The sequence below is a fragment of the Medicago sativa genome, chromosome 5 (genome assembly GCF_051527215.1).
Source record: "Medicago sativa cultivar Bolivia chromosome 5, Bolivia_mono, whole genome shotgun sequence".
Taxonomy (NCBI): Eukaryota; Viridiplantae; Streptophyta; class Magnoliopsida; order Fabales; family Fabaceae; genus Medicago; species Medicago sativa.
Window position 1 is genome coordinate 52,413,051 of NC_140753.1, and position 53,651 is coordinate 52,466,701.

Below are 53,651 nucleotides of genomic sequence, written 5' to 3' on the forward strand. Positions count from 1 at the left end.
TGATGTTAGGAATGAATGGCGGTCTATTTTTGGGTTAGTCACTATGTTTTTAAAATTCCTCCTACTTGTATTGAACAATTTTTTATTAACGACATAAGTTAAATTTGTTTCGTTCAAAAAAAAAACTAATAACATAAGCTATATTTTTTTCAATATGTCGTATACTAATTCTGATCTTTTTGTTTTTTGATTTTGAGGGAGTAATATTTAAAAGTGAATAATTATCTCTTTACAAGTTAAAAGAATAGAGTTGGGCTCCATAAATTTTTTTTCCGTCCATCTTTATAAGAGATTCAAACAATGAAAAGTGTCTTTTTCAATTAAGTTTATTTTCCCTTTTTTCTTACTTTCTTTCCATCACCATGATGGTCAAAAATAGTTACTTGATCATGCTAGATGGACCCTTTCAACATAGTGTGGAAGTGGATTGGTCCTTTTAGAATCCATACTTACTTTGTACCAAAAAAAAAAAAAAAAAAGAATCCATACTTACCTTTGGAACTTCTCTCATAAAAAGTTTTCAACTAATGCCAAAAGGTAAGGAAATATCATTTTTTTACCCAATACAAATGTTTGCCTGAGATTCTCTTAAGTCCCGGAAACCATTCATGCATCTGCTTAGAGATTGTGATGTGGTGAAGAATTTGTGATAAGAAGTGGAGCTCTTTCTTTAGCATCGATTTATCTGTGGATCAGTTTTAACCATAGTTACGATTGATATTGGCTTGGTCCAAGGACATTGGCCACTAGTGTTTTATATCATGATTAATTTGTTATGGCTTGATAATAACCAATTAATATTTTTTTTAGAATCATCACTTGATCCTGAGCAATTCATGCACTATTTTGTTATAGAATTTACAGAAGTGTAAGAATGTCTTTGATATATAAGAAGACTAAAATCATTGATACGACGACCAGCATCAAGCAAATGTATTTTAATCTTTTTTTTGGTATAATAAATGTATTTTAATCTGAATTCCGCATTAGTATTCAATCTATTTAAAAAAGTTTTTTTTTAAAGGAGTCTATTTATAAAGTTTTTTTGAAAAACTATTTAAAAAATTATCAGACCAAAATTCTATGATTATAAATAAGGAGACTAAAATCGTTGATAAGACAAAATCCAAACACCAAAATTGTTTTTAAAGCAACTAGAGACCATTTGTTTTTAGTTCAAGAAAAACAAAGGATTTGATTATTATACAAAGTGTAAATTTTTTTGCACTCTCAATCATAACCTTTAAATTACTATTAAAAAAAATTAACTTAAACAATTATTGTTTTTTAATTCATACATATGATTTGTTGTAATTTCTTTACTATATAATTATAGGTCAGAGCGGACATCAATACTCAATGAACACTAACAAATGTACTTACAAATCATATTTGAATCAAAGTTGATCCGACAATTTAAAATGAACAAACAATATTGTAACAAGATGATAAACCAAAACAACACCACACAAAGACGATAAAGAAAACATCGTCGCACTAAAACGTGCAAAAAAAATCACAAAAGAGATTATAAATCACTCATTTTTATTAGACAAGGAGAAGAAATAGACTTGTCAAAAGAGGTGGCTGCTTACAAGAAGAAGAAGAAAATTCTTTTAGTAAATTAAATGTAATTAATAATAATATTATTACAAGCACACAAAAAGAAAAAACATACCCGTGATAAACAAAGGCAAAAATATAAAAGGGGGGCATATAAGACAATAAACAAGGCGCGAGTGCATATTCGCGGCGCAGTCCTCGCGACAATTTAAAAGAAGCGCCATTTTTATTTTCCAAAAAAAGGAAAATGTACGATCTACGGCTTGCGTAATTGCATTACCACGCGTCAGCAATGCAACGGTGATTGACACGAACGTCAAGAAACGAATATCCTTTCCGAAATGTCAATCCCTCATTGGTCCACGCGGCATTGCTTCAAAAACCACTAGTGGTTTTCTACTCTGGGTTTCACTCCACCAACCAAAAGCAGTTTCATCACTTTCCTTATATAGCTACACACTGATGCGTTTTCAGTCGCTTTGTCTGTTATAACAACCAACGCGTTCCTCACCCGTCGTAAGCTCTCTCTCTCTCTCTCTCTCTACTTTTTTTCTTCTCTCTCTTTCTTTTTCTAGATTTTCTCAGTCTTTCTCGGAAAGTTGATCCGATTTTCCTTCATTTTCTTTTGTGTATTGAACAACAATATTCATATTATCGCTGGATCTACTCTTTCAAACTTTCTCTCTTTTGATTTTTTTGTTTTAGGCAGCTTTGATTTTTCTTCTCTGATTTTCTCGGAAAATTGATCCGATTTTCCTCCATTTTCTATTGCACTCTTTTTGCATTGACCTGCAACAAAAAAACTGCAATATTTCAAGTCTCGAAGGATCTACTCATCTACTCTTTCTGCTCTTTTGAATATATTTAGTTGACGAACTCTTTGGAATAATTTTGTTTTTTTTTGTGATTTTATAAAAAATTGTTGATGTTTTTGCTAATGATTTGTACTATTTTGTTATAGTTGACGAATTAATTGAAGTGTTTGATTTGTTTGATCTGTTTGCAGATAGTGTTTTTCTGGTTAGTTAGGGTTTGTTTTGAAGATAAAAATGGGGAGAGGAAAGATCCAGATAAGGAGGATTGACAATTCGACGAGCAGGCAAGTTACCTTTTCGAAGAGAAGAAATGGATTGTTGAAGAAGGCGAGGGAGCTTGCGATTTTGTGCGATGCTGAGGTTGGAGTTATGATCTTCTCAAGCACTGCAAAACTCTATGATTTCGCCAGCACCAGGTAACTAGTTTATAGTTTATATCGTTAATTAAACTCTTAGATCTTATTTACTTATTATTTTCTATTTATTTTCTATATATTGATTTGCACTTTCAATCTCTATGTTGATTTGAGTATATATGTGTGTGGCTTTAAGGCTATGAAAGTGGTTTCGTTTTTATTTCTGTTTTTGCAATAGATTGGTTAGTTAGTTAGTTACCGTTAATATTGAAATATTTGGGCTTTGGAATTATGGCAGTAAGATAAACTGCATTCATTTTAGAGAAATTAAGTAGAATGAAGTAATGAACGTATGTTTGGTATTACGGTGGTCATGTTTACCAAATTTATCGCGATACTAAACAAGTATACAATAGTGTCATAGGTTTGAGTCCGCTTGGATTCTCCGTATAAGTTTATGTTTGGTATCACAAGGCTCAATGTTACTTCAACTATCGTCATACTAAACATACACTAAGTTTAAATGTAATAGGTATGTACGTACTGCTCAGGCCTTGTTGGTTTGATATGATAACTTGAGTATGGATCATCTGAACGTTGTTTATATAAAATCTCACATTTCTACAAGTTGTGACATAATTAACTTTATACATATCTGAAACTTTAATAAAGAAAATAATATTAATGATGCTTCTGTCAAATCAGAGGCATGCATGTTATTTAGGACTGAGATATTGCACAGTCCCAAGCAAATATGTGTACGGAATGTCAGTATTAAAAACCTGGTTTAATTTTTAATAGTAAATGGAACAAACATATCAACATATTAATGTGAAGAGAACTGATAAGAGTATCAAACAATTATATAGAATTTTATTCATTCAATGTGTTTAATTTAGATTGTCTTCGTGTTTGAAATATATATGTAATTCAAATCGCTTACTAAAAACATATCCTAATTGCTAAATGTTAAGAAAATCCTTACACATTTGGTCTTATGTTAGAATTTTGAACTGAAAAGATAAGATTAACTTATAAGCGTTAATATTCATTAAAATAATTTATGTGAGGGATCAGGTTATTCAAATTTTTTAAGTTCAACTATAGGACATGTAGGGATAGATTTTCAATCATCTCAAATCCATTAAATCCACAATTTATATCTTTATAGGTAAATGCACCCACATGCAGGTTAAGAAAATGTTTGAATATTTCAAACTGAAGTTATAAAACTGTTCGTTTTTTTAAAGAAAACTAAAGTTATAAAACTTTCTTTTTGATAAAGTTAGTTATAAAATTGTTAATAACAATCTTTAAAATTCATCAATAATATGTCCAAAAAAATTCCATCAATAATACAAACACTCCTGCAATGTTATGATTATATTAGATGTTAGGGCAATCCAATGGTATAATGTTATCACACTTTGAATGGTGTGTTGCCCTTTGATTATTATATGAAACAGTCTTTTATCGGTAGGGATTTGAAGCTACTTGAAACCAGCCTAGGTTGAAATAGGAAAATGTTTTGTCTACAGATTAGACTAAGCTATATCTTGTACTCTTTTTTTCTATATTCGAAATATAATAGTAGTTGTTTAGAAGACAGAAGGTGCTATCCCTATAATAACACCTATCTTCTTTTTTGTCATTGTATTGACCCTTTCATCTTAACTTTTAAAGCAAAAAATATATTCAGCTCATAAACTAACTTCTTAAAGTAATTTTTTTAACCAACAAAAGAGTCATTTATATGAAAAGGGAGTAACGAAATAAAGTCATTTGATATACTGACTTCGGTTATCGTTGGCAAGACTAACTGTAATACGCTATTAACATCATAATTCCTTTATTTTTAACTAAAATGAGAGAACTACTTTATATATTCCAAAGTATTTTTTATGTTTACATTTTCATTTTTTATAAGAAATGAAAATGTGTACAAGAACAATTGCAAAGAGAAAACTATAAGTTAGAATGTGATGTTCTATGTCTCTTTTAGAATGTTTGTTCTGCCTCCAAAGTATCTATATATTTTAGAGAAATTATGCTCTTTAGTATAGAGGTGCAACTCTTTGGAAGAGATTATGTGATGGCAATGGTTACATTGCTTCAATAGTAAAGCAATACATTATTTCATTGAAAAGTACATATTCAACCATTACAACCATCCAAATTTATATTTTGGAAATTTCTCTCACACTATCACCTTTGATAAGGCATAGCTATCGCATAAAAAGCCAAAATTTCTCCCTTATCCGGCTCGAGAAAAGTAAAAGGAAAGATACAAGTACTTAGATGACTATAGATTTTCCCACTAGAGCCAACCTGTTCAAAAGAGGAGTTGTTGGTGGTGTTGAGGTCACGAGTTGTGTGTGGTGTGCGGAGGTTTCAGAAACGAAAGATCGCTTGTTTGTTAAATGTGGTTTCGTAAGTGCTATTTAGTACGAAATTTTTAATTTATTTGGGGTAATTCTTAGCTATATGTCTCATACTCGATAGGGAAGGGAATGAAAGGGTTGATGTTAGTATGACATCCGGTATTATGGTTGATATGGAAGGTTAGGAAAATGATGTTAAAAAATATTTTTGCTAAGCTCACGAGGACGCGTTGAATGGATTTTTTTTTTTTTTTTTGTGGTAGTGACATTGAATGGACTTAATAATAATACCACTTGTGTGTATCTCTACCTTTTACAATAAAACATTTTTTATGTTAAAAAAGTGATGTTTATTATTATAATTTAAAATGTATAAACAATATAAAAATACATATTTCTAAAAAATTCGACATTAATTAAATATTTATTTATTTATTTATTTTGGTAGATAGACGGAAGGGCAAAACCATTATAAACTCACACACACACGTGGAGGTACCGGGGTGCGAACCCCGGTCATGACGTCCGGCCTAACAATTTCGGCATTTTTCCAGTTGAGCTATGACTTGCGGTTGCGGACTTAAATATTTATTTATTATACACCAAAATTATGATAATGAAAGTGGCTATTTCTTTTGAGATATCTCTCTTTCTCCGTGTTATTTTGCCATTTCAGAAGCTCAAAATGTAACTAAGAAAACACACTAAATTGTTTTCCATTTTGGCGCTTCATATTATTTATTAGAAAATTTATCTAAAATGCATTTTTCCAGTTGAGCTATGACTTGCGGTTGCGGACTTAAATATTTATTTATTATACACCAAAATTATGATAATGAAAGTGGCTATTTCTTTTGACATATCTCTCTTTCTCCGTGTTATTTTGCCATTTCAGAAGCTCAAAATGTAACTAAGAAAACACACTAAATTGTTTTCCATTTTGGCGCTTCATATTATTTATTAGAAAATTTATCTAAAATATTTAAGAAATTAAGAAAGTAATAAGAAATTTTGTAAAAAAAGAAAGTAAGAAAGTAATAAGAAACAACAAACCCAACACCCCTAAAAAAAAAACAGTATCTTGATCAGTATCTTACTCGCATCATTCTACTAAGCAGGAGATAGATCTACTCTTATAACGAGGAATTACTTCAATATTTGAACGCATGTGAAGATCGAGGGACTAATGTTGGTATGACATACAACTTTGTGGTCCACTTGGAGGGCGTGTTATGACTTCATTTTTTTCTGGGGTGGTACCAAAAAAGTGGATGAGGTCGTTGATACTATTAAAATATTTCTTGGCGATGGTTTTTGGCTCGGAAGAAAAGAGCTCCTTATCTCTATATTATGAGTGGTTTATAAACGATTTTGATTGTGTGTGTAATTTAAAGTTTTTGGCATCGTAAGGTGTCTTTGTTTTGGACAGTTGATTTAGTACCACTTGTTCTCTTCCCCGACTTGGGGCGTAATACTACTCGCACTTATATTCATTTATCAACATATTCTTCTTTGAGGTTAAAAGAAAATTAACACATCATTGGCTTATCAACCTTGTTCTTTTCATAAATCAAAAATATATTAATATTTAGAGTACACATCGCTTCAAACGATCATCAAGATATTCGTATTACCTACCTTACATATGCCAACTTAAATTTAAAAGTTTCAATAAGAGTATAAACAAGAATGTGAACTAGACTTTCCACCCGTGCGGCATCGTAAATGTAGTAGACAAAGAGAAAATATTAATAGTATAATTCGAACTTATAATTTTAATGTTATAATTTCGACTACAAATTTAACAGAAGTTTCTCATGTCTACAAATTTTGAAATACTTCTTTAAACACTACATTCGAAGTACTATCAATGTAAATACCATCTTCATCTAGACATTTGATATGTGTGACACATGGGTCTTATCAACCGTAATAAAGACAATAAGTGATCTTTGACTTGTGTGAAGTAGGGATCTATCATTAAACACAAATGAGATTATTAGTGATACAATTTTGTAATAAAATGCATCTTAATATGTCAATGATATTTGATTCTTACCAAAATTTTCATTTTAACGAATATGAAAACAAAATTTATTAAACTTATTTGCTTGCATTTGATAACAAAGACAAAAAAAAAATTGAAATATGACATAATTTAGAGGGAACACATTTTTTAACCATGTAAATAATGTAAATAGTAAATGAGGATAAATTACATCATAATTAATCAAGTTTGAACTAAATAAACATGGAAAATTGCAGCCTAAAAAACTAATTACACGGTAATAAAATTTGTAACGTATATCAAAAGTTACCCATTACACAATAATGATGCATATGAGAAATTGACACATGTGGGACAGCATACATATTTTCAGTCTAAAGTCTTGGTGCAACATTAATTAAAAGATTAGAAAAAGGTTTTGTTCTTTGAGTACATGTTGTCACTGATGCTGATTTGATCATGGAAGGAGTCCATCTTCCATGTACTGATTTGATGAATGCTGCAACTCCAGTCACATGTGGCCATGTGGGCAAGCCATAGATGTACCAGATTTTATGCCAAATAAGGATGCCTTTTTCCCTATTGGAACACTTCCTAACTCATCACTATTGGGAATCATGGCAGCCAAAATGGCAACTCCTGGAGCCATGACATCAGGCTTGACAATAAATTAGCAAAAATAGTTAGTTCACTGTTCTCAAGATGCTTATGTAGTTCTTGATATATGGATAAATAAATGAAATGCATGTTGGAACAGATAGTAGGAAATTACCTTGAGAATGTTTTTGTTAGGCTTGAAGGGCCTCTAGATGAGAATGATGCAACAATTGGTGCAGGCCTATATCTAGGAACTTCTATTGTTGGAAGAATTATTGCAGTGGGTTTCCTGTAACAAAAAAATGACAGACTGAGCATATAGCTAGTATAGAATTTTTCTCCTTTTTCCAACCAATTCAAACATAAAGTTTTTATAAATTAATTTATTTTATTATTATTTTTCGTCAAATATAACTGCTTAGATAGCCACCGTGAAATAAAATGACATTTTTCATTCAAATAGTTTAAATTTTGGTCCAAGAAAGTGTAGGTTTGGAAGTGTTTGGCTCTTTGCAACTACAGATCTGGATTCCCCGTATTTGAAAAAAGACGCAGTTACACGCATTAACAAATGTGTCAGTCATTTAATGGGGAATCCAGGTCCACACAACTACATCCTGACTGCATTTGTCCATAATTTTATGTCATTTCAATAACCACAGCGTAATTGTTTCTGCAATTGTGACTGCAACGTAAAAACTGTCATTGTTAGACTAACTTCATACTTGGTAGAGTTTATGTAAATATTGATAATGCAACCTAAAAACTGTCATTGTTAGACTAACTTCAAAATCATCATCCAAAATTGAATGCAAGCCTTCAAATTTATCCATTTATGTATATATAAATTTCCAAAGACTATAGTAATCAACAACTGATCAAGTATTAATCAAGTATACATATCTCATTGAAATAATCACGTCAAAATACATATCGAAATTGAAAGCAATAGATTCAAATGATTTTGAATATGGAGAAAAAATAGAGTGAAATCAATAACTATTTTCAGCCATACAAAAAAGATGACACCATTTTAAAATGATAATTTCTACAAATCTAGAACAGAAAAAGATCAAAATGAACATGGAATTTTAAGAAGTTAAAAGAAACGGCATAACTTCAACATTGTAATCAAGAGGCGGAGAGCTATACTATATGTGATTATGTTGTGTTAGTTAGATTAGCAGCTGTGATGCAAAAGTAAAAAAGGCATGGAAAACGCAAACAGAAAACACATGTTATTTATTACAAAATTCGACCAATTTGTGCCTACCACTTCGATTAAAGAGCAGCTACAATACCTATCTACTATTCAAGGTTGTTTACAAAGTATAACATCTATTTAAATACTACGGTCCAGTTTGAGCAACCTGCCCACTTATCAGTAAACTGCGAGTAATACCTACATGTCCATGTTCATTCTACAAAACATGCCCAGAAGTAACAATCTAAAATCTAAATGCTTTATTTTGAAATAAGCCAAAGAAGAAAAACATAATTTGAAATATATTTAAATCCATAATGGTAATTGCAAAAATAGGATTATAAGTTTAGTATTAAATCCATTTATGGAAATGCCAGATAACTGTTGAACCGGAAAGGCAAGGGATATCTAAGGTTATCAAATAAAAAAAAACAGTATTTCACTTATAGAAATTAACTTGTACATAAAATAGTCCATACACCAAGCATGTTAGGAAGCACATTAGGTGAATAAAAAATCAATGATATCTAAGACAGTTAATTACCTGAACTCTGTGTGAGGGAAAGAACTGCCTTTTCTGCAGGAGCATACGACTGGAGAGACAATTTTGACAAAAATGAGCATATCAGGACTTTATAAGATTGAAAACAAAACAAAAAAAGGACTCAATTGTCTCAATCTAATAATATTTCACAGTGATTACAGAATTTAAAAGGTATTCTTTTAAAAAAAACATATATCTGATGATGCAACACAATAGTAAGAAAATTCAATCACAACATGATAATTTATAGATTTCGTGATTCGATTTTTAAAATGATAATTTCTACATGAAGAAAAATTAAAAGACATTAGAGTAGTGTAACTGAGTAAGTACCTGAAGACGACGATTACGATGGATAATCTGAAACTCATGCCGGCACATGTAAAGGCTCTGTGAAAGTCGAAATGGTTTCCGAAATTCATTACGATGCAGGTACCCAGAGACAATAACAATGGAAAAGTTGAATCTCATCACTAAAGATCAAATAAAACAGAAGACGATATGATCTGGGTTTGAGAATGAAGAAGAGCAGCGACTGAATGAGGAGAAGATAAGCAATTGAGAGATCAGGAGAAAGAAAATCATCGATGAAGAGAAAATGAGAGAGAAGAGCAGCAATTTTGATTTGAGCAAGAAGAAAGTGTTGGGTCGAAATTAGAAACGGTTGCGGCGGAGGTGAAAGGCTTGAGTGCGAGGAGCTAGTGCTGCCACGGGTGACGGTGGTCATACGGCGGAGAATCTGAAATCGCCAATGGTGAAGGATGGTTGAGAATCGTTAATCCATCTGAAGGATTGGAAATGTTGTTCGTTGATGGCACCGCGGTGGTTTGGAAGCGATATGAGTTCCGTTTGAGCGTCGATAGGTGGTGTGAAGAAACCGAAGTAGTTTTGGATGAAGAGGAGGCGGTGAAGGAGTCGCCATTGTTGAGAGGAATGAGAGGAAAGATGGTGATAAGGGAGTTTGTTTGGGTGGAGTGTGAAGAGGAGATGGTGAGATTGTTGTGGCCAATTTCTGATTTGTGAGAAATAGAGAAAAGAGATATGGGTGAAGTGAGAAAAGGGAGAGAGGGGTTAGGTCAGAGTGATGGATTTCAGGGAAGAGAAAGAGGCTCCTTGAAGGTTTTCCAATGTGGGAAGAGAAAGTTCTCGTACAAATTATCGATCAAATGTGTATAATAATTCCTGTATAGAGCAGTGTGTATAATAATTGTCAAGGTTTTCCAATGTGGGATTCAAATTCAAATTTCAAATTTGAACTGATTGTTGTGATGTGCAAGCTAGCATTCAGATAAGATCAAAGGTTGATATGATAGTTGTGCCCAAAGATAGAGACCCAACGGTCAGCACTATTTTGGAGCCAAATTTTTAGGTTTAAGGTTATGCAATTAGGGTTTGCATGTTTGCTAGGATTAGATATAAAGGATTTGGCCACCACTAATAAAAGCTTTGAGATATCTTCATTCTAGCCTTTACTCCTTAACCACCTTCTAACCTTGAACTTTCAATCCATTAGGATTGGTCTGGTGGTATTGTTTTGAGACCTTGAAGTGTGCTCCTTCCAAGGTCAAAGGTTCACTTCCCACTAGTGCCAATTTCGACGGGCCAAGTCTATACAAAACTTTTCTAAGCTCTTGCATTAAATGGGACCCCCGCAAGTGGACGGTGGGACTAAACCTCTTGGATGAGTCAGTCCTTCGACCAGATACTGAGTTTTCAAAGAAAAAAAACATTGACCATTTTCTCCCACTAGATTTAGTTGAGAAGATTCGAAAGAAAGCCTCTTCCTAAGTAATCACATTGACTATATGGGTATCTAAAGTACGCGTGGTATTAATCTTGTTTTAGTGGATTTAGTACCTCTTATACTTTGTTTCTTAATTGTTGAATAAATTTATCCTAATTCTTCTCTTTAGATGACCTAGATCCCTAGAGGTTACACCAGCCAATTCAAGAGGCAACTTTACCACCTTTTCCCCTCCTTCACCGACTTCTTAAGAAAAAAGTTCAAGTGAAATATCAAGGAATATAAAAGAGATGCATGTCATTTAAGAAAAAGGGGTAATGATGTTACTCTTGACTCCGAATAGTTATAACGTCTTTGGGTATTTTGTGAATCATCCTATTATAAGGGAATTTGTGAATTTAGTTGCTGTTTTGTTTCATGTGTAAGACATATGACATCAATCTATAGCATGTTTCCTACATCCCTGTGTGCAGGGCGCGCGAACTATCTTATAAAAGGCATTGTCAACATAGTTTTCTGCAATGTAGCCAAGATTGAGTCTCAGCTCGTAGGATCTCACAATCTTACATGCCACAACACCTCGATCGTGCTTCGACTTTACTCTACTTCGGTTTTCTCTGTTTCCTTTGTTTTTTGCCATTTTTCCTCTGTTTCCTCTGTTTTTTGTCGTTTTTCCTCTGTTTTTCTTTATTTTGTTGCTTGGTTCCTCTGTTTTTATGTTTGGTTCCTCTGTTTTCCCTCTATTTTCTCTATCTATTTCTCTAAACTCTATGAGCAACCTACTGATCCTACTTACGAACCGTGTTACGTTCCTCGTGTTTACGTTCTTTCACCAACCGATCGATCTTACGTAGGATCTCGATCCTGACTACATTGGTTCTCAATGTGGAAAAAGTGGAAAAACTAGGGTTATAACAAAGGAAACTTTTTTTGTCAAAAAAAAAAAACAAAGGAAACTTTTAGGATTAATAGTTAAGAGTTTTTTTTGAGGAATTCTAGGTTTGAGAAACACTTTTGACTATCTTAGGGATAAAGCATTGAGTCTGTTCAATGGAAGAGATATGGGAAAAAGGTAGAAATTAAGGTTGTTATTGTTAAGGTTAATTTCTTGTAACATTATGGTTTCTCTTTCCAAAGAACTCTTTGATAGAAAATTGGAGTGATTTCTCTCCTCCAAACGTAGGTCAAATTTGGTCCAAAGTGGGTGAACAAATATCGTTGTTTTTTTTTTATTATTATTCTCCTTTATCTTGTTTTATTTTATGTACTTGTTTAATCATTTTAATTTTGGTTGCTGTTAATTTTTCTCCACACGTAAACCCATTTGGGTTGACCTAGTGGTATTGGCTTGGGACCTGGGAGTGTGCTCTTCCTCGAGGTTTTAGGTTCGATTCTCACCAACGTCAATTTGGGTGGGCTAATTTAGCTTCTTCAAAAAAAAAAATCTCCACACGTAAAAAATATTGGTGAGTTTGCTTGAATTCACAACAAAACCATTGGAAAAATAAGTTTCTCTATAGGTAGATATATTTAAGATTGTCATTAATTTAGTACACCTCTTTTAGATATATTTACCATATCAATGCTTGTCCAAAAAGTGTATTTTCTCTCAAAAGAAAAAGGAAGATGTACACCCTCCGGTCACTAATATAAGCAAAAGTTAACATTTTAGATTCATTCATTAAATGATGTATGTGGTATATAATAAAGACTATATATTAATTGAATGAATGCAAAATGTAATTTTTTGCTTATATTAGTGACCGGATGGTGTATTTGTTATATCAAAGGTTGTCCAAAAATTTAGTACATTGTGAATTTGAGTAAGTTAATTACTACTCCCTCCGTCCCAATTTATTTGACCCCTTGGCTCATTTCACACAGATTAAGAAAAATGTATAAATAAAGGGGAAAGTGAAATATATTGTATTGGGAATGATAAAAGTAGTATTATTTAGTGTTATATTGTATTGGGAATGATGAAAGTTGTATTGAAAATTGAAATGGGTCAGTTATTTTGGGACACTTTTTTTTAGAAAATGGGTCAGTTATTCCGGGACGGAGGGAGTAGTTGTTAGAAATTATTAAACGGCATAAACTCCAGCTCACAAGAGCTTACTGTACACTACTATCAATACCTCTTTATGTTACTACCTCCTATGATCTTGCTAACTAACTCGCTGAAAGTTAGTTAGAGTGTGAATGCACAAGGGATCTATAAACATATTGTTCCTCTTGTAATCAATACAAAAAATCAATACTAAAGAATCAAATAGAGTTGCTTAGATCCATCTCTCTCGAACTCTTTAGATCAATTTATCATTTTCTAATATGGTGTGAGAAGAACGTGTTCATCCTCATACTTCCACACAGACATCGTATATTGGCGTCGTTTCTCTATAATCGTTGGCTCTTTCATCTTCGTCATGAACATATCTGTTCCTAATAATTTATGAGAAATTAAGCTTTAACAACTATCTCTTATGGTGTCAAAAGGTAGAACCTATAATCAAAGCTCATATGTTTCACCGTTTTCTTGTCAATCTCTTAATTCCAGTCAAATTCATCACACTTAAAATAATCTTGCAAATCATATCAATTTAGAGTTTGATAACTGGGAGAACACAAGATCAATTGCTCCTCACGTTGCTTTAACCGACCATTTCTCACAGCAAGCTTTGTCGTGTCATAGGATGCGAGAATTCATGGCAGTTATACGACAATATCCATGACTACTTTCAAACTCGTGTAAATGTGAAGCTATACTAGCTTTGATTTGAGCTTCGCAACACGCAAATAGAATATCACTCTTTTTCTGAATTCTATTAAATTCAATCAACAATTGGATCCATTCTAGAAATTGTTGTATATATTTTAGATCATAAGCACTATGATGTAATTCTTGAAGGCTTACTTAAGAATATGAGTCCATAATTTCACTTATGAGTAGGAAATTTTGCTCAATTTCAATTTAAGAGGATGAAACTTTGTTACTAGGTCACTAAAGAAGACACATACCCAACACTTCAATTTTAGGCACATACTCACATAAAACCTATGAAGCCCATATACTTTGATGACGTACCGTATCCTCTGTGTATCTTGCACCGATATCTGTCTGATACTTCCCGATACGTATCAGGAGAGTAATCGAAGATTAAATTTTATTTTTTAAAACAATAATTATCCGATACGTTTCCAATACTTCCCTGCGTATCAACGGCTTGATGGTGTTTAAATTGAGTTAGCAGAGTTGTCTTTGGATGAACCAGATTTGGAAGTTGATTTGTATCTTGATGATGAGAATGAGGAGAGGAGATTGAGACAATTAATGTTAACTAAAATAACTTAACTCTTGAGTACTGATGTGTCCTTCTTTGGATATAGTGTTTCTTTTTTGGATCGATATAGTATAGCACTAACAATGTTCCTTTTGGATATAGTATAGCACTGATGATGCTCTTTTTTGGATATATTGTGTATGTAATTGACTAATCATCACTCTCTTAATCATCAATATTATTTATATTTATGTTGATGTGTTACGAGCCTATGACTGGTTTCTTGTGTTTGTTAATATATTTGCATATTAAAAAAATGGTTATAATTATATTGTACATTTAATTATATAATTTTTTTATTAGCGTATCTCAGCCGTATCGTATCTTGATTTTTGAAATTTTTTCCGTATCGGTGCAGTATCGTATCGGTATCGTATCTCATATCTGGGCTTCACAGCATAAAACTAACAAAATTAAATAAAAAATATTTAGTCACATCAATTGATATATTATAATTTTATTTTTCTTTAATTTTTTCTTGGTTTTGTGTGTGCGCCCAAAATAAAAGTGTTGGGTATGTGCCCAACCAAGAGTTTCTCACGAAGAAAGGCTGGAACATTTTTTCACAAAAGGAAAGCCTTTTCCATTAAGTCTACCTCCTATGTTTCCTCTAACACCTCTGGTGCTGATTCAAAAGTATCGGCTCAAGATTCTCTAACTCGGGAAATTAAATTTGGAAAGTCTCATAATGCTCTCGTGGTCGTTGTGGTTGCATCATAATCAAATGTTAACTATGCTTAAGGATCATCATGCATCAATTGTTTCTATTGTTTCAAAAGTGACTTTGTACCTACTCTTTCATTAGACTTTCCTCCTCAAAACAACTATGTCAGGTAGACATGACAATGGGGACGGGCTTTACATTTCCCGTATCCATACCCTACTCCAATATACTTACCTATTTCTCTAATCATATTTAGCGAGGATGAGAAATCAAGTCTCATCTCTGTCTCTGACGGGTTCAGGTATTCTCGCCACATCCCTATCCACGCCATCTCTGTCTCTGACGGGTTCAGGTATTCTCGCCACATCCCTATCCACGCAGTGGATAATTTTTTCTTTAATAAAAATAAAACTATTTTTCATCCCCAAACGCAATGTTGTAATGCATTATCCAACAAAGAGATGATGATGATCGATGAATGATGGAGAAGAGAGAGGTCAAGAGTGTGAGATATGGAAGGAGAAGAGAGAGAACGATGATAAGTGAGTGTCATCTAAAAGACTGAGACTCTGACTGTGTGAGTGAAACGATTTAGAGTTTGGGTTTCTATTTATATAAAAAGGGGTAATAAATTGATATTCTACATTTGAGACGAGTTTGGGTATGACTTCAGGGTGAGTACCTACATCCTCGTTACTCGTCCCGTACCCGTGTTTTGAAATCAAGAAAAACACAAACTCATACCCAAACTCAACCAAAGCCGTCAATTAGATTTGATTTGGGATGTGGTACCCACGAGTATTGGTTTTGTTGTCATACCTAATATCATATTACAGTGGACCTATCCATGTCCTACAATCCTAACATGTCTCCAACTAACTTAAGTCAACTTTGTTATGTCAATCCTCATTTACTCCTATTCTTCATCCTTACTCAACTTGAAAATATTTTGGTCCTTCCAAAGATTATCCTTAGAAAGGCATATTATCTTCCTTAATTCAGGTGTTTCTCATCATGCGAACTTTAATGCTCAGAATATCTAGTACTTGCCTCCCTTTGAAGGACAAAATCAAACTGTTATTTGTAATAGTTAATGTTTGCATGTTCTTCAATTCACTTAACCTATGAACTTCAAATTCCACCTATTTTTATCGAATCTGATGCATGTTCTGATGATCGGATTTAGGAAAATGTACCAAATCGTTTATCAAGTAATAAAGTGATAAGTAGAGTATCGTATACACAAGGATTGTCGTTCCAACTAAGCACTTCAGGTTACTTATTTTAAAACAATAAATAAAAACAATAAAATAAAAGTTAAAGGGGGATTTTCCAATTTAGTCTGTTTGCAGCAGAGCAAGAGTTTAGGAGTTAACCTGTTTTGATTACACAATGTTAGCGGCGGTTAGGACTTCTATTCATTTGTTGGAATTAATTAATGGTAAATTATTATTCAAATATTGATTTTACGTTTTCTATTTAAGTGATGAGTTTGTGGGATTTTATTTTCGATCAGCTATCATGTTGCACCTACTGATAACACAAGTTTGTACGCGTGGGGCCTTACTCTCTCATAGGTCTGGGTTTATTCTCCTCCAGTTGTCAAGTTTCAACCTTACACTAGATTTTCTACGCGCGTTAGTGCTTAGGGTCGGCAGTCTGCATGTAGGGAGATGCACCTTCGCGCGTAGAGGTACATGGGGTTCTTACACTCTCAGAGGTATTTGAAACAATAACTTAAATTAGGGTTCCAAAATTCTCAATGGTCCTTTAGGTTCACTCGTCTATTGAATATTAGAAGTATATATTATCCCTCTCGGTAGTTCTACAAACACCCAGCTCTATCTCGTTTACCCTACTAAAGATGAAAGGAGAATAAAGTATACTCTAGAGACCGAGAGTGAGGAGAGATTCCTCTCTTAAAGCTCCTAGGGTTCGCCTTCCTCTTGAACCGCTTCATTTTGAATGAGAAATAATGAATAGATGAGTTATATTTAAATGCTAGTTTCCACCTGGGTTTTGGTTGAAAAACTGGGCTTTTTCCACTTAAAAAATGGAAAGAAAAAAAAACAGTTCTGACCTACTCTCAGCATGCCTGGGACGCATGAGTGTAAAAACCCATGCCCAGGGCGCATGATCAATGCCTAGGGTGCATGGTGCATGCCTGGGGCGCATAGGTGCTATTTTTCTGCGCATAGTGGCATGTTTCTTCGTCTTTGGGGTGTTTCCTTCCATATAAAATGTCTTGGACTTGGAAACAGAATTCCTCCCTTTGTAATGTCTTTCGAGGCCCCTTGAATCTTCATTCATGGTCTTCCCAAGATCTTCACAAATCTTCAAGATGTTTTGCTTTGCCAATTTGCATAATTTCTTGAATTACATCAAAACACCCTAGAATTGCTATGTTTCGGAAAAAACTAAAATTACAAGACTCAAATAGAAAATATTACAAAATGTCCCAAAGACCATAGGCAATTGTTCTAATACTCCTCTATTTTAGATTAAAACTAAATAAAAAATAACTAAAAAAGATGCTAAGAATAACGTATGATAACATGTCGTCATGTTCCTAACATGACCAAAAATATTCTTAATGTCACTCAATTTGCGAAAGACAATCATGTTACTTTGAGTTTCACGCTAATTTTTGTGTTATTAAAAGTCAGGTTTCCAATAAGATTCTTCTCAATGGACACCTTGATAAAGATGGATTTTACAAGTTTCCCAGATTGTTGAAGCATTCTTCACGTAATTCCAAAATTTCGCATGTAAATACATCCACTGCTAGTTCTATTTCATTTTCTGCATGGAATTCAAAACTTGGAGATCTAAGCTCTAAGGTTCAAAATCTTTTACTCAAACCTTGTAATATCCCAATTTAAGTAAAAGTACTAATGACTTTTGTTCCTCTAGTTGTTTGGAAAATATCATAGATTACCTTCTCGTTTATCGCACACCACCTATAATGCACATTTTGAATTAATATATATAGTGATTTCTTAGACGAAGTCAAGGAATCTGTCGTATACTAAAAGGGATTCGCTGGTATACTCTTTTGTATCTGGTTGACATAACTGGTGGGAACGAATCAAACCTAAAGGTTAGTGTGTCCCACACACACTTTGGAATTTACGTGCACTCATCGTCATGTTCATGTTCATCATCTTCTTGGTCAATTTATTGTTGCAGACCCCAAACACATGTTCTAACAACAATGACATTTTTTCCCAGTCATCAAGCCAATTAATGTCAAAAACATTCTCCCACGTGGACTTGCAGAGGGTAGCAATTACATCGTTTTCCTTAATGGAACTCTTGAAGAGGAAATGCACATGATCCAACCTCTTAGATTTGATATTGCTAACAAAATCATGGTTTTAAACGGAACAAGGCATTGTATGGCCTTAAACATACTTCGTGAGTTGGTCTGAGAAATTACAATGCACTCTTCTTCATTTTAGTTTCAAGGCTAGCAAGCGTGACCCCTCATTATTTACATACTTCAATTGTGGTTAATTAGGTTAGGGAAAATGTGTCTTCGTGAATTTAGCTCAGTTTACATGGACAATGCATAATATATGTAAGGCCTGAGGTTCGAACCCCGACCACCACAAAAAAAAAAGTTAGGGAAAATGCTAAACAGTGCCCCAGGGGCATTGGTTAAGCATCCAAAATAAGAAAGTTTTCATAAAAAAGTTATGTAATAATTATTTGGTCAAAAGTAACACATTATGTTTCAAAGACAGAATTTCTATTCTGAATACCCTAACTAATACTCCGGGGGCACTAGTAACAACATTTCACTTGTTAAAAAATTGGTCTCTCATCTTAACTTTGTCTTCAACCTTAAAGAATTGAGTGTCATAGACTATTTCTTTGGTTTGATGCCAAAGCTCAGCAGGATGTCTCTCACGTCATTGCTCAAGAGATATACCTAGGAGATCTCTTAGACAAAGTCAATCTACAAGAAGCTAAACATCTTCATTCTCATACAGTCGTTGGTTCAAGCTCACTATGGATGACTCAAATCTATTCCCCGACCCAGCTCTCTACATATCCACTAAGTTCCTCTGTAGTATGCCACAATACCCGCCCTTTATATATGTTCCTCTGTATATGTGTCTACCTCGTTAAGCAGTAGTTAAGCGCATTATGCACTATCTCAAAGGAAAAATATTTGGGATCTTCATTTCAAACTTTTTTATACTGCTATTCTACATGTGCATGCCTATTGTGATATAAACTAGGGTTCTGATTGTAATGACCCTCATTCAACCTCTTGTGATTATGTGTTCTCAGGTCTTAATTTAGTCTATTGGAAGGACAAGAAACAACAAATCGTTGACAATTCTAACACGGAGGTTGAATATCATAATTTATCTATAGGCCTCGTTAACTAGCCCCCAGGAGCATTAGTTAAGGAAAAAAAAATTTACATTGAAAACATAATCTTTTACACTTTTTAAACTTTGACTACACAAGTTCCAAGATACTCGTACTATATTTGGTTTTTTTAACTAGTGCCTCAGGGGTGGGTCTTGTTAACTAGTACCCCCGGTGACACTAGTTAGGAAAACAAAAAAAGAAATATTTGCATTAAAAACATCATCTTTTACACTTTTTAAACTTTGACTACACAAGTTTCAAGATACTCATACTATATTTTATTTTCTTAACTAGTGTGTCAGAAGTACTGGTTAACATCTTCCTTTATCTATTGCCATTATAGAACTCTTATGGTCCAATCCCTTTTCACTAAGCTTGACATCTCCTATTACACTTCCCAAGTTTTTTGTGATAACATGAGCATAGCTGATCTTCCTCACAGCCCAATTCTCCATGCTATAAGCAAACACGTGAGTTGGATATATTCTTTGCAATGACAAATGTTTTGCAAAAGAAGCCAAAATAAACCTCAAATATCCCATGAAGCAGACACCTTTAGAACTAGGCGTGTCGCGATGTCCGACACGCGTTAGTATCCGACACTCCAATGACATTCGTACGACACGTGTTGAACCGATGTCCTAAATAATTATTTTTTTCTTTACTTCGACACTCCTACGATCGGTGTCCGACACCTATATAACACTCATACGAGCCGTGTCGAACAACTCAGACAAATATCTAAAACAATTTTTTTCTCTCTTGCTTCCACACACCATAGATACAAGAGTTACATATCTTTTGAGAAATTTTGATCAATTAGGGGTTATAGACATTACAGTCAATTTTAGCTTTTTTGATAGTAAATGAATAAATAAAGGTCAAATACTATGATATCTTGTTGTAGAACTTTTTCTAATGAAATAAATTGCTCAATTTAAATGTTTATATATGTATTTTAACATACATGTAGTGGTGTCGGTGTCCTGTATTTTTTATATTAGCGGTGTCGACGTATCCGTGTCAGTATCGTATCAGGTGTCTGAGTAGGAGTTCATGCTTCATAGATCCCATGTTCCTCGTGTTTTGCAATATGTCGACATCATGCCTAAGGCTTTAACTTCTACAAAGTTTGAAGACATGTTCTCTAAGCTAATTGTGTGTAACTCTAATGTCTCGCTCAATTTAGCCTGCAGAGGATTATTTAGTGAGTACATAAACTCCAGCTCACAAGAGCTTATTATACACTCTCACTACCCTATATCCGTTGATATACCAAACCCCTAAAATCCAAGGAACTAACTGAAAGTTAGTTAGAGTGTGAGGGTACAGGTGACCTATGAATAGATCACTCCTCTTGTAATTAAAACAGAAAATCAATACCGAAGAGTTGAATAAAATTGTTTAGATTCATCACTCTTAAACTCTCACTAGATCATTTATAGTTTTCTAATAGAAATGATTTCTACATACTCCTGTAAGAGATACTCTTACTTGCCAGCTTGCTACTTGTATCAAGTTTTAGATTATTATTGGGATTGGATTTAAATATTTTCTATCTGTAGTCTGATTGATCCTTAATTCTTTGATTGAACTTTTTTTGGATAAGATTCCTTGATTGAATTGAGTTTATATACAAGTCAACAGCTCAAATATCTTACCCAATACAATTTTCAATGACTTTTTTCAGCATGAGATCAGTAATTGATAGATATAACAAATCAAAAGAAGAACATAATCAACTTGGGAGTACAGCCTCTGAAATTAAGGTATTTACAAGTATCTTATACTACCAATATTTGCAAGTGAATTGATCATATAGTTGCGGGGATTGTCTAATATGAACCTACTATAAATGTGAACTCTTCTATTTTTTAATAAGAGGAATGCTAGCAACACACTTTCCAACACACTTTTTTGATTGGTTAAAATTCACATGAGTCCCACCAAATCATGTGGGTCCCGTATAAATTTGGTGGGTCTCATGTGATTTTTAACTAATCAAAGAGAGTGTGTTGAAAAGTGTGTGTTAGAATGTGTGTTGCTAACATTCTCTTTTAGGTTTCTTTTAATTTGGACCAGTGAAAGTTGGTCTCCAACTTGGACCAATTGAAAGCTGACCATAGATTTAATAATAATTAATATGGAAGGTTGTGATTGAAGGTCTGATACATGTATAAGTTCAATAAAATCAAGTCTAGTGTAAGTGTGACCGCACAGGAAAATTTTTGTCCTTTCTAAACATGGATCTTATGTAATTTTTTATTTATTTTTTATATAGTCAAATTTATAAAAGCCCAGCAACATATGAACAATCATCATCATCTTCATCTTCTTTGTCATAATATTCATCATCTTCTTTCTAACTCCGGAGACCCACACTCGTACCCTTTGTGATAACCCATCTGTTATACAGTGGGAGCAAAATAATTGTGATTATGGTACTGTTACTGTGTTTGAGAAAACATATTGGTGACGGTGAGATTAGAAGGAAAATCAGAATGTCTTGGAACTACATGGCACTCACTGTTTAATGGATTTTTAGATGCACAGGATCTTAGTTTTATAGTAGTAAAAGAAATACACAAAAAATTAACAGATGAACAAATGCAAATGAAAAAAGGAAAGTGCTACTGCTATCGAACTGAAAATTAGAACAACGCAGTTAAAGATTAATAATTCAACATCATAATATATTATTATATTTTAATCAAATCAAAATTATTTTTCATTTAATTAGGTCCAGAAGCTCGAAGAACAAAAATTTTAAGGTTTTTTTTTGAGAGAAATTTTTTTAAGGTTCGATAGCTCAAAAATAATGACATTAATTACAACTGGAACAGAACCTGTTGATGTTGGTGGTAAGTTGGTGTAAAACTCCTACTCATTAATAGATCTGAAACAAAAAGAAACTTTGTAAATTATTGAGGGAAAGGGGTTGCCAGCATGTTTTCCTATAAGGGGGTGTATGGTATGAGACAACCGGAATATAACCTATGATACCAGGTAATTTTATTGGTCCAAGCTGGACCAAAACATACACTGGTCCAGGCTAAAGGGACCCTCTCTTTTAATAAAATATCATGTTTGTTCTCAATTTTTTATTATTATAAAGTTCTTCTTTTTTTTACTTTAACCGCCTTTAGAACATTTTTTAGACGTTCATATTACACTCACCCTATAATTATATGTCACGTCTTACTGAAGTGAGAACAAAGGAGTGGCTGGAGTATAACACTTGCATTCTCAAGAAATTTAGTGCTTATGTTCTTTTCCCAAGTATGGAGTATTCAAAGACTCATTTCAAGTTAAAGAAAAAACGTTATCACTTTCTTCTCTTAAAAGGCTATAATGTGTAAGATTATCTTCTTCTAGTGAAGATTATCTAATCTATGAACACCTTATATGAAACTGTGGTCTATAGTAACTAGAGTATAGGATACAACAAAAGCCGCAGGAACTTAATTCATGTTTGGAATCACAGTGAGTTTAACAAAATCATGATGAGATCGTAATTTTGTTGAAGCTACATGATTTCAAACATGCACTTAGTACAGTAGGACTTTACAGCCAGTGGTTGATACGGTCGTAATTAAATGAAATTCCCCCTCCAATCTTGAACAGAACTCCGCAACCAAAGGCATATTCTTAGGAAGTGCAATATGAAAAAGGAACTACAAAGAAGAGTGGATGGAAACATTTCATAAAAGGGCATAGGTTCAACTTCTATTGCCTTTGTGCAAACAATATGTCTGAAGATTTCTGGGAATATGTCTGAAGACATTCATATAATATAACACATGATAATCTAAGATTTCTAAATTAAAACTCCTCGAAAACTCAAAGTCGTCTTCCAACCAAACAACCCTGAAGAGTTGTGTTCAATGTTTATAATGATAGAAGTATTCATATATTCATATTTGATGATTAATTTACCTCTAACATCCAATCAGAATGTATCTATCTCTAATATCTAACCAGAATGTATATTGTTTCATTCATTTTTCAGTTTTGGCAAAGGGAGGCAGCAGTGTTAAGGCAACAATTGCACAATCTGCAAGAAAGTCACCGGTACACCCTTCAACATATTTTATTTTAATCAAAACAACAAAAAAGAGTGTGGAGACATCACTATAGATAGAGTAAAAAATTATAACTACGTTGGCCCCTCAAAACTTCGCATGTGTTTGTTTTAAAAATGAGTAGAAAACTACATTAGAAAAACATTTATAGTTTTTACTTTAGACTAGAGCATATTCCGGTTGGTACATACATTGGTCAGTCGCAGATTTCATCTAGCTGTAAATTAAATCTGTACTATGTTGGCTGCATTTAACACTTTCCCAGGCACTACATTAAATAATAGCACTTGAAGAGATTAAATAAATAAGCTCCTGAACAACTGTAAAAATATATTCTGGGTATATGTTATCACGTAGTCAGCTGCACATAGATGGTTTACAATCAATACTGTAATTCTATTATGAAATAAACAAATGAGAAAATACCCAACTTTTTTACAACAGAAAGCACCCTACTTCGGTCAAAAACAGAAAACACCATACTAGAAGAGGGAAAAACAGTATATCCGTACATACATTGAGAATATGTGGAAGTTCTGCGCCAAAAAGTGTTACCTACGTTAATGAACATACATCATTCCCTTTTGCTACTAAGATGATGAAAGCACTTCGTAGATAGTCCCCTAATTATTACATATTTCAGCTAGTGGGAACATATGCTAAGGTTAACACTCCACTATTCAGCTACTCAGTATTGGTCTTTTTCAACATGTTTAGTTACTTCATTACATTATGAGCAATGTTCATGCTAGTATATTGCCATAAAACACTTAAGAAGATCTTCATACTCAATCATAGAATCATCCAATATAATCTCATTCCACAATAACTCATGTCTTATGCTATAGCTCAAAATTTTGCCTCTTGAGGGACCCTGTCCCCGAGTAGTTCATTGAAAATAATAGAAATTTGATCTTATTTTTAGTGTTGATGGATCCCCGCGGGGGTTAAAAACTCTCCGAGGTGGGGAATGAGGATGGGGATAGCGGAGATGGGTCTCCCCACCCCGTTAACATCCCTAATTTGGAATTTTGTATACTAGTGGATTAGATCAAGAAATAACCGGCCGCTTTGATTGTTAATTAGTGTTAATTTTTTCAAAGAGAATACAGTCTACTCATTAATTAATTAGTTCTTGATGTCGGTATATATATTAATCTGTTTTGGTTAATCTAGTTTGGTATCAGAGTCAGTATTTTGGTTTTATCTGGTTGGGTATTTTGGTTTGGTATCTGGTATTTGTAATATGGTTTGGCAAAGCATGTCATGGTATTAGTATATGATCCGGTCTAGATCATTTGGTATCTCAATGTTTTCGGTTTTATATTACACAACAGCAAGGCCTCATTTGGTACATTAATTTGCCAACTTGCTCAATTTAACATTGATTCAATATAATGGAGTTAAGTATTTGTATGCAATCAAAAGTAAACCACTTTGCTACTCATTTCCTATGCTGTTTTAGGTAAAAACACAAGATAAGGTTGTGTATTTTTAATTTGAGATTATCGACTCTTGATAAATTTAACATATCTTGGAGGTTGTTTAAGCATGATCTTTACGCAAATTGGTGTCTCCAAAAGTAAAACCTTTGTTTTGGAAAATAGAAAAAAAAAAAAAAAAAGGAAAAAAAAAAACTGAGTTTGTTTAACGCATGTTTGAGGTGGTTTATCCAACTACATGAGTAAACCTGTTAGTGCTTCAGAAAATAAAAAAGTAAACTTGTTAATTTACCACCTTAGCAGATTTTAAAGAAAAGCTGAAGAGAAAGCATTGTTTTTGTAAACCTCCAAATCTAAACACAAGTAAACTTTGTTATTTCCACTAGCAGTATCTCCAAGCGAAATCCCATATTATACAGTTATTTATCTATAGAGCGACGTTTTTTACATCACACTACGATAAATTCTAATAGGTTTGTTAGTTGAGGGAGTTAGAGTGAGTGCTTTAGTTAGGATTGTTTAGAGAGGGAGAAGTAAGGAAATTTTGAAAACTCAATTCTAAGATATAAACTATAAGATGGATGGGGAGATTTAAGCGAGAAAAAAATTAGGAGAATACTCGATATGATATTGTCTTAAAGGAAAATTTGAGAAGCAAAGGTACTCACAGCTAGAATGATTATTGACACGAATGTAGTAACTTAGAAGTGAGGCCACTTTCAGCTCATATTGAGGTGGTAATGCAACTTTCCCTGTTTTCAAAGACATAACAAGCAAGAATTGAAGACATAACAAAAATCAGTAGTCGTATTGAGAACAAAGAAAGCTTACTGCATAATTAATTGCTAGACCTGTCAAAAAACAACAGATTATTGGAAAATTAGGGAACATGGAACACAGTATTTAAGCGTAGAAAGAGATGGGATACAATAGTATTAAAATCTCCAACTGTGGAAATATAAGATCAGCTTTCCATAACAAAGTACTAAAATGAAATAGAGAAAGGTTACTGCAATATTTAATTGGTAGGTTTGTCAAAGAACATTAGACTATTGGAAAGCTGAACTTGACTCTTGCTTAGGATTCACGAGTCATTCTCTAAAATATAGTGAACTGTTGCATAAACCTCTACTTGTTTTCATCAATGTCACCCTTCCATTCATAAATTTCATGCTTGGTTTTACCCTTCTAAAGTTGTTGGAAATTGATAAGTCATACATAGATGAGAGCAAGGAAAGTTACGTAGTTTGTAAGTTGTGGAGAGTTTGAGTCCATTGACTTGAACCAAATTGGATCCTCTCTTTCATTTATGTCTCCATTCCTCTCCTAACTCTTGATCTCTCTCTTAATCTTACTCTCACTCTCTCATTATAAAATCATTTTATAATGAAAAGAGAGTGGGATTAAGAGAGATAGATAGCTAGGAAAGAGATGGAGAGGAAAATGGAAAGAGATGATTCAAATCCGGCTAGAACGTGTGGACCATGTGCCTCCACATTTAAGAACAGGAACCAGTTCACTACTATGTCACACTCTAATTGGATATGTGCAAGTGCAACTATCCAACTGGTATCAAAACCACTAACTCAAAAAAAGAAAAAGAAAAGAGTATGTGTTGCTAACATCCCAGCCCCATTGAGAACAAACAAGAAGAGAAGAGAAGAGTCTCGTTTGGACTTGAAAGGGAGTATTGGAGAGAAGTTCCACATAGGTGAGAACAAGAAAAAACTAAGGTGTTTATAGGCGGTGAAGAATTTAAGTAAATTAATTTGAACTTTTAGACAATAGACCTCAACACTTAGAAGCACAAATTTATCAACTACTATGTTACCCCCCAATAGTTCAATAATCCAAATAGAACTTTGCAAATCAATTGGAATTGTTTTTTATTGTATGCAGACTGATAATATTGTGTTAAGTCTTCAATCAACACAGTTGCCGCTTATAGAAGTCTACTAGGAAGAATGCCCCTAGAATAGGACCGATGGAAACATGGTACAGATATTTAGGGGCCAAAAATTTGAATGCAACTATCGCTCAAAAATTGTTAGTGCTGCAACTAGTACTAACCCACTCCATTATTGTGGTTTGCTAATTTGATTTATTATGGAACTGAAATGTTGAATTACCAGTGTGTTACTGGTATTATATTCTATTTGGAAACCATAAATTTTTCCGATAATATTTTTTATATTTGATAAACTCGAGTTTGCAAGTTGAGTCTGCAAAAGCTCCACCAGTTCAAGTATCTATTATTTAACGTGAGTATCTTCAAGTTTTGATATTTATCCAACCCAGTCCATAGGCTAATTTGTAACTGATAGAGTTTTGTACTTGGTGTTAAAAATTGTTGTCTTCAATTCACAGAATGTAGCTATTTCTTGCTGCATAGAGCATGTATGAAGAAAATAGTCCCCAATTTGACAAGAATAAAGGGGATATAGTTTGTGCTAGTCTCAGGGAATCATTGTTTTCCAAAGCCAAATCAAAATTAAGGAGGCCTCATAATCACATGCCTCAAAGGCATCATTCTTCTCAAGAGAAGTTCCCTCATTCTAGTATAATCCATTATGGCCTTGAATTTAGTATAGATGCCTTGGGACAACTAGAGATAACTTCTGACAATGAGACAATAACTTGGATGCACAATAAACAGGTTACTGGGATTTAGTGGAAGAGAACACAAGTTTTGTGAGGTTGAATTGACTGATTACTTGAATCATAAGTCCAAGTATTAACTCCATAAAGTGGTTAAGGCTAGGGTTTCAAAAAAGGCCATCACAACAGCAGCAACATAAGTAAGTAAAATCAACACAATAGTCGTGTAATGAAAAAAGGTGACAACTTAAATTGGATTATAGCAATTAACTGAAATGTACAAATACAATGATAAATACTTGTAGTGTGTTGCTTGTCAGTAGATGACATGTTGATACTGATGTTTATTTGATTATCAGTGTAAAATACTTGTTGCTATAAATATAAAAGCCAATATTGAGCTTTCATTTCAAAACTTAAGCTATTAGGAAAATTGGTCCTCGCTAGTACAACCAAAGCCTCTACGAGTGGTCAAGACTTCAATCAGTAGCCTCTATACTTCTAAACAAAAGTTCAGTTTCAGATACAATGAGCATGCAGTGCCCACACTTTAAACCAAAAGTGCTCTAAACCCTGTGAGGGCATCTTGGGTTTAAAGTGTGGAGGACAATGTCTGTTCATTCTAGGAAGGGAAGAAGGAAAAATTCACTCAAGAGAAATAAAATATAATATATTGGTATGAATGATAATATAGAATAAGATGCAGTAACCACTGTCTATACCAATATACTAAACGCTTAATTCTTAATTGGATTGAGAAACGATTAACGCATATAATGAAATGTTTTAGTTATCAAAACTGCTAGATATGTGTGTTTACAACACAAGTTGATACACTTGATACCCAACGCAGAATGCACAAATATTACATTGGTTATCAACACATTGCAATAAATCATGTTATGTTGAGAGCCCTACAATAGGTGTGATATGAGCTAAAAAAAGTGTTCATAACTGATGGACATTCCCCACCTTATAAGATACTCCAGTTATGTAGGATTGAGTTAGATCCTAAGTCAAGTTTTAAGATGGTATTTAAGCCTATTCTAATCGGGGCACTCGGGTCACGCTCTAGAAATCCAATGTTGGGCATGAAGGGTGTGTGATAAGAGTCCTACGTTGGATGAAATATGGCCAAAAAAGTGCTTATATGAGGTATCAATGACCTCTTATTTTACAGCCAAGTTTTATATGGTTGAGTTAGGCTCAACTCCAATTCTAAGATGTTAATCTGGCTACCATGCATCCTACGGTGTATTCCTAACAAAATTTAATTGAAATATAACAATTAGTTGGAAACAGAGAAAATAATATGAGATAAGTGCGCTGACTATCAATTTGCAACATTTGTTCTCGTCTGTTATAATATGTTGAAATATTACAACAGAGACAAAGTGTGCTTTGGGAGAAATGATGTGTTTAGGTTATGTTATGAGTGCATTAAGTAGAGGTGTTAATCAAGGAGTATCTATAAAGCTATTGAGCATGTATAACTACAATCATGACGACATTTGACCAATATTCTAATTAAGGAGGATTCCTCATTGTTCAAACTTTTATCAGACCAATATCTAATGTGTTAAATATTTAAGGAATTACAACACTCCCATGTTACAAACAACGAATTCAAGAAAACAAAACATAAATGTGTGTTCAATAAACAGTTGTTGAAAAAGCAACTGACACGTAGATAAACAGACTAAATGAAACCTGCTAGAAAGATAACATAACACAGGTGAAGATGGTTAGAATGATGCGACCTAGTTGGTTCAGATTTTGCATGGTGATAAAGGCACCATTGGAAAGATGTGCAATAGAACTTTTCGGCCATACAGTAATACAGTGTAGCCAATACTTCTCTAAGTTCAAATAGTCAAATAATGTTCAGAGTGAGACAATCATTGAGGTTTACTTCATCGTTTAAGAGTTAAGAAGGAAAATCTCGAGTACGATTTTAGGTTCAAAGAATACTGATAATTCCTTAGGAATGTTTTAGATGTATTTTACCTCTCCGAGTAACAACCCTGAAAAGACAATAGAAGTGCATGTAAGTTTATCATTACAAATACTTAAAACTGAAAAAATCTTACAAATTTTTGCTAATAATAATACAGCTGAAAATCTTTTTGGATCATACATTCATTGCCTACTCTTGATAATGAACTATCATTTAAGGTTGCCATCCAAACATTTCATTATTAGCATGATTTTACAGGCAAATAATGGGTGAAGAATTATCAGGTTTGACAGTCAAAGAATTACAGGGTTTGGAGAACCAATTGGAAATCAGCCTTCGTGGTGTTCGTATGAAAAAGGTTTGCATCCTCCATCAAAAATACAGTTCTCAAGTTTGCATCTAAAGATACCATACTTGACATACAATTGACTTATGCAGGAGCAACTTTTTATGGATGAAATACAAGAACTAAATCGAAAGGTCAGTCCTCAAATGGAGAAATTAAGAAACTCAGCAGCTATTCGTTAATTAAAATATGTTTTTATATTCTGCAGGGGGACATCATTCACCAAGAAAATGTCGAACTGTATCGTAAGGTAAACCTAATTTGTCAAGAAAATATGAAATTGAAAAAGAAGGTATTGGTTTGTATGGCAATAGAAACTAAAATAATCTCAAACTAAATTATCAAATTTTTTAATGAGGCAACCTTTTGCTATATTCTGAACTCCAAAAGAGATTTTCACTAACTCAGGTCTATGGAACAAAAGATAAGAATGGAACAAACAGAGTTTTGAGTCTCACAAATGGTGTAGGCATAGGAGACGATTCAAATGTACCTGTGAATCTCCAGCTCAGCCAGCCACAGCAACAGCACTACAAGGCCCCTTCAGGAACTACAAAACTAGGGTATGATTTGGATCATTAAGCTAGTATACCATTAATCATGATAAAAAACTATTGACATCAGAATGTTTTGATTGCTTCAGCAGACTACAACTGCATTGATGCATTCCCTGGAGATCAGTGTTTCTCACCTGCAAACAAGAAAAATGGACTCAGATTTTAATTTCATATATGAATGTGGCATATAGGCCACAAACCATTTACTTCAAAAGATTTTTAATTTGAAAGTATGAACAAAAAAAAAAAAAAAAACATTAGCATGTATGTGATAAATAATGAAGCATCTTGTGTGTAGCTGAGACTCTACAAAGAAATTCTCCAAATTAAACAGATGTGTTACCATTTTACTTGTTGTGTTAAAAAATTATTATTGGCCTTCAATTTGGTCAAAACTGCAAGATTAAAGCATCTACGGCATTGGTAATAACATACTGGACAGAATCAACGCATAGGGGATATAAAGATTCCAGCGAAATGAATTAAAATACCAATCTATAACAAGTAATGAGCTTTAACATAAATTTACATACCCAAAAAATTGTGACCTAACTTTCACTTAAAATTAGAAAATTAATGCCTAACGTTGTCCACCATTTTGGACTTTTCAACTTAATACTATCATTTACAATTTAAAAGGGCAATGAAAATGAAAATAAAAGCCCACAGCATTGTGTTAGTGCAATGTAGCACACCAACAGTTAAAAATAGAAAAGTGATACAGTGCATGATCTGTGATGCTAAATACACCAAGGTTTTATGAGAGTGGAACGGGGGACATATCAATATTAAAAGGAAACAAACCATATGCAACTCAATATATTAAACCAAAACTGTAATTATATCTACAGCCTAATGAATGAACATTACTATGGCAAATTAATTTAAATAAGATGAACAAATATTAGCAAGCAGTATTTGTAATCGTAAGCAAAGCAAAGTTATGCGCCTTCTATGATGAAAACAAGGCCTCCACAGCCACAACATGAAACTAGTAATGTAAAGTACAACCATACTAGTTTCCCTTGGTTTGCAAGATGTTCAATCTAGGAGAAGCAATCACTGCTATCTCAATTCTATTCCTAATGTTATGTTTGATGTAAAACCGTTGATTAGTCTTCACCAAACAACTAAAGACTCTGTTAGACCTTTCATACGAAATGTCCCGTTTTGGACCAGTTCTATCAGACTCAGAGTTGGTTCTTGACCTGGTAATAAGAGCCTAAATTCTCGCTTCCCCATTCTTCTAAATTAAAGTTGAAATTCAGAACAAGGTACATGGGCCCGTCCATTCTACATGCTTCGATTCAAGAAAAGGGCTCTTGCCTCTTGCATTATGCAAACTATTCTAAATTGTCCTACATTATCTGACTGGTAATAGATTCTGTTTGAACTCCTAAAAACCTTGCAGGCGTAGGCGAAATATTTTACATCGTCGTAAATCATGCGCAATTTCAAGATGTGTATATAGTTTTTAATAAAATTAAAATGCAGTCAGCCACACAAATAAGTTGTGTGTAAATTGTACATTCCATAAGCTGAAATTAACCATCCTAGAGAATAGAGATTCAAAGTATGTGCATAATTTTTCAAATGGACATGTCAAGGCATTTATGAAAGTTCCTGTACAATTGAAAGCTTAACTTAGTCCCTCTCTAACACTAACTTTTACCCACAAAAATAAATGAAAAAGTGTCTAAACTTTCTTACAAAAACCGATATGTAACTTGAGGGATGTCTCCCAGTTATAAACACTATTTCAGGTCATATCACATTCATAGCCAAGGTGGGACTCTCAGCATAGAGTGCTCATGCCCAAGATTTGACATCTAGAGTGTGACCTGAGTGGCCCGATAATGGGTGACCTAATTAATGGGTCTAGGATTGGCTCTAATACCATCTTAAAATATGCATTCGACCTAACTCAACCATACTTGCAAGGTAAGATATGCATCCTACTCACAAACAACTTTTCAGGTCATATCACATCCAATGAGGGACCATCAGTTTTCCCCTCATAACTGTAACATTATAATAAATATAAAATACAAAAATTGACAAGATTAATCACTACCATTCAATAAACAACATATCAATGGTCAATGAAAGAGGATTGATGGTATATGAGTGGACATTAAGAGAACAATTGAATCTAGTTGATTAAGTTGTTTTAGGAGCAGTAATGTGATTATATATGATAAACCTAATAAATCAAAATCAAGAAAAATGTGAATAAAATCTATCCTAATAATTACTAATACAATTAAAAATATGGTACAACAGTCTACCCTAAATTAGTGCCAATTAGATATTTCCTCAAGCTGCTGAGTTGATGTTGGTTAAATCTATAAAACTAGGGTTTTCAAATCAAACTTTGATACTAACTTGAATGAGACAAAAACAATACTAAATAATTGTCTTCCACATACAACAAGACAAATACGTATTTATATACCAGACAGAATCTCTCAAAAGAGGGAAATTCGGACACTTGTAAACTATCTAAGGAAACTATAGCAATTAGAAAGGATAATAAAGTGAAGGAATATAACTAATAATTATAACAACAATCACCAAAACAACCACGCCAACCAATACTTACAACTCTAACAGATATTCGCGAAAGATGGAAAAGATCACAATCAAATTTCTGACATGTTCAAATTGGCAAATGTATTTATTTGATGGTTTGTGTGAATAATATAGTTATAACAAACAATGATAAGTGAGTATCTGAACTCAAAAATCATCTATTCGATCACTTTTTGACTAGAATCTTGGGAAAACTTCTTCTTGTACAGGTAGTGTAGTGAGTCAATTCATGCAATTCCCATGTGCTTATCATTAAGAATGTTTCAGATCAACGAAATCAAGACAAAGTATATACTCAAGTTGTGGGGTATTCGGATGCAGATTCACACGAGTTCACCTATCAAATAGGCAGCCTACTTTAGGATATAATATCTTTGCTAGTGAGAATCGTGTATCCTAACAAAGTATGAAGCAAAATGTGGTTGTTTGATTCAATACAAAGGTCGAGTTTCTGCTTATAGCAACAATCACTCCCCTTATGGCAACAATACTCGTGAACTTATATGATTACTTCATGGTCAAAGTTTGGTAGTGTTGAAGATCATTATGATAATCAATCTGCTCTACACATTACATCAAATCTAATTTTTCATGAATGGACCAATCATATAGTTGATCATCACTTCCAGAAAATTTCTATTGAATTTGTCAGTTACAATTATCGGCTTGTAGATACTCTTACCGTTTCTTTGGCCTCTTCAAGGACAATTAGTTCATTTGTAACAAGCTTGATACAAATGATTTGTATCTCTATCGTGAGGGTAAGTGTTTGAACATATCTCCTATCCAAGGAGAATATCTACTATATTTAGGAGATGTATATGTTTTAATATTTGATTTAATTCCTATAGGTGTCCTTAATTTCCTTTTTTCTCAGATGCCTAAAACCATGACTATAAATCATGTATATATCAAACAAGTCATTGTTTAATGAAAGCAAAATTTGGTTACATATCAAACAAATTCAAGTGTTTTGTTCAACCAGCAATTGCCATTGTTAATAACTGAAGTTCTAAAAGTCACTAGTTATTGTTGGGGAATGTCGGGAGCAACAATAGGTCAATGCTCTAGGACCACAAAAGAGGGAGACACCACATCTCCACCCAAAACCTTAAGAGATTGAGTATATGGGTCACCTCTCTTATCCATTCAATATTTTACTCATTCATAAACAATGTGTATGTGGGACTAACCATGCACACTTGAAACGCAACAATTATAGATAATAGACAATAAGTAAAATAATTATAAAAAGGGGCTTGCTAATGAGTGCCCTAAGGGCACTCTTTAAGGATTCCTAATTCAGAAAATGTTTATAAAAAAATTAAATAGTTCAATTTCCAATGTATTGAATGTACCAATTTCTATAAAAACTTACTATCTAAAGGTTGTTAAGGAGTGCCCTTAGGGCACTCGTGAGCATTTTCCTTATAAAAAATAGGAAGTACATATTAATCGGAGAGGGATACATACGACTTGTGTGCAGCTATGAAGCACAGACTCAAACATGGAAACCGGACATGAACACAGACACTTGACACTTCGACACTGATAATAATTTGAAAAAATGGCATAATTAAATGTACTCATGTGTTGATGTCGTGTCTATGTCGGACACGATACTTATCCAACACCATACACACCTGATACGCTTCGTATGTGCAGTCAGTCACAGGTTAGTGATTGCACACAGTTAGCAAGTTCGAGGCCGTCAAAAATTCTGGCTTCATATTTAATTCCTTAAAATTTTATATTAAACAAAAATTAAAACTGCTTTAAAATTTGTACCGTCTGATGACAGCGATTAGCGGTGCACCCAATCCAAATTCATCAGAGGTTTAAGTTTCATTTATAATTGATTATTTGAGTTAAGCATAACCAAAACTACAATTTCCTCCTAACAAAGTACATTATACAAGATTAAAACGCTATAATAAATTGCATAATAAAAATAAAAATTAAAACATGCATATACATGCACTTGAAGTTTCTTTTTCTTACTTACCTGAGATCCAAACGCAAGTCTCCATTGAAAAACCATCACAAAAGTAACCTAGAATATATAACAATAAAATAAACTGCTAAGTTTACAACTATCATTACGATACCAAATCCAAAAATAAAAATAAAAACTAAAACAATTCTTCTATAATTATTCACTAAATTGCATAGGAAAAAAAATCTACAATAATTTTCTTTATATGTTTTTGGTTATGGTGCAATGGAATCAGCATTTCTGGTTTTCGTTTGGTTTTTACCTTAGTTTTCTTGCAGTTTCTCAGAGATCAAACGAATTCGGAAGATGGAAACTCGGTCGAGTTGAATGATGGAAAACGGAATCCGCCATTGATCGCTGAAGCTTCGATGAGCGAAGTGAGAGAGTAAGTAGAATGTAGAATGAGAAAGCGCTAGAAAAAGGAGAGAGAAAGAGAGCGAAATGAAAATATCTTGAGTAACAGTTATAAGAATTGATTTAAATTATTTGGTGTGGGGCCATGGCGGATTTGCCCCAAAACTAGTAGTATTTGTTTGTGAGCACAATAATTATCGAAATTTCAAAATAAACTTTCTTGGTTAAAATTTAGTTCTTTGATATATATTAATTTGTTGTTATATCAATTTCTATAAATATTTATTTACTGTTATATCATTTATATATGAAAAGAATTAATATCAGTATTGAAGGATTATTTGGACGTTAATGATTATTTTGACTAATAAAATATATAATCAATGACTGTTTTAAAATTTTGATACATTGAATGACTATTGTGATTATTTGTTACACGTTAAAGACTAAAATGATTATCACCCCAATTACTATGGGGGCTGTTTGTTTGAGGGTTACAAAATTTCTTCCCATGTATTTATTTTCCCATGATATGAAAGTGGAAATTTTATATCTAGGAAAATATAGAGACGTCTTAGGTGGAGTCTCAAGAGCACTCTTAAGAAGTAAATGAATAATACACTGTTTTCAATCTGTCTCATCAAACATCTAAGTGTCCCCCTTTTATAATCCTCAATGTGTTGGTTTAATGGGCCTTTCTCTGATCATTCAAGGCCCATTAAGTTGTGATCTAGAGCCTCCTATTGGTTGTCTGTTTTGAGTACGGTCGCGCATGGACCAAGAAGCAACTCATCCGTACTGGGCGCGTGGAGTTGTGACGCGATGATCGTTCGTACAAGACACGTGGTATTAAGTTAAGATGAGACGAGCTGGCTGGCTTGACTTTTAACAATCAAACCAGCGTTGATTGAAGACGTGCTGAGCTGGCTGGCTTGACTTGAACAATCAAACCAGTGTTGACTGAAGACATGCTGAGCTGAGCTGGCTGACTTGACTTGAACAGTCACATGGAAATGGTCTATCCATGCCAGTCCACCAAGCGTCGAGCCTATTAAGGCGTAGACGTTTGTTATTTATACGGTCGATCCATATCAGTCCACAGTCCACCAATCGTCGAGCTTGTTAAGGCGTAGACGTTGGTTCTTTGTTTGATTAACCCATAACCAAGCGTCGAGGTGTTAAGGCATAGACGTTTGTTCTCTATGTGGCCGACCCATACCAGTCCACCGTCCACGAAGTAACTAGTCCGTAACCGGGTTATCAACACCGACTTGATTCAAACTTAATTGTCATGTCATCATGTCTTGTCCCATCATTGTACCTGCCTTTTAAATATTTCTTCACCTTCATAATTGTTCAGCGGCCCCCACCACATCCTTTTTTTTTTCTCCCTATAAATACTAACTTTTTACTTCCTCATTTTCACACTACTACATTTCACTCTTTCATATTTACAGTTTTACTTAGATTTTTCAGTTTGGGCTCTTTGTTGTGGAACTTTCTCTTTGTCTTGCTACACACAATTCGGCTCCTTCTTTATTTTTTTCATATGTACCAGCTTACTTTCATTTGCATCTCACATATCCTTCATATTTTCATTTTCAGTTTGGACTCTTTCATATTTAAGTTCCTTTATGTTCCTTATTGTTAATTTGCAATTGTTTAAATTATCATTAATTATTTTTATTAAGGCCATTTTTAATATTAGAGTCGAGCCTCACACAAGTACAATGACTTCATATTATCACACATTGTCTTGTCAATTTACCCTTAACATTTGATTCGGTTTATAATATATGGATTTAAATAAGTTTGTGTTAATGATTTAGAACACTTGAGATGGATGGAAAAGAAAAAATGAAATGAAAAAAATAATTGTTATCATGAGCCTATGCGCCTATAAATACATAAATATAAGGTGCATTTTTAAATGGCATAACAATACTAATTTAAGAACCTAAAAAAGTAAAAAATGCATTTCAAAATGGCATAACGATTATTAAATAACACCACTTGTGCTATCAATGAACAATGTCCTCATTATTCTTACTACTTATGCTACAAAAATTATATTTTCAAACAACAGTGGAGTCTTACATTTTACTTCTAGGTTTAACAACTTTAGTATAAAATGATTTAAGGTTGTCTTATTGTAACTCAAGTGCATGAGGAAGATTATGCAAGATTATAGAGAGTGAGAAATTTATGAATGAGTGATAAAATATAAAAATCTAAATAATTGTTTTTTAAAATGACAAATATTAGTATCATTAATAATTGTTGGTATTATGGTAAGAGTGGAGACCGAGATCTTAACTTTTCAATTCACTTCTCAACTTATCGCCTCATCCAACTTTTATCTCCCAAATCTAAATGATTGGTGTGATAGCAATAGCCTTAAAATGAGACTATATACATATAACATTTGTTAGCAATAATAATAAGTCAATATTGTAATAGTAGTCATTTGACTGTAACAATCAGCTACAATTTTGTGCATTTTCTTTAGAGCAACGGAAAGCCAAAAATGCACTAGTTCAAGTAGGATTAATTATCTCAATCATCACCATCATCACTCTTCCAACCTCATACATTTGACGTACCTACCATGAGTTGGATAGACAGATTAGTAGACAAATATTCTAAATTGGTTAGTCTAACCAATAATTAAATCCACAATCACCCTCCACCACCATTTTATCTTAGTAAACTTTAGTCACTGCCTCTTGAATAAATATTTTTCCTCTCTCCATCTCTCTTTCACACAAGTGGCGTTATTTAATAACATTATGTCGTTATTTAGGTATTTCATATAATGTAATTTGTTTAATATATTATATTTTAATATTTTAATAACTTTATTAGATATAGTATTTATTTGTTTAGTTTTTTCCATATATTATAATTTCAATTTATTTAGTAACGTTATGTCGTTTGGAAATGCAACTTTTTCCTTTGTACAAACAAAAATTATTGATTTCTTCAAAATTCAACGATCCATTGATGTATCTCAAATTTTGAATCTTGAATCTTTTTAAATTAATAATTGATTGTGATATTAATGTTTGGAGAATTTGATTGGATGAATTTGTTTGGTATTTGTTTGGATATACATTTTATTTAGAGTTTATAGCTTAAGTGCTTATTATGATAAGTGATTATGTATAAGTTGTTTCTATAGCAAAAATCAAATTATATTATTTTAAGCTATAAGTTGTTTTCGCAAGCTCATGTGGAGAGCATGTGAAAAAGCTGAAAACAACTTATAAATAATGGTATAGGTTATATTCATAAGTTATTGTGAAAAACTTGTGAAAATAAGCTGAAAACAGCTTACGAATGATAACACAAGTGACACTATTTAATAACATATAAAAACTTATTTGTTTAGCCTTTATTTGTTTAACGTTATTTAGTAACTTTATGTTGTTATTTATGTTTTTCATCTAATGTAATTTGTTTAATACATATATTTTAATTTATGAAGTTAACACAACAATCATTCAAATTTGGAGGATATAAAGTTGGATTAGACCAACAGTTAAGGAGTAAAATGACAAGGAAGTTGAGAGATCGATCTTCATTCTTACCATAATACCAACAATTTTTAACGATACTAATATTTGTTGTTTTAAAAAACACTCAATTAGATTTTTATATTCTCAAATCTCTCTCTCTCTCTCTCTCTCTCTCTCTCTCTAATCTTGCATAATCTTCCCTTTGTACTTGTGTTGCAATAAGAAAACCTTAAATTATTTTCAACTGAAGTTGTTAAACCTATAAGAAAAATGTTAGATGTCACTGTTGTTTGAGAATTAAATTTTTCTAACATGAGTGGAAAAAATAATGAGGACATTGTCCGTTGATAGCACAAATGACATTATTTAGTGATGTTATTCCGTTTGGAAATACATCTTTCTATGTTAGGAAATGTGATAAGTTTTTGCTCTCGATTGATCAACTTGCTAGAATTTTAAATGCTAGCATAGTTTGTAATGACAAAATAATTGAAAATATTATGAATCATAAGAATGATCAGAAAGGGCCTTTGTTAAATTTTCCAAAGGATCTTCTTTAGAGTTTTCTTGAAGGAATGAAAGAAGGCGGGGAGTCATCTTCAAATGAAAGCTATTACATAGCTGGCAACAGTGATTGGAGTGACATACTATAGTTATTGTCAAATGCAATTAATGAGTTTGGACAAACTTTGAATTAATCTAAAGTAAATGATTCTCCCAAGAGAAAGTCCATTGTTCTCGTGTTAGATTATGATTTGCAGATAAATGATTTTTGTTTTATTACTTGTCTATTATATGTTTGGAATTGTATTTGTATATCTTTGTTTTTACAATAACAATAACAAACTCATTTACTTACAAAATCTTTCTTAGGAGAATTTTTCTATTGCAAGAGAATAATAGATGTATAAGATGTCATCTGTTGGTAGTATATATATCATTCTTTATAGAGGGAAAATTCCAGATCTAAGGAACGAGAATTGCAGTGAGATTTCCTTTAATAAATGTTACAAGTACTGTTTTCTACATATTGAACCCAACAACTAATGATAACATGGAATTTAAACGGTTTGAGAAAATGTTGGCTAAACTGAAATTAGGAAAGGTATTTTATCGATTTGTATTTGATAAGATATAAGAGAATAAAATGATACAAATTGTTCAATAAATATTTATATTCTTTTGTATTGTTAATTTACAGGGGGTAAAGCTAAAATATGCTCCAACAAAACAAAAATGAGATTCGCACTGATAAAATATTGCCTTTTTATGTACTTTGGACATGTGGATGGTAAAATTTAAACATCTCAATTAAGATATATGATCTATTTCTTATTCATTTGAGTTGTATATTTACAATTTATAAAAAATACAGCCTCCGTCGAAAAGAGGTTGAGCAATCAAATATTAGTGGTGCTAAAACGATTGTTGGTGTTATAGTGGAAAATTCGAGCTACGAGTGATATATGCTCTTGTTTATCTTCAGCTATTCCATTTATGTCGGGCGGTTCCACGTCTATTTTAACTCTCTTATGGAGAGTGAAAGATAAAGAGGTATCTAAATATTGTTATCATATTCTTTGAAAAGTTTTAAAGGAAACTTCCTCAAACAAAAATAAAAATTTGGGAATTCCATTCTAGAAGCATGTAAGGCTTGCATCTATCCTAATTTGACAGCATTTGTATGTTATGGAATACCGACAAAATTATGTAGAAAATTGTAGTACATGTTGTATTGGAACTCTATTTCATCATTGATTTAGAACTATATATTAAAATACCTGCTATGTTATAAAAAAAAATATTAGATTACCTTATTTCCATGAAAAAAATTAGAGTTGATAGTTTTGCAAGATTTGTGTACAACCTTAACTGAAGTATTGTTTGATAACTTGCTCCACAATAAATTTGTATACATTTCACATATTTATTTACCAAATAATTATTTGCTACAATAACAACACCAAAATGAATTTGGATACAATGGTTAACATATTTACTATCATAAATATTTATGCAAATAATGTTAACTTCATTTTTCTTGATTTACTTTCTTCTTATAATATGCATGGACAATAACAATAACAAACTCCTTTGCTTCGAGACAAAATCTTCCATGAGAGAATTTCCCCATTTGCAAGAGAAGAAGAGATGTATAGGAGGTCATATGTTGGTAGTATATATACCATTCTTTATCGATGGAGAATTCCGGATCAAAGGAACGATAATGCAGTGAGACTTCCTTCAATAAATGTTTAAAGTATTATTTTCTACATATTGAACCCAACAACTGATGATAATGTGAAATTTAAACTGTTAGAGAAATTGTTGTCTAAACCAAAGTCAGAGAAGATACTTTATCGGTTTGTATTTGATAAGATATAAAAGAATAGATAATACAAATTTTTCTATAAATATTTATATTCTTTTTTTATTGTTACATTACAGGGGGCAAAGTTAAAATATGCGCCCCACAACACAAGAAGTGAACTTCGCACTGATAAAATGCTGCCTTTTATGTACTTTGGACATGTAGATGACGAAATTTAAACATTTCAATTACGATATATGATTTACTTGTTATTCATTTGAGATGTATATTTATAATTTATTGTTATTATCCACAAGTCAAAAGTACATCTTCGATTGAAAAGAAGTTAAACAATCAAAGATAAGTGTTGCTCAAATGATTGTTGGGTGTTATAGTGGAAAATTCGAGCTACGAGGGATTTATGCTCGTGTTTATCCTTCAGCAATTCCATTAATGTTGGGCGGTTCCACATCTATCCACATCTATTTTAACTCACTTATAGAGAGTGAAAGATGTAAAGATTACAAAATATTCGAAAACTTTTAATGAACTTCCTCAAACAAAAAAACATTTGGGAATTCCTTTCCAGAAGCACACAAGACTTGCACCTATCCTAATTTGAATGCATTTGTATGTTATGGAATACCGACATAACTATGTAGAAAAGTGTAGTACATATTGTATTAGAACCGTATTTCAACTTTGATTTAGAACTATATATTAAAATACCTACAATGTTATAAAAAAAATTATGCTCATGTTTATTGGCTTATATTAACATTCATTTTTAATTATTTCAACATTCATTTTTAATTTAAACATTATTTCGACATTCATTTTTAATTTCGTAAGTATGATAATCAAGCATATTTTATCAGTGTAGTATCTATATACATAAATTCAATTTTTGTCATTGAAGAACATAATATGCAATAAATAGTATGTTTGGTTCTGTAAAGATAAAAATTTATTTTAGTTAAAAATGAGTTGAATGGGAAATGATTTATGTTTGGATATATTCACGTAAAAGTGGGTTGAACTAGAAAGTTAAACGAAAAAATCAAGTTTAAAGTCACATACTATAGATTATAGCTTCAAATTAACATTTAATTGTAAAGACAATAATTTGAAACAAGGCAAAATCAATTTTATGTGTTTGGAATCACTTTTAGTTCTTCCTATTGTAAAACCAAACACACACTAATGTGACAAGTGACAAAATAATATGACAATGCATACTTGAATTAAAAAGTGTTATATACACACCTTTTAATAAAATTATAGTGATTTAAATTTAAATTGTTGTCACTGAATTACATAGATCCCACATAAATCCGTTAAATCTATTTAAATGGTGCTCCCTCTTCTATGTCATTTCATTATGTAGGATGATTGTTAGAGCATAAGTTACATTTGTTTTTCATGTTAATTTGTAGGTTCATGAAACAAAAATAAAAATTTGAGAAAATGAATTAATTGAATGTAATTTTATGTGTCGATTTAGTGTCGATGACTGACACCGAACATGCCTTTGATTGGAGGTGTCGGTGCTACAAAAAGTACAAGTGTTCACATTAGAGTGTATTTGTTTCAGTTGCTAAGAGTGCATTTGACATATAGGGGGAATGAAACACAACATCACATGTGGTTCTATTCAATGGTTTATGCATTTTGAAAACAGAACAAAACAGGACATTGTAGATCTTGTGGTTCCATTAAAAGAATGCAATCAACAAGAACAGAACCAAATAATGTCTCTGTTTTATCACCTAAACCTTAAAATAAGTGCTAACAAATGAATTTCTTGATATAATAATCATTTCATGTTTTCAGATGACCATTTTGAGTGACTTTTGTTTCTTTTGGTGTAAAACAAATGTCTTTGTTGTAGTAAATATTCAGCAAAGTTCATTGATGTTTTATTTATTTCTTTTTATTCTCTTTTCTTCTTTCTCTCGTTATACATTGTATATATTAGAAAATATGATTGCTCTTTTATAATTTATAGAGTTCAGTACCTCAGCTTATGGTCAACTGAAAGTAATTATTTTACTACTAATGGAACAAGTTGCAAACTAATTTAGCTTGTTGAACACTTATGTGGCAAACTTTCTGGTCAACTGAAAGTAATTATTTTACTACTAATGGAACAAGTTGCAAACTAATTTAGCCTGTTGAACACTTATGTGGTGAACATCAGAAATACCAAAATCAGTAATTTATATTTTAAAGTGCTTTTCTTTTTTTCCATAATTTATGTTGGGCAGTTCCACGTCTTTTTTAACTCTCTTATGGAGAGTGAAAGATATAAAGGTATCTAAATATTGTTATTGTATTCTTTGAAAAGTTTTAAAGGAAACTTCCTCGAATAAAAATAAAAATTTGGGAATTCCATTCTAGAAGCATGTAAGGCTTGCATCTATCCTAATTTGACAGCATTTGTATGTTATGGAATACCGACAAAATTATGTAGAAAATTGTAGTACATGTTGTATTGGAGCTCTATTTCATCATTGATTTAGAACTATATATTAAAATACCTGCTATGTTATAAAAAAATATTGGATTACCTTATTTCCATGAAAAAAAATTAGAGTTGATAGTTTTGCAAGATTTGTGTACCACATTAACTGAAGTAATTCATTGTTTGATAACTTGCTCCACAATAAATTTGTATACATTTCACATATTTATTTACCAAATAATTCTTTGCTACAATTTTTTTTTTTTTGAAAGAATTCTTTGCTACAATAACAACACCAAAATGAATTTGGATACAATGGTTAACATATTTACTATCATAAATATTTATGCAAATAATGTTAACTTCATTTTTCTTGATTTACTTTCTTCTTATAATATGCATGGACAATAACAATAACAAACTCCTTTGCTTCGAGACAAAATCTTCCATGAGAGAATTTCCCCATTTGCAAGAGAAGAAGAGATGTATAGGAGGTCATATGTTGGTAGTATATATACCATTCTTTATCGATGGAGAATTCCGGATCAAAGGAACGATAATGCAGTGAGACTTCCTTCAATAAATGTTTAAAGTATTATTTTCTACATATTGAACCCAACAACTGATGATAATGTGAAATTTAAACTGTTAGAGAAATTGTTGTCTAAACCAAAGTCAGAGAAGATACTTTATCGGTTTGTATTTGATAAGATATAAAAGAATAGATAATACAAATTTTTCTATAAATATTTATATTCTTTTTTTATTGTTACATTACAGGGGGCAAAGTTAAAATATGCGCCCCACAACACAAGAAGTGAACTTCGCACTGATAAAATGCTGCCTTTTATGTACTTTGGACATGTAGATGACGAAATTTAAACATTTCAATTACGATATATGATTTACTTGTTATTCATTTGAGATGTATATTTATAATTTATTGTTATTATCCACAAGTCAAAAGTACATCTTCGATTGAAAAGAAGTTAAACAATCAAAGATAAGTGTTGCTCAAATGATTGTTAGGTGTTATAGTGGAAAATTCGAGCTACGAGGGATTTATGCTCGTGTTTATCCTTCAGCAATTCCATTAATGTTGGGCGGTTCCACATCTATTTTAACTCACTTATGGAGAGTGAAAGATGTAAAGATTTTTAAATATTCGAAAACTTTTAAAGAACTTCCTCAAACAAAAAAAAAAACATTTGGGAATTCCTTTCCAGAAGCACACAAGGCTTGCACCTATCCTAATTTGAATGCATTTGTGTGTTATGGAATACCGACAGAACTATGTAGAAAAGTGTAGTACATGTTGTATTAGAGCCCTATTTCAACATTGATTTAGAACTATATATTAAAATACTTACAATGTTATAAAAAAAATTATGCTCATGTTTATTGGCTTATATTAACATTCATTTTTAATTATTTCAACATTCATTTTTAATTTCGTAAGTATGATAATCAAACATATTTTATCAGTGTAGTATCTATATACATAAATTCAATTTTTGTCATTGAATAACATAATATGTAATAAATAGTATGTTTGGTTCTGTAAAGATAAAAATTTATTTTAGTTAAAAATGAGTTGAATGATAAATGATTTATGTTTGTATATATTCACGTAAAAGTGGTTTTAACTATAAAGTTAAACGAAAAAAATCAAATTTAAAGTCACATACTATAGATCATAGCTTCAAGTTAAAATTTAATTGTAAAGACAATAATTTCACACAAGGCAAAATCAATTTTATGTATTTGAAATCACTTTTAGTTCTTCCTATTGTAAAACCAAACACACACTAATGTGACAAGTGACAAAATAATATGACAATGCACACTTGAATTAAAAAGTGTTATTGATATGCTCTTCTCATACACACCTTTTAATAGAATTATAGTGATTGAAATTTAAATTGTTGCCAATGAATTACATAGATCCCACATAAATCCGTGAAATCTATTTAAATGGTGCTCCCTCTTCTATGTTATTTCATTGTTTGTGTAGGATGATTGTTAGAGCATAAGTTGCATTTGTTTTTCATGTTAATTTGTAGGTTCATGAAACAAAAATAAAAGTAATATGTCTAGTACTTTAGTTAGATTTCTAAGAAAGAGATTGTACTCAAATTAACTTTAACTATTTTAGTGTTTTATCTCATATTACTTAATTTTAATTTCTGTTAAAGACAATATTTACATTATGTTCATATTTGTGTCTAATATGGATTGTTAAATTTGAAGGTTTAATTGATCATTTTGATTCCTTCCTTTTTTATATTATATTATACATGTTGTATTTAAAATAAACATGCATGTTGACTCATACGACCATTGTTTATTGTTCAATATACTCCCTTCATTTCTTTTCTTTTGATGTTTTAGAGTTTCAATTATATTCCAAAACTTTTGATGTTTTAGTGAATTTATTATTGTTTTCTCAAGTTTACCCTTGTTGGAAAACACCATAAACTATTAAAATAGTTGTGACCTTTGGTTTATCACATGTGAATTTAATGATAAATAATGATATTTTAGTCAAAAACACATAAATATTTATATACTTTAATTACTCCTTAAAACTTATGCCAAAAGCTAAAACATCAAAAGAAAAGGAATGGAGGGAGTAATTGTCATTAGTTGTCACACATGTCAATTATACTCAACTCCCCAACACATGCAATCTCAAATTGCTAGAGTTCAATGTTGTGTTTCTAAAAAAAAAACAAAAGGAGAAAGACGAAAACAAAGTGACTTCTTTTTCTTATTAACGTAACGGATGAGGCGTGTGATATTTGACATTCATTTAAATGAGGTGTTTGTAATTTTTCTTTCATTAAATCTATAGCCTCATTTGAGACAAGATTGAAATGAATTAGAATTGTTGTTATCTATGAGATTGTTGAGTTTACAATAAACTCAACATGTGAAAACATAGTACATTATAAATTGAACTTTACCATACACTTATTTTTTTTACTAAAATTTCAACTTATCAAAGAATCACACAGTTGACATTCTACAACCAATCAATAAATTTCAATAGGGACAATGTGCTATAAATCCCCTACATTCAAAATGTAATGGCCCAAGGGTAATAATTTTTTCCCCGTTCACATGCAATGTTGAAGTGTTCACAAGGATAAACCAAAATGCTTGTTTCAATAGATTTGTTAGAAATAGTATGAACATGACTGAACCCAGAAAGCTGATTTTTTGGAGAACCATTTATAACTTTAGGCCATTTAGAGAACAACATCACAACATGACTTCCATCTAAATCACCAATGTTAATCACAGAAATAAACACCGAGAAACTTAATGCGTTGTAATTTTGCAACTAAAAAACATGAACATGGTAAGCTTCATACATCTCTTTATCAATCTTTTTTAATAAACTTTTTCTAAAACTACCTTTGATGATTATAGAAAAACTAAGTTTACTTGGAGCCGACAAAATCATGTATGAGTCAAAAGATTATGCAATGAGAATGAACTAAGTGAATGAAAGTTATGCAGTACAATCAAAAGATTTATTACCTCAGTTAATCAAATTCAAAAGTTTCAAAACTCAATTCAGGACTTAAATTCAGAACTAAGAACATTCACATTCTAGACATCAACATCATCATCGACCTATGCAATCACAACTTAGCCGATTTTTTGACGTTTAAGAGAGAATGGAACTGAATTATCACTTTGGTTGGAACACAGTGCAGGCAAGATGAACTACAAGGGAGATATTCATCATTATGCAACATTCATGAAGAAATTGCAAGAGTAGGTAATCATAATAATTATGTGGAATCTGATAATGTTGATGAAAATAATAAAGGTACTGATATAATAAGTGGTTAAACATGAAACGAGAATAGTAAGTTGCAAGTGAATTACAAACTGGTCTTATTCTTGTGAAAGGAATGAAAAATCATATGTTTGTTTTTAATGTGTGCACATAATTTAAATGACTATTATTTTGAGGGAAAATACTTGGATGTATTTTTTTGAGGTGTTGTTAACGAAATTTCTAAGGACATGGTCTTTAAGAAATTCTAAATTAAAAAATTATTTCTTATTAAATCAAATACTTTAGTTTCCAATATATTAATACAACTGCCTTGTCAAAAAAATATTAAATACAACTGTAACAAAAAATAATATATTAAATACAAAAAATTCATAAAAACATACATTTAAGATATTTAAAGACTGCTCCAATTTAGTTTTTTTTAAGAAGTGCTCCAAGGTAGTTGTTAGCCTTTCCTTTTTATTTTTTGTGTGTATCATCCATTTCTTTTTACAAGGATTTTCGCATCCATGAAATGCGACATCATTTTTTATTCTTTTTGTTATTTTATTGTTCTAAATCTTTCAAATAAAAAATATTAAAAACAAAAAATACTAATAAAATTTTTTTAAAAAATAATCAACTAATAATATTAATTAGTTGATTCCTTAAAAAAATATTAATTAGTTGATTAAATTATTAAAAATTGCAATTAAATTGCAAAGTTTGGGTGAGCAACTATGATCATGTACTCTCTTTCAAAAAAAAAAAAACTATGATCATGTACTCGACATTTTTTTAGGGGGTCAAACCCTCGATTTGGTTTGCCTTTTATTGATGTCTGGTATTTGACAGCATACCCTCCATTTGGTCGGTCATATAGATCATTTGGCCAAACATTTTCAAGGACTAAAGATGGTAGTAGTACTTAATGTTGATAACAAAGTGGGAATGTTCGAATCACATTGATCTACTATGATTTTTGTAGAAGTTATAAAATGTAGTTTTTAAAAAATCACTATGGATCACTATGATTTTGACATACTCACTGTCTACCATGATAATAAACATAGGCCTAACTCAATCAAGATAATGTTAAGGAATTAAGTATCCGACTAATACATGTGATATTTTTTTGGTTACAAATACATATGATATTTTAGAACATCTAAAATGACTTTAATCGAGTAATTAGATATCTAAACTATTGTTTGTTAATCAAGTCTCTGATTTTTATGTTTTGTAATTAAAATATTAAACATTTAATAGTTTAGAATTGGAACCAAAACATTTTACTTTAAGAACTAATTCTACATATGGGAATTTATGTAATAAAAATAACTATGTGGAACACATAATTAATGGTTCAAATCCTTCCTTTCATGTCATTGTTGAACTGAAAACTGTGTCACTTAAATACATGCAAATGTGTTGTTTACTCCACCTGAAAAAGAGCATTTTTATCTACTCCTAGAACAGAAAGAACCATATCCCGCAGCATTACGAATTTTGTTTTTGTCAAAAGATGGCATAAGCCTTATCTCTTCTTGTGTTTGACTTTCAGGCCAATTGATTAATGTATATGATCCTAAGCTTATGAATGCTCTTTTCATAGTCTCATCATTTAAATTTTCAGTAAAAAATTATCTTATATTTTATGCAAACTACTTTGGCGTAATTTATGAGATTTATTGTATGAAAAGTAGGAATTCCAGCTAGGTTTGACTACCGTTTTGCTTCACTGAACCCTTCTAATTATTGATTTTATGATCCAATCCTATAGTATTTTATACATTAAGTCAAAACTTGCTATTTTTTTTATGAAATGTCAAGAACTATAATAAAAAAGAAAAGAAAAATAGCCCATATACAAAACGATACATATCAAGGGAATTGAAGAATTTTGGTGGGGATCGAATAAAATAATAAGTAGGAAGCAAGAAAAATATCTTCACAAAAAACATATGCATTTAAGAACCCCCTCTCCTACCCATATGGGATGTCCACATCAGAAGAAGGGCATCGTTCATACCTAGGAATACTATTAATAGTACAAAACTACAATTAAGGGGAATTTTCATATTCGTACTTGAAAAATAGAACTTGCTTTTAATGTAACAAACAATTTGCTGTCTCTTTCAATCTCTATCTCCCCTAACTCTCTCCTCTCATTTGTACAAAATAAAAATGTGATTTGTACACCATTATTCATTGTAGAGTGAGATTATGGTGAAGAAATTGAATATTATTCTACTCCATTCTAATTTATAAGTCACTTTAAAAAAAATTGTTCACTGATTATAAATTAAATTTCAACTTCAATAAAACATTAATATTCTTTTATCGTACTATTTACTATTTATTAAACTATTTGTTTTTAAATTCTTTTGATTTTGAATGATAATTTTGTTAAGTACTATAATTTTGAATGATACAATAATTCTTTCAAGAAGAGTAACTCTAATGTATTGTCACCAATAAATAAAGTAGTTGATTGATTACTAATAGTAGATAATCTACTTACCACATAGTTGATAATAGGTAATGAAATAAATAATGTAGTTGTGAGTCAATTATTTTATAAATGAAGAGGATTCTAACTCATAATCTAATGCATTCAAGTTGAATCTAAACACACCCAATTTTCTTTCTTTCCAGTTGAATCTTCCTCTTCCTCTTCCTCTTCTCAAACAATGTCTACTCCTCTTCCGTCGTCTTCCTCGGTGCCTGTCACAGTGGCTAAGGCCGGGTGGATGTTGAAGCTCAGCCTGTCTCTTATGGCCATAGCAACAGTACTGCTAGCATTTTTACTAGCTATATTCTCCTTTAGCTCCCTTATAAACACATTAGCTTCAACCAAAAATGAAATTGTGGTACACACTATTTTGTCAAACTTTTCATTCTTTGGAAGTATCATCATGTCTTATGGTCTCAAAAGAGACCTCGGTGAACCAGACATTACCAGCTGCCTTTGTTGGGCTCATATGATACTTTGGGTTTTAAATGTTGTATGTGGCTTGTGCTCCCTCTTCATTGCCTTTTCATTGTTGGTATAGGATGTTTGTTAGAGCACAAGTTTCATTTGCTTTTCATGTTAATTTGTAGGTTAAGGAAACAAAAATAAAAATAATTTGTCTAGTACTTTAGTTGGATTTCTAAAAAAGAGATTGTACTCAAATTAACTTTATCTATTTTAGTGTTTTATCTCATATATATTACTTAATTTTAATTTAATATTTACCTTTTGTTCATCTTTGTGATCGCATGATATTTGTTACTAATAATGCAATGAATTTGATTAATGTCGGTGTCACAATTGTGTAATTGTTTTTTTTTCCTTCCTGAAAAACAACTAGGTAATTGTTGATAGAATCTCCGGAAAAAAAATTCATCTTCGATATGCTCAATATTAGTGGATCATTTGGGTAATCTAATGCTGCGATGACTTCATCAAAAGTTAGTTATGACTTATGAATCATTAAGGGTATGTTTGGTTGTGAGAAGAAATTGAGAAGAGAGAAATAGGTGAGAGAGAAAGAGAGAAGAGAGAAAGATTTGAGAAATAGAGTAGATTTGATGTGTTGTTTGGTATAAGATAAAGAAGAGAGAGATAGAAGAGAAAGAAGTATTGATTACTTTTGAAAGTACAAAAATACCCTTGAATAAAAAACACATTCTAGCAAAATTAAATTAATTAATTCTTTTTTTAAAGGAAAATCAATGAATTTTATTATATACTTTAATTTTCAATTAGTTATATTAATTAGATCAACTAATTAATTATTAATTTTGACATTATAATTATAATATAATAAACTCAATTATAATTAACTATTTTATTGAACTAATATTAAAAGATATAACATACTAAAAGATATAAATAAGCTTCAGTTCAAAACATGGGATATTACTTTCTACGTCAACTAATATTTCCACTCATTCAAAACTAACATACTAAAAGATATAAATAAGCTTCAGTTCTTTAAAAAAAAAAAATTAGCTTCAGCACTCACTCGATCACAATAATATTACATGGGATATTACTTTCTCAACGTGATGGCACTGTAAGATAAGGGCAGAATAGGAAAAACAGAAAAGTGGATGCTTTCTCTCTTCTTTCTTCGCAAATCTGAGGAGAACCACAAAAGTGTGGGCCCCACCAAAATTTTGTCTGTCTCGCCTGTTTCTCTGCTCCTCCAAACCAAAGAAATTGCCTCTTTCTCTCATACTTCTCTCTTCAGTTTCTCTCTGGTCCCTATTTCTTGCTAACCAAACAGACAATAAGTGAACCGTTCAACTTAAACGGCATTTGTGAATGCTTTGCGTTGACTTGGACAACTTTTTTGACACGCTTGTCATTTGTTTGATTTTCCTCATCTCCTTTTCTTTTGCTCGAGGCCCTTTGACCACCCCCTAAGAGGATACTCCCTCCGGTCACTATTATAAACAAATTTTAACTTTTTAGGTTCATTCAATAAATGATTTATATAGACCACATACATCATTTATTGAATGAATCTAAAAAGTAGAAATTTGTTTATAAATGAGACCGGATGAAGTATTTTTGCTTTGTTTTGGGTTTCATCACTTCCACTTTGTCTAAGTGGTGGAAATTCTTCTTGTTTATTAAGTTTGCATGACTCAATATCGTGTTTTTAAGGTTTTATTTTTGAACGGTAAAATTTATTAATAATCGAAAGCGTTGTATGTAGGCGAAACACAAAAGAGAATAGAACTAAATATTTTAATCCAAATTTATAATAATTTTGTTTTAATTTTCGTTTAATTCTATTAAACAATTTTATATTTTGCCAAAATGACATTTTTTTGTTCAAATATTTTTTCACTACCATATCTTCCTCTTTTCGTTGTCGACAGTTTATCCTATTAGTCATCGTCACGTTTGCTATTGATGTTCTATTTGTGTTGGAGCTTTCGAAATGGTAGGTAATTACACACAGACCTATTGTGAAGCTTGAGAAACAAGTGAAAGAGAGTACTGCTCATTTGATGACCAAAAAAACCGATAGATTATTTGGACAAAAATCCATTTTGGCAAAATAAAAAGATTGTTTAACAAGATTAAAAGAACGGTCTTGCTAGCAAGTTCTCCGGAACACTTTTTAAGCATTTCAAATTTAAAAATTATTCGTTTAAAAAGTTGACTATCACAATTTTTAATGCAATGAATACAAGAGTTTTCGTAAAAATTTTATTATTTAAGTTCCTTAAAGAATATCCCAAAAGTACTCGTTATCATTTTTTTTGTTTGTGGTGACCGGGTTTGAATCTCAAACTTTACATCATTTATCTGAGCTAAAATGTATTGTCCAAATCAACTAAGCTAAACTCGACATCATTTCTCTGTTTTAAAACACGAGGAAGAGCCGTATATGCTTTGAAACATGAGGAAAAAAGGTTGTGATATCATTATTTTTATTTGAGAAATGCTAAAGAGTGTCCTTATAGCATTGGTTAAGAAAATAAATATAGAAACATTGTCTTGGGAAATGGTGAAAAGTGAAGAATTTAACTTTTTAAAAGTCAAAACGTTGAATTCAATGTAAATATACTACTTTTGGTTTCCTTAACCATTGCCTTGAGGGCACCAGTTAGCAAGACCATTTTGATTTTGGGTCTTGTTAACGAGTGCCCCCGGGCACTCTTTAAGCATCCCAAATTTGGAAATTATTCTTTTCAAAAGTCAACTATTACAATTTCTAATGCATTCATTACATAACTTTTCATATAAAACTTACCATTTAAAGTGCTTAAAGAGTGTCCCGGGGGCACTCGTTAACATTTCCCTTTTATTTTCAATGGATGGGAGAGTAATTTATTTATTTTTTAATCAATTTCAAAAAGTTAGGACAAAAATATATAAAAATCATTTTAAAAAAACACTTTGAATTTCCATTTGAGCTAAGTAGGGGGAGGGGTTTGGCGCACAACCTGACTCACTCCTAATTCTCAACCATCTCTCTTTCTAAGTACTTGCCATGAAAGGTGGGATTCAGAAGAGCGTGTTCTGTTTCTGA

At 32.0% G+C, this 53,651-nt stretch overlaps 1 protein-coding gene and 2 long non-coding RNA genes across 10 annotated transcripts; 1 reads left to right on the top strand and 2 right to left on the bottom strand.

Moving 5' to 3' along the window:
- Positions 1–2,039: 2,039 nt before the first annotated feature.
- LOC146922907 (MADS-box transcription factor 23-like) lies at positions 2,040–30,935 on the top strand. Of its 8 annotated transcripts, none has more exons than XM_085715689.1 (9): positions 2,040–2,079; positions 2,570–2,794; positions 21,294–21,372; positions 23,613–23,674; positions 29,941–30,040; positions 30,121–30,162; positions 30,237–30,320; positions 30,437–30,591; positions 30,672–30,935. In XM_085715689.1, the coding sequence occupies exons 2-9, from the start codon at positions 2,613–2,615 to the stop codon at positions 30,688–30,690; spliced, it is 723 nt and encodes a 240-aa protein (XP_085571815.1). In that variant the 5' UTR covers positions 2,040–2,079; positions 2,570–2,612; the 3' UTR covers positions 30,691–30,935. The 8 variants fall into 8 exon arrangements, with proteins under 8 accessions (XP_085571815.1, XP_085571816.1, XP_085571819.1 ...); XM_085715690.1 differs by having other exon boundaries at positions 30,675–30,935; XM_085715693.1 differs by having other exon boundaries at positions 30,237–30,278.
- Positions 7,516–10,688, bottom strand: LOC146922908 (uncharacterized). The gene is made up of 4 exons (XR_015012636.1): positions 9,802–10,688; positions 9,469–9,517; positions 7,896–8,009; positions 7,516–7,781 (listed from the first exon to the last, which is right to left on the bottom strand). It is a non-coding gene; the product is annotated as an uncharacterized LOC146922908 (long non-coding RNA).
- On the bottom strand, positions 29,233–35,627 carry LOC146922909 (uncharacterized). The gene is made up of 4 exons (XR_015012635.1): positions 35,436–35,627; positions 35,183–35,230; positions 30,522–30,719; positions 29,233–29,749 (listed from the first exon to the last, which is right to left on the bottom strand). It is a non-coding gene; the product is annotated as an uncharacterized LOC146922909 (long non-coding RNA).
- Between the last annotated feature and the right edge of the window lie 18,024 nt (positions 35,628–53,651).

Excerpts from the sequence above, each read along its gene's own strand:
- LOC146922907 (XM_085715689.1), top strand. The coding sequence starts at position 2,613 with ATGGGGAGAGGAAAGATCCAGATAAGGAGGATTGACAATTCGACGAGC. Across the intron at positions 23,675-29,940 it reads AATCTGCAAGAAAGTCACCG|GCAAATAATGGGTGAAGAAT; the intron begins GTACACCCTTCA and ends ATGATTTTACAG. Across the intron at positions 30,163-30,236 it reads TACAAGAACTAAATCGAAAG|GGGGACATCATTCACCAAGA; the intron begins GTCAGTCCTCAA and ends TATATTCTGCAG.